The sequence below is a fragment of the Sinohyriopsis cumingii genome, chromosome 18 (genome assembly GCF_028554795.1).
Source record: "Sinohyriopsis cumingii isolate HCF-2022 chromosome 18, ASM2855479v2, whole genome shotgun sequence".
Lineage (NCBI taxonomy): Eukaryota > Metazoa > Mollusca > Bivalvia > Unionida > Unionidae > Sinohyriopsis > Sinohyriopsis cumingii.
The window spans coordinates 26,326,218-26,398,306 of NC_142978.1; the positions used below are offsets into that span (position 1 = coordinate 26,326,218).

Consider the following 72,089-nt stretch of genomic DNA (forward strand, 5'->3'; position numbering starts at 1 on the left):
TCTCGAGCAAAGTGCTCTCCATTAACTTCCGTTTCCCACCTCATGACAAGACTTCTCAATGGCCAAAGGTAACAAGATGGCTGACTGGGAAGTGGTGTTTCTTGAATAATCAGGGGAACTGACAACCTACAGCTCCACATATGTGACACAAGGTCTTGTTTGCATATATCGTCGCAGCACAGAAATACAGCAATTATAACGTCCATTGGGCTTACTTCCATTACATTGTTTTCTTCTACTCGTTTCTCCATTTTGTGCCTGAATTTACTTCTTTTGCCCGTTTGAACTGAGGATGATCTGTGTTCATGGCCTTCCGTTATATGAAATTCTCTAGCCTTGTAATTATATTTCGCAATTTTTTGAAGAAAATAATTTGCTAAATCTTTGTGGCATTTCGGCTGTTCGTCGATCAAAGAACTCTTTGTAATTCTATACATATCTGAGCATGTATACCCTCCCGGATACTTTTCCGTTAAATTCAAAATCTCTAAAACTTTTGATAATCTATTTCCACTGTCAAAACACGTTTGGTTCAGGGTGTCGTTTGTTGTTTTCTTTGACTCTTCATCAGCCCCATGATTTCGTTCTTCTATTACACCGTTATTGAATCTTTTGGCCTCAATCTGATTTTCTTTTCTTGTTTCGTTGCTTTCGTGGTCGCAAGCTGTCTCGTTAGAAGCGCCTGACTGTTCGAATATCATTTGTTCTGAAAGATGCGATCGATGTTCTTTGTTTTTGCCTCCAGTTCCATGGTTTTCATATGTATCGGTGTATTTGTCCAACCATGGACCATATTGTGTGTTTCCCGGAACAACGTTACCTTTTCCGAAACCTCTTTCGGACACAAATAACTCATCAACTTCCCTACTCACCAATCCATAATTTATATTCTGACTTTCAACTGCGTCATTATTTAACATTTGTCCCTCAAACGAATTTTCTATAGTTGTCATAAGGTTTACATGTTCAGCTGTATCCTTATCTACTTTGAGTCCCCCTGCTGTGTCTCTCGTAGCTATCATATGACCTTTTACATCTGCATCTGGACCTAACCAGACTTCCTGTATTATATTTTCGTCATTGAGCACTTCAGTCCCAGCCCCACCAACACATTCTGACACTTTGTTAAATGAAATTTTAATTTGGCTCTTCTCCTCGTTTCTTACTTCATCTGAATCTCTTTCATACTGCAGATATATCTTATCCGCATCGTGTCCCTTGTCCTCTTTTCTATTTTCGTCAACACCTATTTGGTTTTCATTTATTGTGGTTGGCTCATCGTCACATTCATCATCGTTCATCTTTTGCTCATGATGAGATTCAACTTCAGATTCGATATACTGTCCCTTCGCTTCTTTTCCTTCCATTATTTTTATAACTTCTATCGTTATGTCTCAATGTGTATAATCTAGCCCCTAGTCAACCATTAATTGGTTTTTGAAACTTTAGAAAAAGCTTAACGCCTTTTTAGAATTCACATTGAGCTACAAGGCAGCATTACCAACAATGGCCTGATTGTCTTTACCATAACAATATTGAATAAAATCGTATCCAATTTATACAAAAATACAACTTCTGGTGACATTTTCAGCAATTTTAGTTCCCACCTAACACAGCATATATAACGAAATCGTGTCAATAATTTGTGAGAAAATAGACCTAGAGAGGTTCGAAGGTTTGTTCTGTCTCCCTGTCAAACATTATTTCAAAGGATAGCACTGCTTATATTTGTAATATTTCATCACAACAACTCGTACAATTGTAAATTACAACTACAACAGTTATTCAAACGCAAAATCTGTTTGAATTCACTAAAGGATCATTCTGTCATTTACTGGCATTCACCTCTTTTATGGCAGGATTATTACGAAGTTTTTATAACCACGGTATGATATGTAGTTTTTCAGCTTTATATAATCTATTGCATTTTCCAAAATAATAATTTCTTCCCAAAACAATGCAGTATAATAGCATATATTATCCATATAAAATAATTGCAACTGAAAATATTAACAGGTTTTTCAGGCTTCAGTGGTGTCGGATTTCTGAAAAAGAATAATTAAAATTCGTAAATTTCAATCTCAGGAAGAATTACTGAAATAAATATGCATTCAACAACATAAATATACTCTGCGTAATATAAGTCGTTTTGTCTTCATGCTACTATTTGTTACAAGCTGGATTTATTAGTTGTGTGTGGAACAGACCGGTCATGACTGAGTGTTGAAATGAAACATCCCGAACTGAAGTTCATGTCAAGTTGAAATATCATAGCTCTGTATAAATCAGTATCTACACTGATAAGAACATATATAAATAAAATAGTTTAGACGGTGATCATTTTGTGATTTAAAATGAAACATTTGGTGTCATGAGATTCTGTAAATAACTATTGTGTTTCCTATCAGTCAGTCAACCTGGTGAATAATTAAGAGTTCTAGACTTTAAGAATGCCAATGACAATATGTTATCTTTTATTAGATAAAGTTCAGCATTTTTCATAACTCTAGCTTTTTCAGAGAGTAATGATCGTAATCTTGAGAAAGCAAAAAGGACATTCTTAATATATTGTGCAAAAATTATGGTTGGTAATGATTTTAACGGGTCGGATTAGAACAAATTAAAAGCAAAACCACAATATCTAAATGTGCAAACACTATTATTGGTTATTTTAACATAGCGCAATTTCTTAAATAATAAATTGCACTAGCATTCCATTTCCTATCATTAAACGATTCAATTATCCATGACAAGAATATTTTTCAATTACTATTTTTGAACTCGTTGCACATAAATACGTAGTATGGTGATTTGTACACTCTGATATCTTGTGGTAGGCCTACTGTGATGTCTTATTATATGGCAACAAACTTGTTTTGTCCTACTTGTGCTCAGTTGCACCAAATAAATGTTTAACGCCCAATAAGAGGATAATACAGGATCATGCTATATAATCTATTTACATATGAAATTACATGTAGGTATATCATAAAAGTGTATGTACTTTGCCTTGCGCGATCAATGTGCCCTTTTTATTCATGAAACAATCATTAATTAACTTCGGCATTTCTTAAACATCACGAGAGTGGTATTCTACGGTTCGTGAGCATGTAGTTTCATTCAAGTGCAATGAAATATAATACAAAATGGCTATCTATTCACAGGTGTGTCAACAATTAACCTGCATTTTTACAAAACGTTTTCGGACTAAACATTTTTTTACTTTTGCCACTTCTAATAAACTTTGTACACGAACGTGAGCATTCGTTTTGCGTGGTTAGGAAGTCCATTATTATAGGGAAGAAAAACTTTATCAAGGCGGAGAAAAATATCAATGACTTCATGCATGCGATATAATCCGATTTTTTTAACTCTGCTTGTCTTTACTCTTTACTTTATTTCTTACTCATTAGTATTTCTAAGGCGATGGATGCATCCAAGATAACTCTGTACCCTATTCGACATTAATTAATTGGTTTATTGTACATACCGTAAACGTATTTTCATTTGCATCCATTTTATACTTTGTTCGACATAAAATAGCCATGAATTTGATAATATAAAATTAAAAACAAAATAAGTATATCTTTGAAAAAGAATAGTCGCGAGTAAAAATAAGTTCAAATTACTGCTTTGTAAGTATTAGTTTCACCGAATCGATTTTTATAATGCTGAACGTTTTCCTACAAGAAAAAGAAAATTGTAGATAGCTGATTAACTTTAACAAGACTTGACGTGAAAATTAAGCATGAAATATTCGGACAAGCGACTACATGAGTTATAATAAAACTTCTTACGAAAGAATGCTTTCGATAGTTGAACCTTCACTAAGATAAAAGTTCCAAAATGTCTATCTGGTCCCTCAGTCTGCAAATGGATTGAAGCATGCATGTACTTCGCTCAGCCACCACAACTTTCATTCATCCATGGTGTCAACTGACTCTCAATGGATCTAGCTCTAGATAAATAAAGAACACTTCTTATGATCCCGAAGTCATCTGAAAAGGTTACCTTTTTTACATAACATGTGGTATTTCAGTAAGGTTATTTATTACATACGTCTGAGTTGTTCTCTCGCGCCTCAATGCACGGTTGAGTTATGGAAGACTTAAGCTTAAGCAACAAGTCTAATTTCATATAAAAGCGCGTCCTTTTGAAGAGAATATATTGCATATGTCGATTTCCCTTGTTATGTTTTAATCATAGTCTCTCTATGACAAATTAATTATATCGTAATTCCTAATCTCGTGAATATTGCTATCGGCAAACTGGTCAAAGAAGTTGAAAATTGGGAAACAAGAAGACCTTGAGACTAACACACTTTTCTCATATAAGGTCATCGATAGTATACAATACAGAGTAATGAATGGACACGGTTTGTAGTTAATTAGATAGCTATACTCTCAACTGATACTTTTGCTGACATTCGTTAGCTAGAATGTTTACACGTGATTTCCCATTTTCAGAAAGATAAGACAAAAACAAGTATTTGAGATTCAAGGCGATTTCATGCAAATGAGTATTGCTGCGGTCGCACACTGACACCAAACAACCGCAGTAGTATGGGGGGGGGCGATAAAGGGACAAGGAACTTCCATGCCAAAAAGTGAATGTGGAATATAGGGACACGGAAATTTATAGGGACAAAAAAATATATAGGTAATAGGAGAATTTAGCATTGGATTGGTACTTGGGGCACTTGGAGGACAATGGAAAGGGAATTTATCTGGACAAAATAATGATGGCGACAATGGGTATTTAACATGGGAATGGTACTTGGGACACTTGGACTACAATGGGACTTTACCATTAAAAGTAAGTGAAATGTAATATAACGATAATGGGAATTTAACAGTGGAATGGCACTTGGAAGACAATGGGACTTACTATAGTAAAAAGGTGAAGTGGAATATAGAAACAAGGAAATTTATTGCGACAAAAATGTATAGCGACAAGGGTGACGTCACGGGACTTTATAGCGACAAGGAGAATGAAACAGGGTTGTAGCTATAAATATATACTTGGTTTCTCCATAGGAATTTCCCACAAGAGAAAAACCCCAAATGATCATTTTCAGGGCCACTCACTTGCCTGGAAAGACATATTCTTTCTCTATTACCTAAAACAATATTTGTTCTTTATGTTGCATAGGTATTTGTTTGTTTGTTTGTTTGTGTATGTTGAACCTATAGACCCTTTCGACGCTATAAAACCCATTGTCCCTATAAAACCCCATCACGTCAGTCTTGTTCCATTTCCCTTGTCTCTATAAAGTCCAATGACGTCAGTCCTGTTCCATTCTCCTTGTTGCTATAAAGTCCCATTATATAAACCCTATTTTTTGTCGCTATAAATTTCTACGTCCCTATATTCTGTTTCACCTATTTTCTATAGTAAGTCCCATTTTCTCCCAAGTGCCATTCGAATGTTAAATTCCCATTGTCAATATGTTCCATTTCACCCATTGTAATGGTAAAGTCCCATTGTCACCCAAGTGTCCCAAGTACCATTGCCATGTTAAAGTCACCTTGTCGCGTAAATTTTTGTCCCAATAAATTTTCCCTGCCATTGTCCCCCAAGTGACCCAAGTAACAATCCAATGTTAAATTCATCTTGTCCTTCTAAATCTTTTGTCCCCATAAATTTCCTTGTCCATATATTCGATATTCACTGTTCTACATAGAAGTCCCTTACCCTATCTCTTCCCCATACTACTTACCTTGCTTTCTTCTACAGTAAATGAAGTGAGAATATAAGATATTTCAGTCACGATTTGCTTCTTTAGTCATGCATTTGGTTTTTAATGATGCTTTTTACATTAGTCTATAAAACTAAGATGGTTTTTTTACATACTTTTCGAAATCTCAATGTGTCGTCACTGAATGTTTCATCTGAAAGATGCAAGATGATGTGCTGCAATTGTTGCGTGGCTATTTAAAGTGTCAAAATATATTTTGCTTTGTGCAGCCTACGTGCGCAAGCAATACTTCGTAACATGCAAACTCTGCGCGAATAACACTTGTTGCTGTACGATTTCTCCGGGTTTTCATGTTGTTTGTGTCACAAAATGATGAATAAGTCTTGTGAGTGGAAACACTAATGCAAGAATGAATATTCCATGGTCACATAATTCACTTAAGAATACACAAGTAAACAAAATATGAAACCAAAATCATATGAGGTAAACTTGCCATCATTCAAATATATTTTTCTTTAAAATATGCTACACTTTGAAGTAGGTCCCCCTTCACATTGTGTTGAAAAAACTACAAACAAATCTCCTTATTTTCGTCAGAGAACAGTCATTAATTTTACAAGATGCGCTTTCTAAACAATTATAAGTAGGAGATACATTCGTTAAAAGTCACTGTGCTACATAATTTTAAAATATCAAATCTTCTTTACATCGATGTAGTAACCCACAGTCAGTCGCACTTGCACTGAATCGGGGAAAAACATGCATATCGACGGTTTTTTGCCTTTCCAAATATATGATGTAATTAAAATATAAGGGATTTTAATAGATATAAGGATATACTTCAGTCATAAAGTGGAAAGTCCTTACATTTTCACGTGCTGCACCGCCTCAAGTGAGGAAAAGAACACAAGATTTGCACTTCACTCGTAAACTATTTCATTATATCTACTGAGAAAGAAACGTAGCTATACTCTGTTTATATAAGTACACAGAAATTGGAAATGCGGAGAAAATAACACAGAGTTTCCCTACTTTTGACGTAAAGAAAGGTCATCGTCGGGGAACAAAAAGAAGCATAACATAAAACATATGCACACAAAAGAAAACGTAAAACTCATCAAATAATATTTTGGCAGAAGGAAGCAAAACCATGAAGACGAACGAAGAAATTGAAAGTAAAGAAAAATAACAAGATAGCAGAATATCTACACAATTAAAAAAGGACGTAATGTCTATGATTAAGGCGAACAAGTTTATTAACAGTGTTATACTCTTTAGCTTGACCTAGTTATCAACGCCATCGTCACATCGGGTTTATTAAGACGGTACCTGAAAGGGTGCATTATTTTTCGCTTCTAGAAATTCATCCCAATACCAGAAAGAAATATATATATATATATATATATATATATATATATATATATATATATATATATATATATATATATATATATATATATATATATATATATTATACTAAGCAGTGAATTACTTGATTTTCTAATTAAAATATTTTTGATATTTCACTGCAGTGAAAAAATAACAATATTTTTTCACTACCGGAACTACTTTTTGGGGTCAGAACATACTTACCTCCCTTTGATTTTGCACCTTAGCAAATTAATAGTTAATAATTAGCAGATTAATAATCCCTGTCTGCTATCCTTGAAACTTGTAGTTTGTTATTCTGGAAATATCAGTTAATTTTCATCAATCTGATGTGGAACTAATTTTGTGCGCATGTACACATAGCACAGCAGAATATGTACGGTAAACAGCTGACATTACCGTAAGAAATCTTCTCATTCACTGTGTCACAAACTTTAGGTAGCCAACGTATGTGAGCATAAAATAAAAAGAATATTTGCTTGAAACGAGTGAATAACGGATACATTTCATCTCGTGGGTGAAAAACTCTAGCATTTTCACTCGTGGCTACGCCACTCGTGAAAATACTGAGTTTTTCACCCACTCGATGAAATATATCCGTTATTCACTCGTTTCAAGCAAATATCATATATATATATATATATATATATATATATATATATATATATATATATATATATATATATATATATATATATATATATATATATATATATATATAGTATGTACGCTGTATCAATGATGTACCACGAAATGTATACATTTTTCATTAAAAGGAAACAGGTTTGCCGAGTTTCCTTTTAATGAAAAATTTATACAACGAGTGATATATCATTGATACAGCGTACATACTGTACATATATTTTATTAATATCACATACAAATACAAATAGTTGCCCTTTGAACGGAGGTAAGATTAACTACAGACAGCTGTGTATGGACCTAGTGAATTAACTCTCATCCGTGATTTTGTCCGCTACAAAATGTAGTTCTATGCCTTTTGGTGCTGTTCACAATCACCTTTGCATATTGATAAGTTGATTGCTTTGGTTTTTAGTTTCTATATATCTTCACATTGATTAAATCAATATAATACACACTTATGATTTAAACATGAAATATGGTTTTAACAATAGAAGTTGAGCAAATACAAATACTTGGTTAGCTACGCCATTTACATGAACGCTAAGCCATTCACCTACCGGCTCCTGGAAATTAATGTGGACTAGAAACTAAGCGAAATGACGAACCTACAAGAGGTAATTAAAATATTTTGATATATTTACAGTTGATCTAAGTCATTATTCTGCTATAGGAGCAGCACCACCAACCATAAACTCTCTCTCTCTCTCTCTCTCTCTCTCTCTCTCTCTCTCTCTCTGTCATCCTTTGGTCGGTTTGACCTAACTTTTACCATCATTCATAAGTCCAGAGATATCTTGGGATGACACAAACTGAAATCCCCTACGTTCGTCATTTCATACATTTTAGCCCGTATCTTGCTACGATGGGAGAGAGAGAGAGAGAGATCCTTTAGAAATTTTCATATTTAATTAATAATAATCGATTTTTAGAACATTATAGTATGTTTAAGAGACAACAACAAAACCTAAACATTAAATATATCACAGTCTCTGTACCGCGTAACCGAGGAATTTACTGGATAATGTCGACGTGGTTTACAAATTTGTATCATTGATAAACACTGTAGATAAATCACAAGAAAAGTGCACATGTATCGTTACGATAAACCATATTCTTGTAAGTTACTTGGTTTAATTTCTATTTCAAGGTTTAAATCCAACCCAAATTCATTTTCTCTCTCATTCCTCATTTCTGCATAGTTTCTCCGTTATGCATGAGAGGGGAGGGGGGACAGAAATCAGAAAGGATTGTGATGAAAATGTGTACCATATTAAAATTCATTTAGGAAACGAGGATTGTTATTAGCTTTATCGTTATTGTCATACGTCACTAATGATTAATGTGTGAAAATTCATCATTGATCTAGAATCAAATGCAGACGTTGCTAGAATGTTGATATATGCGTAGTATTGCGCCATGGGCGGATCACAATTTTATTCGCCAATAATATAGGTATATCAAACTGCTTTATACCAACACTTTAAATGTCATATTAATTTTAATGCCTGTGGTATAAATATTTTTGTACTCAAAAGTGTTCTCTTTCAAAATTAAAAATTATTACTATAAACGAATATATATATATATATATATATATATATATATATATATATATATATATATATATATATATATATATATATATATGAAGGCCTTCTCGAGTACGATAAACCAGCGCAACAGATTTATTTTAAACTTTTCGAAGTGCTAGGAAACAACCTTGATGATAATATTAGCCGGATGCACGATTGATTGTGCGGAAAGGAATTGAGATTTCGATCTTAGTTTGGAATGAAATTTGATTTTCAACAGGGCATAAAAGAGAAGAATAAATATGGCGTTTTTGCTGCTGAGCGTTTGTTTGTTTGTTCTTTTTTTTTTTGGTATGGGTGGGATTTTAATGATAGTTTTAAAGATAAAGTCTACGATAAATAGATTGATATCAAAAGAGGAGTTCGATAATAATAATATGATTAATAATAATCGTCACAGTTTTTACTACCGACTGTACGTTTTCCTGCAGTTGCGATTTTCATGTCAAAATAAAAGAGAAAACCTCAAAAGCTCTCGTTGGTCTTAGCACCCGCTGTGCGATAAAACATTCCTTAAAATGAAATATGCTATAATAGTTATCTATCTGTGTCCATATCAACAGAAAAAGCACAAATATAATACAGCAATAATATGTTCTTTTCATCTATTTCTTGATGTACAATTAGTTATACTGATATATGGTTTTGCGATACATTCAGATATATTTCGATAACTACACATAAAGCATAACTGGAACGTTTGTAGCTGACTGATTTTACATGATGGTATCCAGTGCTTTTGTCTTTAATGAATGGATAAAGTAAATAATTCTGTTTTTATCAAGATAGATGTAACTGAATATATATTTCCCTCAACAAAACTTGCTCAAGTAATTCTCCCAGCAATTTTGAAACTGAATGCAAAACCCAATTCTGGTTTACCCTTACCAATCGTAGAAACCACTTATATTTTACTGAACACGGACCAGCAGCATATCTTATAAGATCAGGATTTAAGTATTTCAGACCCAAATAAACAAAGTTAAAAGGTTTAAGATTATTCGCCGATATATGTTAATCCTGCATCGACCGCTCCGGTGGCCTAGTGGTTAGAGCGTCCGCCTCGGATGCATGAGGTCGTGAGTTCTATCTCCGGCCGAGTCATACCAAAGATTTATAATTATTTTTAAAAAATGGTACTAACAGCTGCCTCGCTTGGCGCTCAGCATTAAGAGGTTAGTGTTAGGACTGGTCGGCCTGGTGTCAGCATAATGTTACTGGGTGGGACATCATGCTACATGTCTGCGGCATGATGCCACAGTGCTAGAAATCAATATGAACTGCCACACTGCAGACATCCTAGTGATATGCCTAAAAAATTGTTAAAACTGCGTTAAAATGCCAAATCACGCACACACACACACACACTAATCCTGTAGCTCTGATGACATGATCGTAAACAATGCAGCAAAAAAAAAATATTGTCTCCATTCAATTTTTAAACATGTCGCGGAAATGTCTTGTCTATAACAAATTATAAATCTAGAATGCTGACTATTTCATGTTCAGTACATTTTTGGGGGAGGGTGAAAATTATTGTATGTGTTCATTGTGACAGACAAACGTCAATTTAGATGTAATTCATTATAGAGATGCAAGCTACCGATGAACGCTAATGGCTTTAATGTTTTTCATTGTTCACATGGTCTACATGCATTTACCCAAACAATATTCTAGTAATAAGTTATTCACGCATACCGTTATATTTTGTAAAAATGAATATGAAACTGGTAGTCGCATGTAGACCACTTGAAGTGGTTTTTTTTATATATTCCTAAACAAAATGGCTATTTCATGCTAAAAGTGGCGTCATGAATAAGTGTGTACGAACTAATTCTGTGTAAACTTATTACTTATGCTTTTTTCAACGTTTTACAGATTAATGTTATTCATTACATTCCAAAATATTATTGTATTTTGCCCTGTTTATTGTATCATGATTCGAAGATATATTATATTAAATAGCAATTTCATGTCTTGATATAATTATAAAGATATTTCTAAAGATTCTCAGTAGTATGCGAGCTACTGAGTTGTTTGCTAAAATATTCTTCATACATAGACGGTTGCAAGAGTTAGTTGTCTTGAATGTACACTTGATGAATTTGAAAACAGTGAACGGTGAAAAGGACTACATTAAATAACGGTAACTTTCTGCGCCCTTTCCATATTTCTTCGTATGATGTATATTATCAGTATCACGTGGTTTGATTAAATTACTGACATAAATTTTGTGTTTACGTGCTGGTTGAAATGGAAACTGTGTGTTAAGAAAACGATAAAGAAGATAAACACATTTTTCATCTTTTTCATGTACTTCTCATCGATTCTGTCGATCCATAAACTATTCACTAAATTTAAAATAACATTATTTATTACGAGTATTGTTCTGAGGTAAAGTTGCATGAAACAAGGTTTTAACTTGCAAAAAATATGACCAGAAATATACCTGAGTAACGTGTGATGAACAATCTAACTTAAAGTCCATACACACGCACACTATCACAAAACCTAAGCCAGTGATCAATTCAAGACCGGATTGAGTCATGTGAATTTACTTTGTCTTCCTTGTTATCTATACCTGTCTAGTTTGAAAATGGGTATCGTGAAAATGACTATTTATCAATTTCATAAGTCGCGCTTTCTTTTTCACGAAGCAGTGCTATCTTGTACTGAAGATTTGTGTGCACCGCAAATCGTTTCTACACTTATAAAGGTGCTTTCACAAGAAGAAAACAAAAACGCTGGCTTTAAATTTTAAATATTGTTAGTATATTTAATTTTGAATACATAGGGTCACCATAATTTATGTTATATGTTGTATATTAAAAAGCTTTTTAGTGGAACAGTTGAAATTCCACATAAACAAAAGTTATAAAACTAGAAGAGAAAATAGTACACGCTGTATGACTCAACCGTGATTTAGTCTCAAATATAGTGTTAAAATGAATTATTTGGTTTGCAGTTGTACTTAAAACTGAAAATTTGGTGCGATTGAAGCAAAGTAGTCAAACGATTTATATCGGAATAATATGATGAGACCGATCACGAAACTGTAATTTGTAGTCTTTTTAACTAGAAATATTAGAGATTAATATTGGATACTACCTTGCTAAAAGATGCTTACAGGTATAGCATACCTAAATTCCACTCAAGCTCAAAATCAGAAACCGTGTATGTATTATAACTGATTGAAATGAAGTCATATAAGAAGAACTGTTTCTAAACTGCGTCCACGTATACTATATGAGATTGTTGTTTTGAGCTAATTCTCGAGTTTCCTTCTTAACTTGTTAAGAAAATAGAGGGACTAATCTTCTTTGCTTCTTGCTGTAGTATATAATAGTATTAGGCTCCGGGAAATAACAAGTTTTTCACGCTATAAATTGTCCTAGGAACGTATATCTGGAAGCGAGGGACAATGAAAAGAGAGATTCGGCTTCATAGAAAAGAAAGCATGTCTCGGGGAATCACAAGGTTAATTTAATTGGCTTTAAATTCATACTCAATTTTTCCGTGCGTTCGGAAGTTAATTTTGCATTCATGGGTCTTGAACATTATATGACTCATGTGTTCTAAAAATGTAATTTCATGCCGAGAATGTGTGAATGTATCTGTCCTAAATGATACGTACCATTAATGTTAAGAATTGATTTTACGATGTCTATGTCAATGAATTACTAGTTAGCAAGTAGTATGGTTAAGATGAAATGGTCAGAATCAAGGGCGGATTAAGGCTCACTGGTGCCCTAAGCACTGACAAATCTTGGTGCCCTCCCCCCCTTTCTACGTACACCTGGGAAGATAACCCTAGGGTGCACCATGATCAAGAAACAGAACATTACGATCAATTTTCACTAGTTTTATCAAACATTTTTACAAATCTTCATTTCGTTTTTTTTTCTTCTTTTCACCCTTTTCTCAACTTTGTGGTGCCCCCTTTGGCCCTGCTGCCCTAAGCACGTGCTTAGTCTGCTTAATGGTTAATACACCCCATGTCAGAATTGTGGGAAGCAAGGGGCTGTTAATTTCAGACGTGAACATTTCCGTGGGACAGAGAAGACCCAGGCCGATAAGGGTACCCTTGGGCATAAAGGAGATCTATGCCACGGGTGCAACAAGTCAGGCCGTGTCATTAAGGATTGTAGAAAGCATCGTCCGACAACACCACGTACTGTTAAGAAGCTCAAAGCAGCGAAGTTGCCAAACACTGTGGTAACTACGGTAAATGGTGAGATGGCAACAGTGATGTATATACAGGCTGTATGTGTCCGTCCTTGCTAAATAGTAAACATGCCAATCAATGGTTGTAATCAAATTTGCTAACAGGACTAAAGATTCGTGAATAATGACCTCGACTCGCCGTATGTGAAAGGAAGAATTGAAGTAGCATGTTTTTCGGGGTTGTCTCACCACATGGTCCTAGGTTGTAGTATGTGTTATAACAGCCTAACCCTGTGACTTGTACACCTGTGTACGTGAGGTCTGTTGAGTTGATGTCTATGAAGCGAATGTAAGGGTCGAAGCCGCTGAGACCCACGACATAGACAATTTGCTACATGGCGAGTTGGGAAACCTCAAGAGGAAAATCTGTCTCTCAACATGGCGTGCAGGTGCGCAATGTGCGGCTCCATATAGAAATTGCCAGACGGAAAAGTGAAGTTCGTTTTTAAGCGGGATATCTTGTATCGATACGTTAGGAAAGGGTCGGATAAGTATATTTAAGTTTTCGTCCCTCGACCTAAGTAGGCAGAAGTGCTTAGGCTGGCACATGAGAAGCCACATGGGCGTGGCGATGACCAGAGATAGGTGGTGATGAAGTTATATTGACCAGGTGTGCGGTTAAGTGCGGAGGTTTTGTTTCTCGTGTGACGAGTGTCAGCTTGTGGCACCCGAGACCTCTGATTACCCAATGATGCTAGGAACCACCCCATTGATTGCTGAGTCGTTCTTGAGGATGGCGATAAGTCTGATCGATCCGATAAAGTCTGAGTCGGAGAGTGGAAATCGTTGTGTATTAATTATAGTGTATTACGACACCCGATACTCAGAGGCCGTTGTGTTAGAAAAAAAACATTGACTCATTTACGGTGGCTGAGGCTTTGTTAGGAGTTTGGTCGAGAATAGGTGTTTCTAAAGATATATTAACTGACCACAGGACGAAGTCTGTGAGCCGGGCGATGGACGAGGTAAACCCGTTACTATCCATTAGACACCGTATAACCCACCCACCCCCCACCCCGTATCACCCACAGTGCATTTGTCTAGTAGAGCATTTAAATGGGATCTCAAGCAAGCTATGAAAAGCTTTATGAAGATCGAACCGGAAACTGGGATCGATACCTCCCTGCGATACTTTTCGCGTACCGCTAGTTTAGGATTTACACATTTTTCAGTCAGATTACGAGAGAACGATAAGGGGACCCATGCCTGTATTGAAACAGTTATGGACGGATGAACATGTATGTTGTTGATCTCCGCAACAAGCTGGAAGAAGTTTGTAACTTGGCCCAGAAGAATCTCTAAGACGCGCGGTGAAGTCAAGTATTGCAAGAGAAAGACTAAGGAACGATAAGTCGAGGTGGGTGACATAGTGTTCCTATTGTTACCGTTCGAGCACAACACATTTCAAGTTTCATGGAGGGGAGCGTTCGTTGTAACGGAAAGGAAGGACAGAACTACCGTATCATAGTAGGAGACAAAGAGAACCTGCACCTCGTCAACTTACTGAAGCGTTATTGAAAAGGAAAAACACCCACAGAGTTTACAGTTGCTACAATTGTGACTGAACAACCCGACGACAACGAAGGAAGAGCGGAAGTACTTCTAGTTGTCCTTTGACGAAGGAACAAGCCTACGTCGACGTTGTCCTTGACGAGACGTTAACGTCAAAGCAAACTAAGGAGGTGGAGTCAGACCATATATATGTTATTCCCTCCATTGATGTCATATTTCCTATTATTATTCAATCTGTCGGGGCAATAACACCTTGATCGATCACCTCCTAGATAACGATAACCAAGCCTAACCCCATGTAACAAGCTGGACATGCTCCCACACGAAGTCTGATCAATAAAGTACTATTGTGCCAATACATATAGTTTTATCAAGCAAAGGCTGACATTCTTGCCATGAAAGAGAATAATGGAACAGTTCAAAAAGCTATAAATTTTGTACTTGGGGACCAAAATACATAATCAATATCACTTGAGAGATAAAAACCGTACATTAAGGATAAACTTGTAATATTTCACGTGCAAGTATTGTTTGTTTCCAGGAAGAAGGTGCAGTTGAGGTCTAATCAACTCAACAGGTATATACGTGCATTATAATGTTCAGTGTGTATAACTTTACCAATATCCAACCCCACGCCATTTTTATGGTGTCAACGCTGTTAAATCATTCTTTTCTGGACAAAGCTTGAGAACACGACTAGGGAAAAATCTCAATCTTTTTTCTTTCTACAGAATGATTACACCTTTTAACATAAAACCGTCGTAAATGAGATGTTAAATAGTACACATCACTTTGTTTTAGTGCAACTTAGAAAGGGTAGAGACATTAAATGGATATATAAACCTGTACTTCTGTGATTAGATGGGCATGAAATTCACTTATGATTATGTACTGTTACAAGTATCGTATCTTTTCCTTGACTGTTGGACAGCTGAAATACCAATGTTTATCAAAGATAAATTTTTATTCAAAATCACATGCATTTGATTCACGCACCTGCACGTAAATACTACGACAAATAATTCAGGTTCAATTTACCATTTGTCGAAGGTATATATTCCCTATTAGATACAGGGCGTCATGTCAGGTAAAGGATTGGCGCTGTAATACAGAGAAACTTGTTTGCATTTGTTGCTTTCAACGACACCTTTAACACATTATTGGATACAGCAAAACTGTGAGCTAAATATCTTTCTCAAAGACACAGAAAGGCTGGTTCGGGCGAGTATAGCGGTTTTGACATGAATAATAATTGCTAAAAGTGCAAATGAGAAGAAAAAGCTAAAAATAAAACCGTTTTTATTACTACTATCTAGTATTTGTTACATTTGAAAGGTTAGTACAATAAAAGTATGCCCGTCCGAAACTCTAACCGCGTTCTACACTGTGGCTGCCGGACGCTTTACTAAAGTTCATGTTCAATGCATATACTGTCTTACAGTGTCTAGATTGAAGTTGACATGTAATTCTGTTCAACAATACTTTTTTTCCAAACTGACCATTGTAATATCTTTCCCTAAATTTTGATTTTTTTTTTCATAGTTCTATTTTCTTTTAAATCCAACGAAGCATCAAACGTTGTGCAAAGGGAATCATACAAAATTTGTACAACGTTAAATGCAAAGCATAAACAGTTGAATAAGCTCGTACTTCAATAACATTCTTTAATTTAATCATACTTTGAATGTTATGTATATATATATATATATATATATATATATATATATATATATATATATATATATATATATATATATATATATATAACCAATCATAAACAAGCATTGTTTTCTTATGAAAGGCCTACTTCTCAGTCGAAGATGAGGCCACAGCTTCAGTTAAAATATCTAATTCCTTACTTGCATGATAAAAATGATGGACAACAAAGAATGTTTCCTTGGTTTCAGACAAAACATAATTTTGTTGTTCACTTTGATCAATGTTTAAGACTTTTTAAAAATCACCGTGCAAAATGCCATTTATTTCTGTACCGTTATGTCTTCGCATCAAGATATGGAAGCAGACGATGTTTTAATTATTCATTTAAGGGGTATTTTTTGTGTGTGGCATTAGCAAGTATATTTCATATATTTGAAAAAAGGTCAAGCATTTGGTTCAAAATTAAAATCTTAAAGAGTAAGAGTATACATTATCTACTGCATCATATTTTAAGTGTTTGCATAGCTCACTTGGTTAAAGCGTTGGGTTCATAACGTGAAAGTTTTGGAATATATCCTAAGTGTAGGAGAAAATATTTTATCATTTATCTGATTTTATTCTGCAAAACAAATTTCAAATTTTCATATTGAAACGGCATACAGATTTCACATCATATATTAATATATAGACAAACTGGTGAATATCTAACGGTACCGTCATGTTTTCACATCAAGTTAAGTATGTAGACTATGTTTATTTATTCACTGAAAGCGTATTTTACTTGTGGCATTAGCTAAGATATCTCATTTATTTTTTTAACAAGTCCACAATTCGGTTTATAATTACAATATTACGAAAGAAGTCTAAGTTTTAATGATCCTATATTATAAATATAGTCCGCACTGGGTATTATGTACAGAAGAGTAGTGCAGATGAGCTTGGCTTAAAAAATTAAAAGGATTTGGCCAATCAGATTCCAGTAAACTGTAATTACAAAATTTTTGAATTATGTCTTGAACAACACAATTTAAAAAAGGCCAAGAAATGTGACACTTTTTTCTTTATTAAAAACTGAGGTAGATAACAATCTTTATTCGATGTAGTCATTTATCTGGGTGACTTATTTGTTTTTTGAGAATATATTTCGCTCGCGGAAAAATGCGCCAGCATATAAGATTCGAGTGTAAACTTCATTTGTTAAATAAAATGCTAAGTAATCCCCTGTCCAGTTTAAACTCTACTATGTCAAAACTTAATAAATTTCCAATAGAAATAGTACAGACATAATCTGCACATATTTCACGCATGTAACCATTTACTTAGCAATGTTTCTTACAGTCACTACAGAGCTCTTTTACCAAATACCTCCCTTACAAAGCCAAATATCATTAAATCATAACCCTCGAAATATTCATTCTATGAAACTTTTATAATAATAATAATAATATGTTATTGAATTTGTTTCGAACAAAATATAGTTATGTTGTCAAAAATTGTAGGCAGTAGAGGCTTGATGAAAGAATGCATTTTAATGATTTTATTTTCAGTACATACAACTTCAGTAATCTATACTGTATTTACTTTCAGCCTTCAAAATATAAAACTTCAGAGAAAATGTGTCGAAATGTTGAAAATCATTATTTTCCTCATCGCAGGAAATAATAAGTGTGTATTTGAAAAGGACAATATATATATATATATATATATATATATATATATATATATATATATATATATATATATATATATATATATATATATATATATATATAAATATATGCTGACAGAACTAAAGCTAGATAAAGAGACTGTTAGATATGATGATAACAAATAACTATTTGTTAACCTATAATAACCGAATCTTATTATTAAATGAAATCCATACGAATAACGAAATCATGCACGACTACCTTATAATTGTCAATGAACAGCACCAAAAAATAACAAGAACCAGTTCATTCATAGTAACAGCCGACTTTTATTGACCAATTTCTACGGTGTAAATGACAGTGGCAGTTTACAAGTTAGATTAAATCCAGTTTAGTATATTTAAGGCAATAAAGCCAATTTATAATACTAAGTAACAGAAATGTTCGTCGTCAACATCAACATCATCTGTGATAATGTACGAACATAAGAAGAAAAAATGGTGAATCAGACGGCTGTTCGAAAGCCAATATCACGCATCCACTAAGGCAAAACATTGTTAATAAAACCAAGAATCCTTTCGGATTATAATCTTTCATTGTTATGGGCGAGATGAAAGTATTAAATGTGTAAGTCACACTTTATTTCAGAGCGGACGTGGGTATAAACCGTCTCCATTACAACATTTTTTTTCACAGAGCTTATACTGGTGATTTATCCTGTAAATAAATCAACTGTATACAAATTCTCAGTTTGCCTAGTCGAATAGTTTGGTTTAGTCGCGTCCTATTTGATATGTTTACGTGCATATATTTTGGGATTACAATAGTTAAGCTTTCTACATTAAAAGATGTCAGGGGTCAGGAACGATTGGAGTATATCCGACTTAAAGAGCGTTTACCTATGCCTACGTTGAAAAGATATTAAAATGTCATCATCACCTTATTATAACAGAACAATAGTCTCTCTCTCTCTCTCTCTCTCTCTCTTACACACACACACACACACACACACACACACACACACTGACACGGGAACCAGGATATATATTCGTATGTAACGTGAAATGAGATTTACGAAATTAATGTACCAACTTCATAAGTCATTGTCTCAAAGTTGGCGGGTACAATTCGGGCATCCACAGTGGACTCAGAGCATGAACAACGCTATCGAAGAATTGTTACGAAAGACGCTAGCTGCTATCAGGACATTGCAAGTTTAAATTATGTGTAATATCCGTTATGTTTCAGTGTTTGTACTTTACGTGAACAATGTGCCATAAAGTACTCATTAGCAAATTAAAAGAGGATATAAACAACATAACATAAGGAATAATTTCCATGTCCCAATTTAAAAAGCCAAACAAAATAAGACAATAAAACAAGGAAACATATCACCATCATTCAAAAACATGAGCTGGAAATGATCAATAATTCTAATGAAATCAATCGTGTAGTTTTAATTAAGACTCAAATATCACAAAAAAGTAAAACGTTTAAATTAAATTACGTAATGGTTGTACTTACCTACATGTGAATATGATGCCCGTGAGCACGTTCTCTCGTAGCGCAACCAGGTGTTTGGTTTGTTTACGGGCCTACAGTGGCTTTTATATTCATTACCTAAGATAGCGCATTGATCGATATATTTTATCTTGAATACGTTGCTTCCCGATAGCATATCTGAATTTAGGTAATAATATTTACTGAAAATAGCCTAACTTTGAATTCAGCAATGAAAAAAGGCCGTATAATATGCCTTATAAACCAGTATAATATCGTATGTCGGCAGTATGTTTTACAAAAGTTTATTGCAGTTATATTCACTTATTAAAAGGATATACAATGTCTTGGCTATCGTTTTAGCTATTAGTTCGTATGACACAGTGCGGACTCGCACTTAAATATACCATTTACCCACTTAACGCTTGTATTCTGTAATTAGCAGAGTTTTTTGTTTGTTGCTTGTCTAGTTTTGATTTTCTTTGGGGAGGACGGTTATATTTGTTATTTTATTTTGTTTTCTTATATTGTTGATCGTTTGATTGTTGTTGATGTTGTTGTTGCTATTGTTGTTGCTCGGGTTTTTTCTTAAGATCAAGTATACATGATTATAATCTCTTATTGCCCTTGTGTATCTATTTGTTCTAGACCAACAAGTAGGTCTCCACTGTAATTTTCTGACATTAGTGGTAGCGGAGACCAACTTGGTCGGACCGTATTCCATACTGCAGTTTTACGACACCACTTCTGACTATCGGACGCTTGCTTGAGCATTTATTTCTGCTGACCATGGTATGCAGATTGTAAGTAAAATCCCTCTCCTTTTGACCCACTGCATTAAATCCTTTAGAACACTAACTTTTTTAGTGTAAATTCTGTCAGAACGTAACACCTAAGTATACACGTATTAATGATCATTTTTTTAATTTAAAAACACATGCGTGGAAAGCAGCATCACTCCAAGGAAAGTAACCGCCATGTGAGGGATCTATCACAAAAATTGATTTCGAAGCTTTGCCCTCAAAGGGGACATGATACCCCAGAGTGGGCATGCGTGCCTTCAAGGTCTACATGCGTGCCCTCATTTACCCTGAAAGTATGACAAGGTAAAATTAAGAAAATTGTCACGATATTGAATTGTTTTAGATTTCTTCCATTGTTTTGCGTTGTGCCCTTATATATATTTGTGCTCTTCGTGCTTCTTCTTTATCATCCCACAAATAGAGGTACATGATCGAATAACCACATACGTCATAAATTAAGATCAATCAGTCATTCAAATATAAGTAGTGTACATGTATTATAAATGAATAACATCACATGTTTCTATTAAATAAATATTCCAACAAGTAATACGAGTTCTAGAACCTTTTCATTCAACAACTAATTGATAGTAGTTTCCTTGATTGTATTATATCTTCCTTACTATAATGATTATTGTAACGTTACTACGAGTTTCTTAATATAACATTCTTCTCAGGCAAATATCAAACTGCCATCTTTAGGCAACCATGGTTTGCCATTTACCACAGTACAGCCATGTCCACGTTTGGCATGAAGGAACGGCCCAGCCAGGACAGGTTCAACGCACACTTATCAAGTATGGAACCACTAATCGAGGAGAAAAGAAACGCCTTCACAGCTTACAAAAAATGCCCTAATGAACTGGCGCTTGCTGCTCTCAGAGGTGCCCGAAGCAACACCCATGTGAAGGAATCCGGTGCGCGAACGAGTACTGGCAACAACTATGTGAAGGAATCCAGCGCAGTGCTGAGTCCGTAAACATCCAAGGTACGTACAGTTGCATCAAGAAGGCTCTATGCCCTACATTGAAAGGGGTCGCTCCCTTGAAATCTCTGATGGGAGAGAAGATCACAGACCGTGGGCAACAGATGGCAAGATTGGTGGAGCACTACTCAGAGCTATACTCCTGAGAAACGTCAGCCACCGATGCAGCCCTGAGCAGCATTAAGAATCTTCCCACCATGGAGGAGCTCGACAAAGTGCCAACTTTAGAGGAACTCAACAAGCAATTAACTCCCTCCCAAACGACAAAGCACCTGGTAGTGACAGCATCCCGCCCGAAGCTATAAAACATGGGAAACCAACATTGCTTCAACCACTGCATGAGCTACTTTGCCTCTGCTGGAAGGAAGAAGCAATCTCTCAAGACATGCGCGACACCACAATTGTGCCCCTTTACAAAAACAAGGGCGACCGCAGTGACTGTAATAATTACAGAGGAATCTTGCTCCTGAGCATCGTTGGTAAAGTGTACGCCCGCATCATACTCAACAGGCTGCAGTTGTTGGAGGACCGTGTGTACCCGGAATCCCAGTGCGTCTTCAGAGCAGGCAGGTCGACAACAGACATGGTCTTATCCCTACGACAACTCCAAGAGAAGAGCATAGAGCAAGGTCAACCACTCAACATGATGTTCAACGACCTCACCAAGGCCTTTGACTTGGTCAGCAGGAAGGGCCTTTTTGAACTTCTCAGTAAGATCGGTTGCCCCCCAAAACTCCGTAACATGATAATCTCTTTCCATGAAGATATGAAGGGAACAGTCCTGTATGATGAATCCTCCTCCACTTCTTCCCAATTAACAGCGGCGTGAAGCAGGGCTGCGTGCTAGCGCCAACCCTTTTCGGGTTCTTCTTATCCCTGCTCCTGTCCTACGGCTTCGATACGGCTTCGACTCGTCCACTGATGGCATATATCTACACACCAGGTCCGATGGGAAGCTGTTCAACCTGGCACGACTGCGCTCAAAGACCAAAGTGAGGGTTCTGCTCATCAGAGAGATTCTTTCTGCAGATGACGCGGCTCGTGTGACGCACGCCGAGGAAGCCCTCCAGAGACTGGAAGATCGTTTAGCTGATGTCTGCATGCAGTTTGAGCTCACCATCAGCCTGGAAAAGACAAATGTCAGCGTGCAAGATACCACCATTGCCACTTCCATTAAAATTGACGGTGTCACCCTGGAAGCAGTCAACCACTTTAACTACCTGGGGTCAACCATCAGCAACACTCTCTCGCTTGATATGGAGCTGGACAGAAGGCTTGGAAAGGCAAACACCATCATGGCACGGCTAAAGAAGAGGGTGTGGGTAAACAACGCGTTGACAGAGCACACCAATGTTAGTCTACCAGGCCTGCGTTCTCTGTACCCTTCTATATGGAAGTGAGACCTGGAGTACCTACATGACGCAAGAGCGCCGGCTAAACTCCTTCCATATACGGTGTCTAAAACGCATCCTGAAAATCAGCTGGCAAGACCGTAGCCCACACAGCGAGATCCGGCAGCGTGCAAGTACCCCCAGCAAGAAGTCCATGCTGAGCAAAACGTCGACTTCGATGGCTGGGACACGTCCGACGCATGGAGGATGGGAGGCTGCCAAAGGACATCCTATATGGACAGCTGGCCACTGGCACTAGAAGAGTCGGCCGCTCCTCACTCCGTTTCAAGGACGTGTGCAGGAGGGACATGAAGGCATGCGACGTTTCAACCGATGCCTGGGAAGTGCTGGCCGAGGATCGAGGCACCTGGAGACTGACGGTAAACAAGGGCATATCAGTCACTGATGCGAGGAGAGGCCAGTTGGCGGCAGAGAAACGTAAGAGAAAGAAGAATGCGGCAGCAGCCACAGTAACTCAGACTTCCCAGTATGTCTGCACCAACTGCAATAGGGACTGTCACTCGCATATAGGCCTGTACAGCCACAGCAGACGGTGCCAACACCCCAGAGAGAGACAACACCCCAAGGGCGCTACTCGCATGGTCTCTCGAGACTGAGTCGCCAATGATGATGACAAAAGCGGTTATGGACGCCATGAGAATTTTTTTTTTCAAACACACAAAATTTACATTGACAAAAATTAATACGAAATTTGACTAAAAGCTAAATGCAGCGACAATTTCATTCGGCGGTAATCCTGCACCTCTTCACTTCGTTCATGCATACAAATCGCCACTTTTCTACCCCGCACTAGCCGGAACGACAGAAGGCACATTATGAGTACGTAAAGGTGGTAGATGACAGTGGAGACCAGCCTAGTTGGTGAAGGTACAGCTTTTGTTTTTTGGACGCTGACTCCAGCGTGTGACTTTGATACAGACTATCAATTCCGTTTTTTGTCTAGAGCGACTGCACACTATTTGAAAATATACACCTCTTACAACAACGATGTGGGTTTCTTCCTATATAAACATTCACGTTACTAAATGTGGTATAGTTAGTTTGAGGTGAGTCTCATTTAGCTACATGTCCTATTTGAAAAGATAGTCCACAGTTGTTATTATTAGTTGACTTGTTATGGCACTTTTAGCACTATACACGCCTTTCCCAAGGACACTCAGAGACAGCGGGCTTAATCTGACTTTGTCTGGTATGTAACCAACGACCCGTGGATTTTTAGTCCGCGCTCTGCCGAACGGAACTACAACAGCCCCCTCAGTCCGTACAGACAAATGGACACACATGGTGGAGTCTTTATTCACGGGCAGCATTAGTGGCTTCTGGTTTTAACGAGCAATCAGACCCCCGCCCATTTCTCACCTTACATTCTTTCAAGAGGTATTTACAAAAAGGTGAGAATCTGGCCGAACCAGAAAGCCAGTTGCCCATATATCAGCCAGTTCATAAAGAATATACCGAATCTCTCTCTCTCTCTCTCTCTCTCTCTCTCTCTCTCTCTCTCTCTCTCTCTCTATATATATATATATATATATATATATATATATATATATATATATATATATATATATATATATATATATATATATGTATGTATGTATGTATGTATGTATGTATGTATGTATGTATGTATGTATGTGTGTGTGTCGTTTGCTCATATTACGAAAATAACTTGGATGAAACGACTTTTCAACTCAGTTCTGATATTTCATAGAAATCGCCACGCTTGTCTTAGATTTCACCAACAAATTACACCTACAACTTATTTTGCCACATAATTATTATCTTTTGATGATGGAAATTAAGGTGGAAAAGATTATTTTTGAAGAAAATGTATGATGAAGACTCAGTCATTATCAATAATTCAGTGAATGAAATCTACAATGAAATCTACAATGAAAAACTACAACACCAAATACAATTTACAAATTTGTGTTCCTATAGTAAATTATTTACGGAAGTCAAACAATATTTTAGTTTAGATAAATTACATAACATAAATTTATATATATATTCCAAACCCAATAAAATATATTTTAAATGATATGAATGGATGAGCAGTACATATTTGTTACTTACAGAGAATCAAGAAAGACATTCATCATAACAACAGTGGAGAAATTACGGGCTACACATACTTGAATACTAGACTACATTATAGTTTCCTGTTCATTCTTAATACGTGCGCAGAAAGTATGCTTTCATATGAGAGGTTTACATGTGAAAAAATTTAATTTCTGTAATATCTTTGATTATTTTTTCATGATCATAACCAAGAATAATACAACTAGTACCAATATCTCCCGGGGAAAAAAAATACTTATCCTAGAGACAATGATTAAAAGTGTAAATAATAAATGACAGCATAGCAGGTAGAGCGTCGGATTCGAAATCCATGGATAACTTGCTTGATACATACCCAACCAGCCCTGATCGACTGTGAGCGTGGGAAAGGCAGTTAGCTCCCTTTTCCTCAGCATTATATAGCCAATAAATGTGTTAAAAGTTACAATAAAAACAAGAGAAAAATAACTCACATAATTGCATGCAAAGTTCAAATAAATCTCAGTCGAATAGACAATCTTCGTATAAAAAAATAACACTAGTGCTTAACGATCGCCAAGAACAAGCACGTAGACTTACTCTTTCACTTACATGACAGCAACCTTGTTTCAAAATGGCTACTGTTAAGGAAGTTTATTTGCCCTTGTCTTCTTGCTGTGGCCTTTTTATATTAATTTTAAAATAATACTAAGTACGGCATTAGACTGTGCAAGACATCATTTTATAATCCAAATACATACAAAGAGCTGAAGAGGTCAGGATATAAGCTAAGTGTGAGGGAAGAAAATAGTAATATTCAGTTTACAAAGGAGGTCAAATTGAAGGGTTTCCATTATTTCGCGTTTTTGCCATTCAAATGGCTAGCCGCAAATCAGACTTACTGCACTTGCTAATCCTGGACACTAGTGTCATGAGAGATGCAGGTAACACATGTGCTCTGAGACTACGACAAAGTGTGACCTTGTTTTTTTACAAGATGACATTTACACAGGCTAGCTTATCAAGTGAACAATTTAGACCTAGACTATCTGTGACCGAAATGCGCTTGTACGTGAATATTCTTACTTCATACACGCATACACACATACAACTAATTGTCCGTCTATCCATCCATACATGCATATATCTATCTCACAAATTGGTAAAATTTATTAATCTGTCTATGGGATATGAGTATAATTTTAATTTCAAAGAGTGGCCTTTAGTGATGCATTACAATTATTCATTGACAATGCTTCATTTGAATGGAAGTCGTAGAATAAAATTCATTTCGGTACATCTTTCAATTACAGGTAAACGTGTAACCTTTAGCTTTCTTCTGACCCCACAATGCACGATTCTTGTAATCTTGTTCGTGAGAAATGGCACATCAGCCCTACCTTGATACGAATCAAGACTTAGATAAGAAACATATACGAAGCAGGTAAACCTGGTCTGAAGAACAGTCTAATCTGTACTGCAGACTTCTATAAATATAATGTTTGTAACTATTGCAATTAGTCCCCATCATATTGGTTATGTCATGTATGCAGCCAATGAGTCTGTACTATTATATGAGCATGTACATGAGTAATCAAAGCTTTGCGTCACTTTGTGTGCATTCTTCTTGGAGTTTAGATGTACGAAGTACCTTCCGAAATTCTTTCAGTCTATTCCACCTATATCTATCCCACCACCCCCTGCATCCAGTTTAGCATGGACTAACTTCGCCTGCACATTACTAATTTAATTGACCGCTCAGGTGGCCTAAATGGTTAGAACGTCTGCCTCGGATGCGGGAGGTCTCGGAATCGAACGCCGGCTGTGTCATGCCAAAGACTAATTAAAATGATACTTTAGTCTAGCAGCTGCCTCGCTTGGTGTTCAGCATTATGAGGTTATCGTTAGGGCGTATGTAGCTTCGTCCCCACCCCGCCCCATGATTCAACAAATTACAAATTAATAACATTTTAAAATCATGTCTATGTTTTGTACATAGTTGGTGCCATTGAAAATAAATTCTCCTGTTTAGAATGTACTTGGTCATCTTCATATTCATACTAATTTAAGTAGGATAATATAAGTCCATCCTGTTGCCTGCATCTCTGGCATTAATAAGTATTTCTCTCCAAAGGATAGATTACCCTTGGGAAGTTAAAGCATTATATAGACGTGAAGTCACAAGACAAGAAAAAAATACAAGTCTGACCATGGGGGACCGGACTTCGATTAAGCGATATATTAATCTAGAGCTGCATCTCACTTTCTTTCGTGCGTTTACTTAATGTGTCATTGTTGATTCGTATTTATTTCTTAATATAATGTATCAGTTAATCAGTCCGCCCTTGTCCATCTGTCTTTACGTCAATACATGCACCATTCACCCACCCATACATCCATCCGCCTGTACGTTTATTCATGCACACAGACATCCGTCCGTCCATTTTATCTATCTCACAACTTGTTAATATTTATTAATATCTTTGCTGAATAATGTAAAGTTTTAATTTGTGATAGTTTAGTGATACGCTAATATCGAAATGGTTTTTTGGCAGTGTTGCTTTGTAATGGATTTCCAGCATTATATTTTATTTGGAGAACTTTGAATTACAGGTAAACGTGTAATCTTTAATTCTCCCTGACTTCTCATTCCCCGAGTCTTACTTATAATCTCGTTCGTGAGAAATCGAGTCAAATGTCTTTATCTGATACGAATCAAATTTTTGTATAAAAAGCATATATAAAGCAGGATAACCTGGTTTGAGGAACTGACTACAAGAATTATAATGTTGGTTATTATTGCTATCGGTAGTGATCTGGTTGAATAGCACAACAACCACTTTGATTGAACTAGATCTGCTCTCGGAACTTGAATACCGCGAATTAGTGCGAATGCTTTATTTAGAGTTGAAAATACCAAAGGAGGAACAGAAATTATGACAAAGATATACATCTACAGAGACAGTTTGAAATCTTTTGAACTCTTGTGAAACGAACAAACTCTAAAAATAAGTGCATACAAATATTTGGCAACCATGAATCGGGTAATTCTTGATTTTGGGGTCTGGACAACTGTTGTATGGATGAGAATCCTAAGAGATTCAATGCTGTCTGTGAAATTGCAAAAATACCTGTCTGTTTATGTTTTTTCATAGAACTCAATGCTCTTCATCTCCCCTCATATTACTTGTTTATACTCTTATATCTGCTTTGATAAGGTTATAATGCATCGTCTCGATTCTTCTGATAATTGTATATTCGAGAGGGTGTCGCGAGATGTTCCTAAGTTTACAGTTTTTTAAACCATATTTTGGTGTTGTTTTAAACCAAATTTTGGTGTTGTTTTAAACCATATTTTGGTGTTGTTAATTCTACAGTACATACGGTGCATATTGATATATTTCTTTAAGTGACCTTTATTTAAATGTATTAGGTATCAACATGTTTTTCCATTCGTTTGTATGTAACTGTGAATGCTATATGAGAAGTATGTGCATCATCATCATCATCATCTTTATTTCCTTCCATGGAAGATTACATGATATAAGAATAAATCATCTGAATACAATCAATAAATATAAAAAAAAAAAAAAAAAAAAAAAAAAAAAAAAAAAATATTCTATATTGGAATACAAATTCTTACACAATATCAATCAACAAAGTGTTCGTCAACTCATAAGTTGCAAGTTTCAGTACCTTATTTACAGAAGATAGCTGCACACTGCATGACAAAGTATGCTGCATACAGGACGAATAGCTTGGAGTTTTCTTTGTCGATTACTCCTGATGGTAACCTTTTACCTAAAAGATATTGTAGTTGCAGCTCATCTTCTGCATTAAATAACGTAATGTGCAGGCTCAGGGGAAATTTATCAGTAACGAAATCCCAGAAAGAATTTCGAAAGTTCGACATATAAGGACAACTAACACAACAATGAAGTATCAAGTCTGTATAAACATTCCCACATCTAATACACATATCAAGCTGTGTTTGTGGAACAGCAGCCCATAGTTTAGCTACATATGTAAATACCTTAGTGTGTTGTCTAGTTTTAGCCGACTGCCACACTGAGGCAGGTCGTAAGTATTCGTGTATCGAAGAGAATCTATCAAAATCTGCTTGATTAGACATACGAACTCTCCAGAGGCTATTTTCAAGACCAACAATTTTTGACCTTACAATTTCTTTCCAATTATGTTTATCTGGAATTTCAGAATGATGTAAATAATCAGTTAGATACCCGAGCAAGTCAAACTTCTTTGAGGTATAATATAAATTTGAAATTAACCCGCAGCTTGACATGCATCCGCTCAGAATGAAGTGAAATAACGCAACGTTAAACACACGTTTAGTATGTACATTGTTAGGCATCAAACACAATCTGTGTAAAAACATCAATTTTCTTCTATCAATTTCGGACTGCGCTGATGTCCATCCTAGCATTCCCAGGGCAATGTCTGATCTTGTATGTATTGGAAAACCTTGTAAATGTTTGGCAAAATACCTCAGAGTTTTATCCAATAAAGCGAGGTCACTTTTTGAAATGTTACACCATAATTCACTTCCATAAAACATTGAAGGGAAAATTACCTTTTTAATTACATTTGCAGCAACCAAAGGATTTAAACCATTCGGTTTAATGCCAATACCAAACAGACCGTGAAAAGATTTTTTCCCTTTCTTGCATGCATCGAGTATTGCGTCATGCGACGTCAGCTTTGAGTTAATCCGGTGACCCAGGTGTGTTGCCGAATCGGTGACCGGCAAACATGACGGGCCAAGATACCATTTCATATTGATAAAATTCTTGTATTGGGGTCCGAAAATGATAATGTATGACTTTGTAACACTAAGCTCGAATCGCCACTTATTACTGTAGTCGTATGCTATATCTAACAGCTTTTGTAGATTGCTAGGATATATAGCCAAAAGTGAAATATCATCAGCTAGGGTTGGATTTCCCACAGCTAAGGATCCAATCTTTGCTCCAAATCCACTATTTTCTAACTGTAGCAGCAAGTCATTTATAAATATTGTGTACATCAAGGTTGACAAAACACCCCCTTGTCTCACTCCTTGGCCAATTGAGAACCAATCTGAAAATTGCCCATTTACAAGAACTTTACTCTGTAAATTTGTATACATGTTAAAAAATATCAAAAGTGATTTACCCGTAATTCCCAACGTGAATAATTTAAAAAGCAGTCCTTCGTGCCACACGGTATCAAATGCCTTTTTTGTATCAAGAAAAGCAGCAAAAACCCGTGAACCCATGTTTACATTATATTGTACTGATTGCAACAGCACAAAACTCGCTGTTGTGCAGCCTAAACCTTTTTGGTAACCATGTTGTTGTGAACTGGGTATACTAGAATTAGTATCTTTGAGCCAAGTTACCAAACGTTCATGAATAATTTTCTCAAAGGTTTTGTAGATAACAGGCAGTAAAGTAACAGGCCTGTAACTTTCGAGGGAGTTCTTTGATTTTCTGTTACCTTTGTACAGTGGTATTACTAACCCTTTTTTGCAATCTACAGGTATGTAAGATTGATCAATCATCCGAGTAAATAAAATTGTCATACACTCGATGAGGTAGTCGCTGCCATAGATCAAATGTTCATTGCAAATTTGATCATGGCCCGATGCTTTTGATTTCTTTAGACCTTTAATGATTTCTCTTACTTCATTTAAACTGATACTGGTCTGTAAGGCCTCGATATGGCTTACTTCGTCCTGTAGACCCCGATTTAATTCTCTCTCTATAAATTCATAAAAGTTTCCGTCAAAACTATGGTTTAAATTCGGCGTGTGAATGTCCTCATAGTATCTAGCAAAGCCATTTGCGATGGAATCATCATCACGGACACAAACTGCATCAGTTGATAGTTCCTGACAAAAATTTGTATTGTTCCCTCTCTTAATGTTGATCATTTTCCAAAAGTGTCTTACATCGCATTCATGTGCTTTTTCAATTTCTTCATACACCTCCCCCATATATTTTTCCACAGCCAGTTTTTGAACGTTTCTAAAGTCTCTCTTCTTATCTTTATATTCTCTGTAAGAATTAAATTGACTACCCCTCGGTCTTCCCTCATTTATCCAAGTATACCTAGCTTGTCTTTGAAGTTTATGTGCTTCTTTGAGTTCATTTGACCAATATGGTTTGGCATGATAATTGAATTTAGACTTTTGAAGCGCGATGTCGCTTGACTGCTGTATTGCATTAACAATGTGCTGGTAAAAGCTATCAACATTGTCCGAAATAGTATCTATATCTAAAGTTTTCAGGCGAAGGTCCAGCTCAGATTGATAGTTTTTCAAGATATCAGCGTTTAATTTATTCCAGGCTATGTTGTTTCTCTTCATAGACTGTCTGAAGTCTCTCCCACAGGTCACTGTACGAAGGGAAGTAAGGATAGGGAGGTGGTCAGATATCGCGTGCTCTTCGTGATCTGAAACAATGTGCACACTTCGTAATCTACCTATGCATTGATCCGACAGTACAAAATGATCAATCATCGTTCTTGCTGGGCTGAACGTATAGCGGGAACCAGTGCATATTATTAAATGTCCAGCACTCACTAGATTATTATATCGCAAGAACTCATGAAATACTCTATCTTTGTAATCTCTGAAAGTGGCTGGTTCAGCTACTGCATTGAAATCACCAGTAAAATACACGTCCCCCAGCTGTGAGTACTGATCATAGAGATTTTGAATCAACTCAATTTGCGCTTTGTAACAATCTATGCCATATAATAGGGTCGGCATATATACACAAAAAATATATACATTTTGCATATCAGGAAATTTGAATTCTATGCCAACAACTCTGTCACTATTAACTTCATCTATAAAGTTAGCATATCTCATGAGAGAAGTTTTGCAGAAGATTGCAACTCCTCCTTTACCACATTTTATTAACATACAATTAGAGGAAATATCCTCTGCCTTAGCAGTGCATTTATAATCAGAACGAATAGTATCGCAAAATGGAAGTATGTGCTGTAATAGTTTATGTTCAGTTACGCAAGCTACGTCAACATTATATTTATCCAGCATTGCACTAAAGCTAAGAGCAGAGGACATAATTCCTCTAACATTCCAGGTCAGTATATTAAGATTCATATTAACTTGCAATATAGGCATATTAATACTTATGCATCGTGAAAGCAGGACTAAAATGACAAAGATGACAAAACACATTAACTTACGACAGAACATAATGGCAAATTTATGAACAATTAACTGTCACCCTAGTCACAGAATATCGCATCCTGCACCTTCATTTGCCTCCTGATCGCGATTGCTAAACCTGTCTCGCCAAGATTGATTCCCATACCACCTTCTTACATAAACACCTTTTGGCCATGTTACATCATTTTCAACAGTGTCGCAGTCTGAATTATATACAGTCAGCTTGGCCGATAGACAATTACGTCTACTGTGGATAAACTTTATGGATAACGGATCTATATCGTATTCTTTCAAGAATTTACCGAGGCCTTCAGCAGTAGATTTGACGCCAATGCCACCCACATAAAAGCGCCTTGTTCTACGTCTAACTACACCTTCAAATACAACATTCTCATTTTTGTCATCAAATGTATTATTTATTATTTATTTAAATGTATTAGGTATCAACATGTTTTTCCATTCGTTTGTATGTAACTGTGAATGCTATATGAGAAGTATGTGCATATTTTATATTTTTGGAAATAACAATTGGCAACGTCGTTTCCAGTAGTAGATTTAGACACATCTCTCTCTCTCTCTCTCTCTCCTAAAAGGAAGGGCTTTGAAGGCACAACTTCAATTATCTCTTAATGAATCGTGGCACAATTTGTTTTTTTTCCTTTTTTTTTTTTTTTTTTTTTTTTGATCAGTAAAATGTTGATTCCTTTTGAATATTTAATTTCTGGAGGCATATTTTCATCAAATAGTTCCTAAAACAACAACAATGTATTACATTGTAATTTTTAATGTATGTGCCAGATGGAAAAGAATAAAAAACGAACACACCTCTGTAGGCATGAGATATCTAATTAATAGCATATCTACCGCAAAAATAATTAAATAAAATGTCTAACTTGCCTTTAATTTCAGATTGTATCATATGATAATTTATTTATTTATTTTTTAAAATTGTGAAATATAATGTACAATTTTCAATATTTTATCAAATTAAAATATATTATAAATAATACAATATGTATAATATAAAATATAAATAAAACTTTATCTATATGTATGTCATTAATCTTATGGCAGCACATGATAAAGATACATCAGTTATAGACACTGTAAATATTGAAAGACGACGGAAATCAATTGCATTATTCGTTGGAACATAAGTATTAGTATTTCTTTTTCCTAATGCGATGAATGTTTCACCCAATTAAATGAAGATACAAAGACATACGAATGAAACCCTGAATGGAAACATCGATGAAAATCCCTTCGAGTTTCTATACTACAAAGTGTCTCAATAGAAGTCAGTCGAGATGGCCAGACCTCGTGTACCAGACCCTTCGAACCTAATCTGGAGCAGACAGAATTACTTGAGATCTTACTTGTCCCTGTATGAAGCCAAGGGACACTTAGGTATCAACAACCAGCCTTGGCATTTCGCACGACGAATATACAGAAGATTATTCTTTGTGGGCATTTTATTTCGCTCTTGAAAAAACAAGGCATCAACGAGGGATATTTTAACCCTGTAAACTCCGGCCAACTACGTGCGAAACTCTAATGTTTGAGAAGCTCTAGCCAACGCGGTGAACGTCATCTTGTATGCAGAATTTGGTAATACTCTGGAAATGAACAGCTTATGATATGTGATTCTACACTATTAAAAACTATGGAATACGAGCAAGCACTGGAGGTGGGCCACGAGGATGTCTTTGAGCAAAAAAAAGAAAAACAACAAATTACAGTGTGTGTGTTTGTGTGTGTGTGTGTGTGTGTGTGTGTGTGTGATTTGGATTATTAACGTAGTTTTAAGAATCTTTCAGTCATATCATTACGATGTCTGCAGTGTGACAGCTTAAAGCGATGACTAGCACTGGGGCATCATGGCGCAGACATGTAGCATCATGTCCCACCCAGTCACATTATCCTGACACCAGGCCGACCAGTTCTAACAAGAACCTCTTAATGCTGAGCGCCTAGCGAGACAGCTGCTATTATTTGTGTAAATCTTTGATATGACGCGGCCGGGGTTCAAACCCGCGAATCCCTCATCCAAGATGGAAGCTCTAACCACTAGGCCAGCATAGCGGTCATAAACTACTGAAGAAAAATACAGAGAGATAGGTATTCATGTTGCCGAGATGGCCAAAACACCTACAACATTTAGAAACCTATTTTCATATGCATCTGGCCGAAATAATTACAGATCAGATAAATGACGAATATTAATTTGTATGGGGAACGAATTAATATTTTAAAAGTATCATAATGAGCCAAGATGAAATGTTAGAAAAGTATCTTTTATTAACTCCGAAGAGAGAGTGTTGATAAAGTGACATAAAGTCTAGTGTGACCATTCCTCCCCTCCATCGAATTCTCTGGAGACCCAAAGCATTGAAGCTCTCTTGCTTCAGAGTAAAGAGCATGGTCGTAGAACGCCTGACTTGTTAGACATTTTCAAGGATAATTTCTTGTGTGAATTATTGACTGCTCGTTAACATATCTTGGTTAAAGCGTTTGATGGCTAATCATTCTGAATAACAAAATATAATAAACTATTTTCTTCATAATATGGTTTGTCCTATTACACATTTTTTTCAATTAAATTATTTCAGATATTGAGATTATCCAAAATATATTTTTTAAACATTTTGGGATGGATGTTTTTTTTTTAGCATGGGTAGAATTTATGACAATAAAATTAGAGAAAAGTCCTTGAAATTTTACAGGAGGGTGTCTGGAAAAATACAAATATAACGATTAACAACAAACTATTTTTGTATCGATTGTGGATGTCGATGGGGATGAAAAAAATTGATCATTTCTTTGATGAACACGGTTTATACTTATCGTATAAAGGATTATGTGATCTATAGGAGTTTTCACCCCAAATTACACGATATTACGGTATTATAAGTACAATTATGAGACAAAAATCGCACTCTTTTTTCCCGAAGAAATATGAAGTTTTAATCAAGAATAAAAGAGGATGAAGAGAGATATATAATAGTTTTAAAAAGTCATTAATACATTGTCCCGAAGCTCAAGAAACCTTTTTTATATTAAATTCAATATTCAAAAAGACAAAAATTGGTGGAATAAGTTATATTCGATTCCGTATAAAATTACTCTCGATACAAAATTATGGTGGTTCCAGTTTAAAATTAACCACAACATACAGACTACAACAGTTTTCTACTCAAAATTGGTTCGTAGCTGGTAAATGGTGTTCTTTCTATAATAGTGAGGACAAGACAATGAAACATTTATTTTGCAACTGTTTTGTTGTTAAACATTTTGGGGGTCAGGTATTACATTTTTGTAGAACTGAGATTGGAGTGAATTTCGAGATTTCTGAAAATCTTATTTTATTTGGAGATTGAAATGAATCTTGCCAATCAAATAGACTTAAATGAATCTTGCCAATCAAATTTTGTAAATCAAGTATTATTACTAGCAAAACATATTATATTTAGATCGAAATATCAACAATAAAAAAATTTAAAAAAAACAGCACGATCTCTCCTTTGATTTGATATTTCATTTTGTATTTGAAGCTAATAAATCTGACCTTGAAGGAACAAAAGTACAAAAGTTATTTACCAAATGTAATCATGTGAAAACATTATTTTGGGCAATAAAGTAATGGCTGTAATAGTGGAATAAGTTTGATCACTGAATAAAATGTTTGAGTGAGTAAATGAGGAAAGGATTGGTATCATTATTACCAGCTTCATTATTTCTTCCCCTGTGACATCATCGTCTTCGATTTCATCATCGTTTTTACTTCATTTTACCCGTGCTCATCATCGTGAATTGATATCACAAAATGCATTTGTAAAGGTCTGTTTTTTGCAAATATTTTTTCTGGCCAGTCCTTCCAATTTTGTGCAGACGTACTTTGAATTTTCGAAGGAAGTTTTATTGTTTAAACGGTACATTAAAGGATGATGAAACAATTACTAGTTTCCAAAATATCATTTATATCTATTAAAATAATCCAAAGTATTATAGCTAACCAGCCTCGACTTTTAGCCTTACTTCCAGCCTGTGCAATTTCCTATTCACATAAATTTATTTTCTATAATCGAAGTCCTTATGTAAAGATAATTTTCAGACCAATTAACAGATATTAATAGATTCTGAGGAGTACAACATTTCTCAAGTTTGATCGTATTTATTACTTTTTTTCTTTTTTGCTTGGCGGTTATGTCAGAGTTACAATTCCCTGCACGTCTCTGTCGTATCCTTAGGCTTGCAGCCATCAAAAAGCAACAACGAGAAAACGTCCCAAGTTAGTTTGTTCAGTAAAAAAATATGTAGAGTTTTCATAAAGGCAAACCTATCCACATTTATTTTACGTCGGTTGTCTTCTAAGTTCTAGCAATCAGAGCTGTATATCCTGGACATAAAGTTTGGTGATTTGGAAAAAAGAGACCATCCGGACAAAACCACCGACCGTGTATTGATTACCATTAATAGAGCACTATGCAGTATTGGACAAGGTATATATGCCTGCAAGCACTCTCTTAAGATGAAATCTACCCAACGCATCTTAATGAAATCAACAAAATGCATATATTCTTTTCTCTCGTTTGTGAAAGAAACTGTGTAAAAAAATATTTGAATGACAAATGTATCTGATGGGGGTGTTGTAGAGGTCACGATGTCTTCCAAAACAACATAGATCGCATGATGACACAATCAATGAATAGTTAATATTGTTAACAATTTAACATGCTATCCTTCCCCCATCCATCATAATTTTCGCAGTGAAGTAACTATTTCCGTATACAAGTCCAACAAATATGATGGGGAAGCTGACGGTTGTGGTGGTGGTAGTGGTCTTAGTAATAATGACCTAAATGTTTTAAATTTAGTTTTTAGTGACATAGATACGTACTTGGGCTGCAAAATGTTGCCCCATAGTAGGTAATACTTCAATTCATGTACTTGGTTCGCACTCTCTTAACCCTAAAGTTATTCCTAACACATATATCCATCTCTATTGATGTCAACACACCAAAAGAAGCACAGGTTATATCTCTTGATTTGTAAAAACTATTTATTTGATGAGTTCTTTCTCTGTAAGAATAAAAACTATCGGCATGCCCTACTGAAACAGAATATTAGTCATATATGAACATATTTGCTACATATATTTTGTATTATATTCATACGTTCATCAAAATAAAGATAAATATTTCTAAAATATTTAGATTATTCTTTAACTATGTAACTACTCATGGTTTAAAATTTCTATTTGGATTATTTTCTATGCAGGATGCCAGTTGTCTATGGCATTTTCGTGCATCAGATGAATGCTAAACCTATTATGAATTTTCGCTTAGTCCCTATATCCCTATTAGAGTTGCCTCCCATATATCATAACGGATATGTACTGTACTTATTCACCTACGACATGAAATATATCCGGTAGTCACTCGGAACAAACGAATATTCTTTTTTATTCTATGATCAAAATTACTGACTAGCAATATGTCGAACAGATAGAAGTGTTTAGCAGATTTCATACAGTATCCCGCGCGATAATGTCAGTTATTTACTGTCTCTGTTCTTGTGTATTCTGTATGTATTCGCATAGAAAATATCAGTAGTTACATAATTATATTTCCTATGTCAAGGTAAAAAAACACGACATTAAAAAGATTGAAGAAAACACATTGTGGGATCTATACATGGTGCTCGTGAGTAACATACGGACATGTTTACCACTATATCAAGAAGGTGATACTATTGGAGTTCAAAATTTCTCGGTCATAATGTTATAGATGTCTGTTTACCGCAATGCAAACATCTTAGTTAATTCACCCGCAATTTTTTTGCTGGAAAATCCACAAAATCAAACGACCACATACAAAGAATAGACTTTTAGGAAAAAGTTGTTAAAGTGCACACACTATATGTAAAGTGTACCAACTATGTGATAAAATGATATAGCATCAACATTTCCTTGAAACATACTTATAATAGAAGAACTAAATATGTTACGTTGAAAATGAACGTCAAAAGTAAAGTGGCCAGGACAGCCCTTTTTGATTGCCCTTGTGTCCTTGGTAAAGGCACTTAGCTCACTTGGCATCATTTAGCCAATAATGGGCTTAAAGTGCCGTTAAAATCAACAAACACTAATAACGTCACAGACTTTCACGCAATGTTAATTTAAAATTATGCGCTTGAGCTAAAAACACAGTTCTTGTTAAACATACGACAAGTGTGGCTAAACTATTGCCAAGAACAAGCATATAGACTTTGTACTTTTACAAAACTGAGAGTAACCGTGTTAAAAATGGCTATTTTTACGGTAAATTATTTGCCCTTGTCTTATTATTCTGACTTATTGTAATAGTCTACGAATAGCTGAATAGGCCAGGATATTCGCTATGTCTAAGGGACGAAATTAAAATATTCCATTTGTTACGGAGATCACAGTGAAGAGTTTCCACTATTTCGTGTTTTTCCATTTAAATTGTTCGCCGAAATCGAACTTACTGCGCATGCTAATCCTCAACACTAGTGTCATAAGATGCACTAACCAAGTTTATTCTAAGACTTCGATAAATTGTGACCTTGTTTGCTTACAAGATGACGTCTACACAGATTTGCTTATGAAGTGAACATAGACTGTAACGAAAATATGTGCTGGGCCAATAATACGTTCATGCATGCATGTCCACCGCATACACCTCCACAAATTATCTCTCTCTCTCTCTCCATATATATATATATATATATATATATATATATATATATATATATATATATATATATATATATATATATAGTTAATGTTATTAATGTTAATATGTCTATAGAATATAAGTATAATCTGCATCTGAATATTTCATCGAACGCAGTTTAGTGACACATTACTATCACTGTCGTTTTGACAATATTCTAGTATTGCCTTATATTCAAGATATGTTTAACTTCAAGTACACATGTAACTTTTATCTCTCCCCTGAAGTCTCATTGCCCTTGGTTGACACAAGTGAATGCGTAGATAAGAAATATATATAAAGCATGTAAATCTGTTTTGAAGAACAGTCTTAATTTGTACTGCAGACTTCTGAATTGCAATGTTAGTAACTATTGCACTCGGGGTAGTGATCTCGTACTGGTCGATTTGCGCGGCAACAATTGATTTGAGTAACACGGGAATCACTGTGGCTGAACGAGATGAGCTGTCAGAACTTGAATATCGGGAGTTAGTACGAATGCTTTATTCAGAGTTGAAAATAATAAAAGAGGAACAGAAGGCGACGATAAGGGTCCAAAATAAGTTACTGACCCGTGTGAACGAGCTTGAGACAAAAAATATACATCTACAGGGACAGGTTGAACATTTGTTGAACTCTTGCGGAACGGAGAAAAATTCTGAAAGTAATTTGAAGGCAGATTTTAAACTGCAAAGCCACGGCAATGTTACAGAACGCACTATGACCAACACGACGGACAAGAGAACAGGGAAAACAAAAACAGGTACAAATTCGAAAAGATGTGAACAATCAGTTTCTTGAGCAAAGATACTATTGAAATGAATGCAGACATTTGACATCCATTAATTGGGTGTTCGCATAGTTCTGGACTACAGAGTTTGTATATTTGCAGAATGCATGTGAATATCATGAGATACAATGATGTCTGTGTAATTGCAAATTATGCATTATAGATACTGATCCTCTCCCACACCCCATATTTCTTGTTTGAAGATAGATAGATAGATAAATAGATAGATATATAGATAGATAGATAAATAGATAGATATATTGTTCAGCTGTAATCAGTTTCTAACGTAGCGCCGCGATTCTTATGGTACTTGTATATTTTCGAGTGTGCTCTTAAGTTCTTCCAAAGATAACAGCTTGTTTCCATATTTTTGGTGTTAATCCTGGCGTTTATACAGTGCATCTTGATACAACTGTTTATGTGGTCTCTATTTAAATTAATTCTGTATTAACACATTAATGACAGTAGTTGTGTTTCCACTTATTTGTATGTATCTTTGAATGTTTAATGAGAAATGTCTGCATATTCTATATCTTTGACAAAAAGGGCAGTAACAGCAACTTTTTTACTTGACGGTGATTTATAAACATCATGCTTAATCTCCCTTCCTCTCTGAATGAGAGGGATTAAAGGTTTTGACGGCAGAGTTGCAACCATGCATTGTTAAATCGTGCCACAATTTGTGTTTTCTCTTTTTTCCTTTTGCTCGAAGAAATGTTAATTGATTTTGAGTATCTCGTTTCCGATGACACGTGATTTTCCGACTCGCCACTACGCTTTCGAAATTTTAACTCTGATACTTGTGATTGTTGTCTTATTGCACGAACATACTCAGCCGCTTCGGTAGCGATAGCAGATGCGTTTTTGTTAATCTTCAACACGAAGAATGTTTTCCATATCCAGAAGCGCTTATATAATTATCGTAAACGCTGCTACATTTTAGGTGTGCCCCTCCTCGCTTTCTTAGTTTTTCCTCCACATCAGGTGAAATACAAATTTTAAGGCTATGCGGAGAGTGAGCCTTATAGAGTCCGTAACACGACGTTATGTTAACAAGAAATTTTAAACCGTCTTTATCAGATAAAATAGCTCGTTCTTATTAAAGTCATCATGAAACTTCTTTGCAAACGTAAATGAGCTAAATTCTAGTCCCAAATGAGCTCAAATGACTCATCACGGAGATCAAGGTACCCGGCCGTGATTACCAAGCCAAATCGAATACGATGAGACTTTGTGCGATGGAATCCAGTGATATCATACTTCTTAGAATGCTAATAAATTTCCTCAGTCGTTTTTGCTTCATTTCTTTGAACAATAGCTTTTAAAAATTGCAGTCGAGGCTTGCGCGGCTGTTCTTACAATACCTTTCGTATATCCACGGAAGAGAAGTGAATTCAGATTTCATTATTTATACTTATGGCCCAGAAGCATTTTATTAATTTGCCTGCTCTTGAACATATTCGTTCCTGACCTCATCAAATAGATGAGACACCTCAGGGACGAGTTCTGTTTCTTTTGAGGGTGCACTATTTCATGCATGATAATTCTGTAGTTTCTTTTTACTTTTATTTCCTGACTATTCCGCCCAAGTTTAGGTCGTTCTACTTCAAAGATCACTACCGGATTTACCAGTTTATCAATGTCTTCTAGCTTTGTTTGGAGAAAGTGTCTCTTCAATTAATCTTGTATGATGCGTTCAAACGATACAACGATCTCAGTTTATCCGTCATAGTGTTGACGTTCCACTCTCTTCTAATGATGCAATTTCAACGTCCAACATGTAGATTCCCTTGTTACTTGATTCAGGTTGTAGGTATTTTCCTCTCTTAGGACGACTTTCAAACTAAAGTTCATTTACGACTTTCAAACTAAAGTTTTTTTACGACTTTCAAACTAAAGTTCATTTGAACTGAGGAAATGCTCTTGCTCGTGAATCTATTTTCAACCTTTTCATCACTGCTTTTCTGTGACAGCGTGTCTGTAGTGTTTGCGAAGGTTAGTCCAAACATTCGTTGATTGTCTCTCTGTCTATTTGCACATGTAATTTCACGCTCTTGAACATGGCAATGGCAGGAAATACTTATTAAAATATCCCAGAAAAATTAGCATGACTATAATTCGTAGGTGAATAAATGGTCTCTTTGGTGAATAATTGGAACAGGTGTTTCGTTGCAGACATCAGTGAGTATGTATGTATACAATTTGAATATACGTAAATTGAAATCAAACCATTACAAATGAAATATAAGATCACGTCTTTCACTTGATAAAATATTAGTATATCATTTCATATTTGAAACTATTTTTAACTTACTAACCTTGATTCTTTTCAGGTATGGTGCGTGAGATAGTGCCTACACAGATCGCATTTCTGGTAAGGCAATCAAGTACCGAGTTTCACTTTACTCACGGTCAAACAATTATTTTTGACAATTTGTATGCAAACCTTGGAAACGCATACAATCCACACAACGGAATATTTCACGCTCCAGTTGCTGGGCTGTATATCATCTTGTTTACAGTTGCTTCTGACGCTGTCAGATCTCCAGATGTCGAAGTTGTACTTAATGGATCTGTTCTGTGTCGTGTTGTCATTACTATGAATGCATTCATGGGGTCTTCATGTAACTTAGTCGTACACTTGAATGCAGAAGATAATGTATGGGCTAGAACACAGTATGATCATCCTGATGACAGAATCCGTGGATCGTTTTACTCAACGTTCTCTATAGGAATGTTATCCTCAGACTAAACCGTACCTATATCTTCTTTTTAATTTGTTTGGGAACACAATACAAATTTTACACTGTATATGTACGACATTAAAGAGCTGATAAGTAGGCAACAGAAGACTCTATTTTTGTTTTGTTTCTTGTTTTTTGGGGGGAGCGGAATATCTTTGGACTAGGCACCTAAGACGTATGCTATCTCAATCCATTAATAATCTATTATTACACATATTTTGATTCGAAATTTGGTCTGAAATTAGTTGCCATGACCACTGTGTCCATGCCTAAAAATGAAAATAAATTGGTCAATGTTCTTGTTCAAACTGACTCGTATTATTTCCACTACTGAAATAAAGGGTCTTCAAATACCTAATTGTGATTCATAAAAGGCCAGTAACTTAATTATTTGGATGGCATCATACTATAAAATAATTCTATTTGGCAACAAAATTTGATAACACATTTCTTCAAGAAATTAAGAAAACGATACCAAATAATATTTAGTGTCATAAAGAAGAAAATTCATTATCCAGTGTTCTTCGGTATGTTTTTCAATGTTTATTTTCCTGGCTACAAAGGCAAAACAACAGCATACAGAACAAAAATGTATGAATGACAACCTTTTGATATACAACCACACCAGATATAAATTTCTCTTTTTCGAGGGGTAGAGAGGAATAGTGTGTATGGCCTGTACTATTGCGTCTTACAAATCACTGTAGGCTATAGCGTAAAACCTTACAGACGCATTTTCATTCGCCTGTCGTACGGGGGGTCCTGACGAGAGCTAAAACAACCCATATAAACATGAGCTAAAAATGGCCCTGAAATTATTTATCCGGCTTAAAGCCAAATGCAATAAAGTTTTAATGAAATTGCAAAAATTACTGGCTATCTAAATATATATTTGGAAACAAAAATTTCTTTGGAAGATTTTAGTGGGACGTCTACACTATTGGACAACTTAATGTTCCTAATCTTGCTCGTAAAATGAACGTGAAAAGTTCATGTCTGATACAAGTGTCACCCCCCCCCCAAAAAAAAAAGAACATTTGCAGCTTGTAAACCATGTTCTGAGTGCTACCGCTATGTAATTTAGTTTTGCCATTGGGCAGCTATCGGACAGTCTGTGTGCAAGTTTTGGAAATGCAGACCATGGGCTGAACTGAATAGTTCAAGTTCATTTAGTCTGAATTGCTCAGTGGGTGGTGTTCTGGATTCGCGACTATAAACTATGGAGCCAAACTGGATCAGGTAATGATTTTGTTTGGGTTTTTTTAGGGGGAGGCATGGAACTTTAATCACATCCTCTCGGTCGTAAAACACATTCATATGATGTTGTGTCTCAAAACCAAACCAATCAAGCCAGTTCACTTTTGTATCAACTGGGACACTGCCGGAAATGAGAATTCGAAGATGATGTCATATTTCAAGATCACTCAATTAAGTAGAAAAGATTCTTTTGAATATTTCCTTTGCAAAAATAATGACTAAGATTAAATATATAAACAATTAAAACTTATTGAAAGTGATCTGAAATAAGCACATAAGCCAACTTATATCAACCTATACACCAACTGAACGTTACAGTCCAGCAGACCGTTTCATCAAATGAGTTGACATTTGATTGGTCAGTAGTTTCTTACTTACAGCAGTTGACATTTGATTGGTCAGTAGTTTGTTACTTACAGCAGTTTAAGCTCCAGAATAACAGTGGTAAGAGAGAAGTTAGAAAAATTACAAAAGAGGATGAGAGCAAAATTGCATGCCACAGGTGTTACTATGTTTCATAAAATCGGTTAAAGTTAAAGATTCTCTCATATTTTGCGTACATCATTTATACAAATGTGAAGCACTGCTATAAGAACCTATCAACCATAAATTATGTAGCATGTTGTATCGCTTACAATAAGATAATGAAATAATTACAGCCACACTTTTCTTGTCATGTGTGCATATGTAGCATACGTAATTAATAAAGCTAAATGCACATGCCAAGCCTCATTAGTCGACATAACACATTGAAACTAAGTTACATATAAATGCAAGGAAATAGAAAAAGCAAGCAAAATAAACAAACGAAAATATTGAATAGAGGATAAAAAGTACGTGTATGTCTCTTTTACGTACACGTACCTTCTGCATGTGCCAACACACAGTCAAGTTTGTATGTACTAAAATATCAGATTTTAGTTTTGTTGATAGTTACTGTAGGATATGCTAGTAAAACTCATACCAGTGAGGTAATTCCAACCAATGACATAGTGTCATGCTGCATAATACCCGCACGCGAAACTGTGTGTCCGATCACTTGAACTGGGCCACTCTTACAAACTTTTACCAGTAAATAGTAGTACTATCCAACGTGAACATTCTATTCAGTTTCATGATTGTTAATGCAGTAATGCTAGGCAAGAAGGGCCAAATGCATGAACTTACTGTAATCACTAGGGTAACACATTTTTAATGAATAGTCTTCGAGTTTCAAAGTGAACATACGACATTGGCAGATAAACTGTGTTAAATTAAAGAACATTACGTCTTCAACAATGCAGGAAATGAAGGTTACTGTGACTAAATGTTGATTGTGACAGGCAAACTAATCGATCACTTGCAGACTAGAAAAAAATTGTTTTGTACGAACAACAGCAAACATGCTTTTAATCAAACACATCTAAGATATTTTTTACAAATGTTACTGCATCTATTTCATTTAATCTGTAACTTTGCAAGTCTAGAATTTATGTTTGTTAAAGACAAACTTATAAGACTAATTTACCTGTTCAGTTTGAAATATCATACCAGGTTTGGCGTGCATCAGGTCACCTCTGATAAAACGTCTGCTTCTAGAAGAGTCTGAACTGGCTAGACTAGCTGGCATCTGCTTAATAGCCAAGTGTAAGAGCAGTTGACCAAGAAAACAGGGTCAGTATGAAGCTTTCTGTAAAATGTGTAATCATGTGCTGTTGATTAAATATATTGTGAAAATAATTCGTTCTAGGTTTCTTTATCAGTTATACTTTGATCCATTATTGATTGCTCATCAGCATCGTGTGTCAATATATAAAGACCCGTATGCTACGATACTTCCTGTCCAAGTTGGTCCAATTCTACATAGGGAAGTAAAATCTGTTTAAGTTGATTTTTCATTTTGTTTTAATTTGACAGTGGATAGGCATCGTGTGAATTTTTTTATATATAAATTATATCGAAGTACCATACTGTAAAGCGGCTTTTTGGAAGAAGTTGTAGGAATTTTCGACCTTTTTTAAATGGGACTTTTTTGATGGTTGATAAGTATCACGTTTTGCATATCTGAAACAGGTTTATGCCATGACGCCTTCTGGCATTATGTCAAATTTGTTTTAAATTTTTTACTTTTTGTTTAGAAGAAATAATTTAAAGGTTTTCATTTTCTTAGTTATATTGGTCATATTTGATGGTGGATCACCATTTATTTGAAGAAATATTTTAAGCCGTTCAGGACAAAATATTTTCTGTTAAATTTTATCAAATCAAACTCCGTTAAGTGCTTTGGAGAAGTTGTTTAAATGTTTTAACAGTTTATATCACTTTGCTTTAGGTCCCAGTGACCTTATGGCCCTTGGTACGTCGCAGGTTAACTGTCGTTACTCTCAACTTTTTCTACAAAACTGCTCAACAAAACTTTCAATCAAATTTTATAGCTGGCATCCTTGTATGAGATTTTTACAAGGTTGAACAAATGATTCCGATCAGGTATCAAATTAGACCACTGTGACCCCAAAATACCAAAAACAAAAATATTATTTCTCTCAACAGAATCTGATCAAATTCGAAAGAAAGAAACTGTGGCATAAATACCTTTAAAAGCTATTGAACGATGCCGAGTGTAGTGGTGTAAACATGTTTTGAGATAATTCCACAGTACCGAAGTCGTGGTCGGCGTGACATATTAAGTTTAAGGTTCGACTCGCTATCATTGCTGACTGTGAGGGATGAAATCTGCTCTGTTTGTGGCATGAATTGAATTTAATTAGGGTCCGTTAGATAAAGGGTAGAGAAATGAAAGATGACAATGGAACGAAAGGTCAGTAGCGGAAAATAACAACAGTTGAAAGAAGCCATGGCAACAATTGGGAAGACTTGGACCAATTGAAACAGGTATCATAAAATGGTATTTTCCAGAACATGTATTAAGAAAGGCGGGCTAGAGATAAATATTCTGACTTCTATGGGGATGATACAATTTTTAGCAGGTAAAGAAAGTAATCCTGATTGGCTAAGCTGAACCCTGAGGTATGTGTTCCTGTAAGGAATTCGAGCTTTAAGAAATTCCTCTGGTGCAATTAGTCAGTATGAGTTCTGAGGCAAGCCACAATTTAAATTCCGGGAAATGAGAAGTAGTTTTCCTTAGACTGTCAAAGGAGGGCGCGTGTCGGAAAGTGAGGGACACGAAAGAAGATAGATTCGACTTCAAAGAAAGGTGCGAATCTCAGACAAAGCACAAGGTTAGTCTCAGTTTCATACAGCATATGTTCTTTGATGAAAATTTGTAATTATTTGTTAAATTTATTCATTTTATCGTTTTACATGATTTTTTCTATAAGTTCAAAAGTAATGCTTTTAACGCATTTTGTCTCAAATATTATATGACTAAGTTCGGATTTAGTTGTTTTGTATGTAAAAGAGCTTATGTAAATAAATTATTCGTGCATCATTGGTGAGAAGCAAATTATATGTTTTAAATGATTTCCATCATGTATACTGAGAATAGATTTTTCTATGTCTAGAAATGTATGTCAAGGAATCGCTTATAAGCAAAGTAACGTAGTTAGGACCAGGTGTGAAGTTCATTAAGTAAGTAAGTTGTGAATTATTTCAACCAAGAATCAAGGAGGATAGCATTGGAAGCGTGTGTCTATAGGTTTACTTCAGCTAGTAATATATACCACAGCAGGTTGTGATGGTTAATATGAGAGGTCTAATTATGTCAGGTTCTCAGTAGGAATGCAAGCAGTGGCATGAAAGACATCAATAATAGGGTGAGTGCCTATTATGTGGCAAATTGACAAAATCTTAGTTCTGTTGAATTGCAATCGGCTATATATAACGTAAAAGAGTGAGAATAGTGTTAATACAAGGTGACAAAAAACACGTGACACGTATTAGGCTATGAACAATTTTTTGTGTTTTTTAAGGAAAAAATAGCTCAGTACTGTATTGTAAAGTAGGAAAATTGTTATTCCCAGGAGAAGAAAAACATGACACGTATTCAGTTTGGGAACTATGTTTTTATTTTTGAAAGGAAAACAATAGCTCCGTACTGTATTGTACAGTGGGAAAGGAGCACAGTCTGCAACCTACATTCGTCGATAGTACTATTCTAAGATGTGAATGCATCATTAAGTTTCTTGATTGTACGTAAATGTAGATTCAGAGAAAGAGAGCTGTATGCACAATCCTAATGTGATCACTGGAATCTGAAATGTAGGAAGCTGTGGGCTACTTTGTCATTTAATAAGTGTCGTCTTCCAAGACGGGTTAAATCCTTGAAGTTTTGCACGTGTAAATACGACAATGTCAAGGAAACTTGGTAAAATGCAAGAATTTAACGTATTCGCTGAAGTATAAAATGTAGGTCACTATGATAGGTATACTAAGCATCCTCCAAGAATAAGAAATGCATATAGTTTCATGATAGTACGCACACTAGTGTCAGATAATTGAGCAAAATGAAAAAGTGTAACGTTGAGAACTGCGTCGACAACGCTTTCAGAAAATGGTACCCATGTCTTGCCTTTGCCACACAGAACAGAGAATAATTGTTTTGTATATGTAATACTGTGTGTGTGCGCGCGTGTGTGTGTGTGATTTGGATTTTTAACGTAAGTTTAACAATTTGTGAGTCATATCGCTACGATATCTGCAATGTTTATAGGTTACTGCATTTGTACGGGAAAATACGAACGAATTTTTTTTTTGGATGGAATACTGCACGACCTTGGGAGTGCGGTATATCCATCCGACAAAACGAGTTCATATTTTCCCATACAAATGCGGTAACCTTTTTATTATATGCTAATTTTCTTATTCTACCTAAGGCTTAATTATATAAACAAAATACACTACAAGAAACAAAGTAAATGAACGTATGCCGTATTCCAAACGAAATACACAAGAGCAGATTCATCATTACACAGCATACAACATTATTAATGCGCACATAACTCCGCCCAGATAAATTTGAACTTGTCGCGCGCTAGACATAAGTTTCGAAGGAAAATGGCGTTTTTGTCTACTTAAAATTGAATTTTGTAGTCATATTGTGTATGATTGCGCATTGCAACAAGTTTTCCATTTGATCTGGAATGAATAGATTTTGGTATTTGTGTCGATTCTACGAAATTTCGTGATTATGAACTGGATTCATCTGTGCAAATTGCACATGAAATAAATCCGATTGAAGCAGCGCGGGAGAGGCATGTTTACATCTGCAAGTGTGTTTGTTCTGTCATTGATATGAACAAATATGAAGTGTTTCAATTGCAATTATCAAAAAGGCACTATTGAATTTAATGTCTTTTTTATTATTTTGAGTACAGTAAGGAGGATGTAATTGCACTTGGAATATACTTATATAGTCGAAATTACAGTGCAATTTCGAAATGTAGTATCCAGCTTGAAAACTCATGACATGGCTCAGGTAAACAGGGAGATGAAAGTCCCAAACTACCGCCAAGAACTCAGGATCAACAAGAACAAATGAGGCTAGAGACTAAAAAACCCAGAACAACAACAAGAGGAAACTTCCATAACAGTACAATCACAAATAACAGGAAACCAAAGTATAGAAACAAAACTAGCAAGAGACAGGGACAGAGATAGAGAGAAGGAAGAAAATAAGGAAGAAAAAGAAGGAAACAAAGAGAAGAAGAAGAAGCACTGATGGTGGAAAGCTATTATATGCAAGATGACAAATGTCTAGAGAGCAAACTGATGAATGAAAAAGTGAACAAATTTTTTTTTACAAAATTTAAAAAATTTTAAACAAAATTATATAAAAAATACTATATAAAAAACATAGTCAAAAAAAAAAGCAGAATCAAACAAAACATAAATACTATATCTCAATTTTAAAAAAAGAAACCATAGCAGACACGCACTATCACAATAGGGCAGGAGGGTCTCTCCAAACGATCTGGAAAGATCAAAGGAGAGCTCCCCTCCAAAAAAAAACAGGTAATTCGGATTTGCAGAAGTTTGAAAGTACATGTTGAGAAAATTCAAAATGTAAAACTGTAATTATATTTTGCCATTCTATTACCAGCTAAAGGAGACAGCTATGCCTTTATAACTGGCATGTTATTTGTAGCTACCAAGCAATTTTATGAAATCTGGCGTCTATCGCCAAATTCCTGAACACTGTATCATAAACGTTAACGCGGAATGTAGCAAAACACCTTGTATGTGGCAGTCCACGCAACATCTGCTTTAGTTCATTCAGAAACAAATTTAATCAACCAAAACGTAAAGCGTCTGCTACACGATAGCACAAGATTTGTTTACAAAGTAGTTCCTAATACACTATTGGGCACACGTGTCCTGCGCGTGGCTGCAATATGAAGGTGTGCAATATCGTAAAATATTGAACGATTCTGATAATGTAAAGTTAACGGAGAAAACAGTGAGCATATAATAAGCTGTTTTATAGCGACGTCTAGCACTGGGGCATTGTGTCGCAGACATGTAGAATGATGTCCCATTATTCTGACACCAGGCCGACCAATCTTGTCACTAAACTCCTAATGCTGAACGCCTGGCGAGGCAGATGTTAGTACCATTTTTATAAGTCTTTGGTATAACTCGAACGGGGTTCAAACCCGCGGCCTCCCGCATCCCAGGTAGACGTTCTAGCTGATATAATAATGTTGATCAGGCATATGTATGATGTTTCCGTTATGAAAATTACTGCAGTGAATTCTGTTTTATTTCTAGTCCTACAAGGGCACAAAGCTCCTTGGATTTCGCGTTTGATCAAAACATTTGATATGGTTGAGGAACCAATTAAATGTAAAATAAGAAAGAAGAAAAAAAACACTTTGGTCGGTATAACGTTTTTTGAGGTAAACGTATGATGAAAGAAGAGGCCCAAGTGGGTCTGAACTCAACTACTGACAACATATTAGGAAATCATCAATATATTATGGGACGAAAAAGTGTTTAAAGTTGCATAAATGATGCAGTTCTTCCATAAAATATTGTTCATAAAATTAGAAAAAATATATATCTTTAAACTACTTCTCGAATACCAGTGAACAATATTTAACGACATTTTGTCATAAAGAACCTAGGTATGAATGCTCTTAAATTTGTACCCATGATGCAGTCCGACCGTCGGAGGTGTCCGCCGTCACTAAAACGAGAGACACCGTTAAGCCTTTATAAGACTATTCTCATTGCCCACCCAACAGACTTTGATGAATTGTAACCAGGGGCGTTCGGATATGAAGTCATTTTAAAATTGTATACATGATGCCGATCCACTATCAAATATAAGTGATGCTGTAAACAACAGAATAACATTAAATAATTATTTATCACAAAATAAGGAACAGAATGCAACCAACTTTGACCAGATGCATTTTGGCAAGAAAGCATTTGAGGTCTGCGCTGATATATCTTACCGTGATCACAGTTATTACTATCATATCAGTACCCATTAATGTAGTCTCAGTCTATTTTTAGATTCTTTTTTGTATGTTTTAATGGTGGTGCGTGGCTTAAAGTTAGGTATTTTTGGTTTGAATTAAAGTAAGGAAAGTAAGTTGAGAACTGTGCCGACAACGCTTTAAGAAAATGATATCATTGTCTTGCCTTTGCCACACAAACGAAAGAATAATTGTTTTGTAGATATACTAATGTTAATCGGGATATTGTAAGATGTTTACGTTACGAACATGACTGTGGTTAACGATTATTCACTCACCTATATCCAACGAACATATGCTAGCTTTTTATTTTCTTCTCAATGACTCTTACGAACTCTTACATACATGCACAAGAATAAAATTCTTCCGGCACTTTGTCGAAATGATTCCGAGGAAATGGGACCTAAACGCCTGCCTCAAGGATACGCAGAGACAGTAGACCCGCTGGACTGTTCCAGAAATAGAGATTTTAAAATTTTGGGAAATTTCTGCTTGGCACCCCTCAGTCCCAATGATCAGTTACCAGGGTACATGATCAAAAGGAAATTGTATTAAATATGAACCTGACCAGCTTTGTTGCAGGTTCACACGTGTCAAACTGGAAAAGATGTGTAAGCATAATTATTACTAACATAATTGGCATAAAAGCATAATCTGAGCATAAAAAGAGTATATATTACATGCCATAATTGCAGAAAACTGTATGAAAGATATTCATATAATTTTGAGACTTACCTGGATCTGCAGTTAAAACTTTTGTCACAAATCGTCTAAATTCATGTGGACTAGTAGTAAGGACGACAAAAGAATTTGAGAAATTATTTATGCACAACACTCACTTTGACTAGTCTACATGTCTACAGTAACTTTCGCAAATAATCTTAAAGTCCACAAATGAGGATTGTTTTATTATCCTCGGCCTGCCATGCTTCATCCCATAACAATGCTCCAGTGCAACATGTTTTTAAGTTAACTAAATCCCTCTTCTCTAACATTTTTCAGTCATATGATATCTATCTCCATCAGTCACATCGATACATTCCATATTGTCTTTTTTTGTACTTTTGTTCATATTTTTTATGATATCTGGCACCATTTATTTTCAATTTAGGCTGGATTGCTATGTGTGTAATATCATAATAGAATGAATCTAGGGCAAGTGGTTTCACATTCAAAACCTGTTTTCTTGGAACTGTTTAATGTAAAATTCATACAGAAGTTACCACATTTACACATGTACATTTTTATTCCATTTTTTCTCTTCTCAATGTTATTAAATAACAAAGGTATTTTTCCTTTATATATAAATATTTCCGTGAAAATTGTCAGTCTGTATAGTTGTCCATTTCATTCATTGTTTCCTATCATAGTATAAGAAGTGCATCTTATTGTAGCAAAGTTTTTGTGTTGCCTTAGCCATGACAAAAGATATGTGTTGGGTTTCCCACTAATAAAATGGGTCCAGCAAACAAACATGTGAGCAGTGGCCCTGACTTGAACAGCTAATACTCACTCCTGGGCCACAAACTGGAGGCAAAAATATCATTAGTTAAACCGTACATTTATATTGTGCTTCTTATTTGAATTGTAGTACATATTTAAATTTTATTTTGTTAAATATTGTTTAATCAGTATTTACTGTCACTGATGATGAATGGTATTGACTCAGTTAACGTCATCAGGATCTCAAAACAAGAGTGTTTAAGTCATGAGAAAATGGACACATGAACCATGGACAGGCACGAAGTTAGGACGGTCAAGCGTGAAAGATTAGTGTTGACTCTTAATTAGGTCGCATGATAAAGGATTGTACTACTGTATTATTATATAGTACATGTATGGCAAGTAAATTGTAAGCAGCCTTACAAGTCACTGTGATGATGGATAACTGCATATCTGACACAATCCTTGAACTGTAATCATTACTCTGTTTCAATCTGAACTTGGAAAACTTTTTTTAATGGGTACCCAGTTCGTTTTATTACCCATGTTATTATCAATTGGAGAGTACCAAGATACCCATTGGCATCTTTATCCAGAAGTAGTCAAATTTGGAATATGTGATGTGACGTGCAGGTATCTCATCAATAGTGCAGTTTATGTTTGCTACTGAACTTTGGTAACTCTATTGGAAGATCAATTAGACTCATAGTCCAAAGGATTCATTTTCAGACTGGATCAGCTGCCTAAGTGTGTCCTTGGCAAGACAGTTGCTTCCTACTTTCACAGTGTGAGATATAGTCTGTGTTAAAAGTGCCATCTAATCCAACAACAATTATGCATTTTGCCTTTACCTTGTCAAATGAATCCACAAAAATCCTCCTTACAGAATGTCTCAAATGCTGTGATCAGAACAAAATTTGTACCAGGTTTTTCATTTCCATTTCAGGTTTCATTTTTCAGCAGTTCAAAGCTGAGCCTGCTAACTTAAATTCAGTGGTCAACAGGAAGTGCATTGGTTCAAAGAGAACAATCTCCAACTAAAAAATTGTTGCAGACTGGCATATGAATGTGTATACAATATGAAATTCAGAAGCAGTCATTGTTTAAATTACACATTTTGTTTGCTTTGAATTTTCTGGAACAGTGAAGAATGGTTTCATGTGAAGCAAATTCCCTGCAGTAGCTTTCATTATGACCTTAAATTCTGTAAAATGAATGTGATGTATTAAATATAACAGGTACATACATACATTCATACATACATACATACACACACTAGTTTTCATTTTTCTCGTGTGAGAAACCTTATTAAAAGATCAATAATTGCACTAAAATATACTGATGCTTACTATAGTCGAACTCTACATCCCCATTTGTTTGTAACCCCATACCTATTTCAAGAAACGAGAACGTTTAATGTGATAGAAAGTGCACAGAACTAAGACAATTGAATCATTGATTTATAATTTCTAACAATGACCAGAATGGCACTAATGCTGGCATCCCCTGTACCATTTCATGCTTAACGGACTTTCCATACTAACACGGCGCCATTTTGCGTACACTATCGGCTAATTTATTTCCATCAGACAACATAATGACCACGTTCATCCTGTTCGACAACTGCTGAATAATTGCGTAAATTACATAACGTTGAGAATTTGGAATTATATCCCTTTGCACACATGAACATAGAAATTAAACCGCTTGTTAAATCCACATGAAAGCAAATTTGTAGTTGTCATTATTTTCCTTTGCTTGATTCGACATTGTAAATATTGGAAGCAGGCGACTTATGTATGTACATCTGTAGTTGTGATACACACCTTTGCTGAAAATGGACTTGTCCAGAAACTGGAAATGGATCCGAGCATGTCCGTCTATTACACTGAAAACTTCCGTTAAGCATGAAACGTGCATAAGATGACGGTGTTAGGGCCACTCTACTCAGAGTCAGGTTAGAAGCTATAAATCAATGAATGAATTGACTAAGTTCCTTACATTTTTTATCACATTAAAGATTTCCATTATTTAAATCGATAGGGGTACAAACAAACGGGTTTGTATTATCAGACTATAGATTTAAATATGATTTTCTGCTGTTTAATTCTTGTAAATGACAGATGTATTCAATAAAAACTAAATACTATTGTTGTTTTTTGTTTATGCTCTTGTGAGCAGGATGTTGCTCACGTGGGCAAAAATTTGCTCATGTTAACAATTCCTGCACATGTGATTTCTTATTAGAATTTATTTGCACACATGAGCAGACTAGGTCATGTTAATATGATCTTGCTCATCTTAACAATTCATAAATATGTGATTTCTTATTAGAATCTATTTGCTCACATGAGGTCTACGTAATTTGCATGTTAACATGCACATGAGACTAACCTGAGTTAGAGCTCATGTAAAAATCTCATGTGCAGAAGGGTAGGCAGTTTTGGTGTGGGATAGGACCAAGATGGTAGGTTGAACAACACAAAATATGATTGAAAGAAAAGCCAAAAATATGCAGACCTACGGCATGTCTGAGGTGTTTGCTTTGCTTTCTGTATGATCTGGCTCCCTCCTTCGTTGAAGTTTGTCAACAATTTCATTTTCAAACGTGCGTAATTTTTCTAAATACTTTTCGGAAAATGTTTTCTCTGTAAATAATCTAGAGAAACACGCATGACTTTAAAACAACAATTATTGTAATGCCAATGTGGGGTCAACTTTTATGACATGAATGTCATGAGCCAAAATGTCGATTGTGAGGGAAATTCAGGGGCAAACTTAGAAGATCAGTTCACCCCATTTCCAGAAGAAGAAAAAAATATATTTTTGAGTGAAATCATGAAGAAATTTAGGCCTCTTATGCAATTTGGACAACCCTATTTAGGTTCAACCCAATACCTACCTATAATAACTCATATCTGCCATATTAATGACCACCTAATATGGGCTAGTGGGATGTTTTCAGTACAATTTAGATATATCATGCTGAGAAGCTTAGAGGAAAGTTCTTTAAATGTTTGGAGTAATGGTAACCAACTTTAATAGTTAAATACACAAATGTATAGACCTGAATGGCTACTTGCTTTTCAAATAATGTTGACAATGCAGGTAGAATCGATAATGGTCTGCAATTTCCTGGATCCTTCTTTTCTCCTTTCTTCAAGATAGGTGTAACCTTTGCACATTTCAAGGTTTCTGGAAAATTACCACTCAGTATCCTTAATGATTTTGTTATTACTGGTGCAGCAATTTTAAGAATTTGTGGACCAATACCATCCAGTAAGATCAGTCATCAAGTAAGTGAAAGACAAGATATTTCTCTATCTCTCTCTCTCTCTCTCTCATAAACGGCATGATTTTTATTTGATCACGAGGTGCAAGAAGAAAAATGTCATGAAATATCTGTCTTTGTCATAGTTATTCATCTTCTAACATGTCAATTCATACACAGATATATATATATATATATATATATATATATATATATATATATATATATATATATATATATATATATATATATAAAATCAAATTCAAACTTATAGTACTAGTGCATGCCGCTTTAGTGTAATTACATCTGATATACATTAATTTTTAATGCTGACAATCATGTAATTGTTTAAAATCCTGAGCAATTGGTATCTTCTGTACCATCCTGTGAGTTTGTATAACTGGCTCCTTAAAATATATGTATACAATGTATATGTATACAATGTACATGTAAAGAATGTATATGTGTATATGTATAAATGTATATGTATACAATGTATATGTATACAATGTATACAATGTATATGTATACAATGTATATGTATACAATGTATATGTGTATATGTATACAATGTATATGTATACAATGTATATATATATATATACAATGTATATGTGTATATGTATACAATGTATATGTATACAATGTTTATGTGTATATGTATACAATGTATATGTGTATATGTATATGTGTATATGTATACAATGTATATGTGTATATGTATACAATGTATATGTATACAATGTATATGTATACAATGTATATGTATACAATGTTCATGTGTATATGTATACAATGTATATGTGTATATGTATATGTGTATATGATACAATGTATATGTGTATATGTATACAATGTATATGTATACAATGTATATGTGTATACATATATATATATGTATATATATATATATATATATATATATATATATATATATATATATATATATATATATACAATGTATATGTATGTATATATATATAATATATATATATACAATGTATATGTATGTATATACAATGTATATGTATGCATATATATGTATGTATATAAATACAATGTATATATATACAATGTATATGTATGTATATATATATACAATATATATATATGTATATATATACAATGTATATGTATGTATATACAATGTATATGTATGTATATATATATATATATATATATATATATATATATATATATATATATATATATATATATATATATATATATATATATGTATGTATGTATGTATGTATGTATATATATATATATATATATATATATATATATATATATATATATATATATATATATATATATATATATATGAGTGTGTGTGTGTATGTATGTCTGTCTGTGTGTGTCTGTGTGTGTCTGTGTATTAGTGTACATGTCAGGATCATGTGACTGGGTGGGACATCATCACATACAAACTGTCACACTGCAGACATCGTAGCGATGTGACTGACAAATTGTTAAAGCTTTATTAAAAGTCCAAATCACAAACACAAACACACACCACCCAAATAACGGTCATGTTTGGCGTGTTTCGAGGTTGGTTAACATCGGAGCAAATAGCCAAAGTTACATGAATATCTCACACTTGGCAGCCCATATCAACAGTGTAAGCGGCATTGAAATCAAAATTCTCTAAATAAGGTTTCCATGAGTACAAACTATTGATACCGTTTATTAACATTTGCGTGTTTTTCATAGCCGGTAACCAATATGGCGCCCCTTATTTTGCTGTTTCGTCTGCACGATATTCGTCAGGACTTTCTTCGTAGGTGGACTTTATCTCCTAGAGATAAAATATCCATGGAGGAAACATATCAAGACTTATAAAGAGGGGACTAATGGCTCACATTTGTATGATCTTACGGCATGTGATCTGCTCGACCTCCTTTATTTAGTCGCGAGTTTCTCGAAATCGGCTCGACGAATTTTCTTTAAATTTTTTCTGCTGTTAGAAAGAGGTCTTATTTCAAAACAGTATAAGCAACATCGAAATCAAAATTCTCTAAGTAAGGTTTACATGAGTACAAACTATTGATACCATTTATTAACGTTTGCGTGTTTTTCATAGCCGGTAAGCCCTATGGCGCACTTTATTTTGCTGTTTCGTCTACAGGAAATTCATTAGAACTTTGTTTATAGGTGGACTCTATCTCCCAAAGATAAAATGTCCATGGAGGACTCTTGTCAAGACTTATAAAGAGGGGACTAATGGCTCACATGTATATAATCGTACGACATGTGATCTGCTCGACTTCCTTTATTTAATCGCGAGTTTCTCGAAATCGGCTCGACGAATTTTCTTTACAATTTTTCTGCTGTTAGAAACGCGGCTTATTGCGACACAGTATAAGAGGCATCGAAATCAATATTCTCTAAGTAATGTTTCCATGAGTACAAACTATTGATACCGTTTATTAACATTTGCGTGTTTTTCATAGCCGGTAAGCCCTATGGCGCCCCTTATTTTGCTGTTTCGTCTGCACGAAATTCGTCAGGACTTTCTTCGTAGCTCTATCTCCTAGAGATAAAATATCCATGGAGGACTCATGTCAAGACTTATAATAAGGGGACTACATTTTCGAAAAATGTTTATTTCCTTCAAGAAATGTAAAATGCAAGACACTTTTACTGTATCAAAAATCTCCTTCATGTGCTGAACATTGTATTAGCAGTCACATATAGTTTCGATACCATAATAATCTATTAGAAAGTGCTTTATGGTAAATAGTTCATAACGTATTCGGGTGGATCCTCATCTTTTATTATGTAGGAGTGGGTTGCGAAATTAATTCTGTAATTCATGCAATGACGACCTCATCCTTATAAATGATAAGGGAGGCCATTCACCTAAGTAAGATTTCACCACATGGAGCTTGTTGTTGACAGCATTATTTCATGATGCCTGCCACATACTAAATAAGAATGTTTTGATTGGTATTTAAATAGTATTCTAAACTCTGTTTTAGAGATAAGGTTAATTTGGCAGCACAGTCTGCTCTTTCGTTATTTTTCATACCGACATGACCGGGCAACCAAAGGTATACGATATTGTGAGAGGCACACAGCTTGGCATGTTTAATGAGGCACTGGGCAGTAATGTGTTTTACAACTTATTTTGTGGAGTGACTGAAGTACTGATAGTGAATCTGAAAATATGATAGAGTTTAAAATATTTTATGTTTCGATATATTTCAAAGCAAGCTCTATTGCCCCGCTTTCTGCTGAAAATATGCACCATATGGTAAGCTAAGCTTTCTAGTGTAGTTTCCACCAATCATGGCTGCAGCAGCCTTTCCACAATCGTTTTAGCCGTTAGTATAAATTCTTGTGTATTTGTCAAATGTAGAGAAGAGTTAATTATAAGAATTATGAAAAATGGAAAGATTTGTACCCATTTTGCCTTCATGCAGAGTAAAAAGTATTTTGGGTTTGTTTAGAAGCCATGGAGGTGCATCAAGTATAAATGAGTTTTGTATTTTAAAAGGTCAATTTTTAAATTGTCAATGCTGAGAAATATTCTAATGTCAAAAATAGGAATGACATTGGTTTATTTTCTTATAAAGGTTTTTTCGTTGGGTTGGAAAATTGACATAAAAGTAGGGTTTAAAGGGTTAGATCTCAATTTTAAGGCAAACTGAAATAAATGTTTCTTTGCAATGTGATAGAGGTGATTCATTTGCTTCAGCCAGAAGGCTTTCACTTGGGGATGTTCTAAACGCTCCAAAGTGAGTCGTATTGCTTGACAGTGAATTAGGCCAAACATCTTTAAATATGATTTTCTTACTGAACCATAAGTCCAGTTCAACAGATCTAATACGGGTTATATATAGGTTATGAACTAATTTGTATCAGCTCCCCAGTCAGTGTATACACCTTAGAGTAGGTCGAGGGCTTTCAAGCATTTAACTTCAGTTGCCTAATGTGTGGAAAGAAGGAGAATTGTCTGTGTTGAACACAATGTATAAAAACATTTTAACCTCAAGAATCATTATAGGTGTTCCATCCAGCATGAGTTTAGGATCATGATTTTGTATTCATAGCTGACAGAAATGCATACATACTGTTTGTGTTTTTGAGAAGTTAAAAGCATTGGCTGTTGCCCAATTTCGAAATTTTTTTTTTATTTTGTTGGAATTGTCTTTCAATTGTATGCATATTTTTGGATCAATAACAGTAAGTCATCAACATGTACTGAGCAATCTACTCAAGGAGCCAAACACTTTGTGATTTTATTAATTATGTTGTTAAAAAGCACACTGGAAAGAATACTGCCCTGAGGTACAAACAACTCTTCTTCATGTTTATCAGAGGGGGTGGAGCCTACTTGTACTTTGAATTCCTTATCTGAAACAAAGTTAGATATAAAAGTGGGTAGATCTAAATGGTGCAGGTCCTTCATGATTCCATACTTCTATGTTGTATCATATGCCTTTCGAAGTTGAAGATAACAGCTACCAAATGTTCCTTCGTTATAAAATCATTGGGGATGAATGTTTTCAGTCTAACCCGATGGTTGTTGGTACTACAACTATATTGGAAGCCATTTTGTAAAAGTGATATTAAATTGTTACTCTCCAAATACCACACAAGCCTTGCATTGATAATTTATTTCATCATTTTACAAACTCAGTTGGTCAGAGGTATGGGACAATAGTTCATAGGATCTGTGCCATCCTTGACTGGTTTGGGAAAAGTTATTACTGAGGCCTCTTTCCAAGGTTTTGGTACTTTATAAGTCGTCCATAAATTATTGAAGATTTCCAAAAGAGCAATTAGTGAGAGTTCTGGTAGATGCTGGTCTGGCACATATATCATGGGCCTTGTTTAGAGTATCCGCAAGTTCCAGATGTGAAAATGGTTGATTATAACTTTCTGAATTATTTGATATGAATTTTAAATGTATCTTCTCTTTTAAATTTTTCAGTTTTCGAAATTATGTCGAATAATGAGACAATGAATATTTATTTTGGGCTTCGATACATTTCAGGGCAAGGTATACTGCCATGATTTTGGTTGAAAATAGTGATTTACCATTTGACAAGCGGTCTTTTGTTCTGTGAATTCCACTAATAAAGGCTGCATCAGCATTTTCCTTGTCCTGTGAGCTGTCAGTGTAAATTGTTTTTTAGTTCTTAAATTTGGAGAGGAGTTCCTTACAAGATTTATGAAAATTAGATTGATTAGTAGTGAATAGGGGCACTTTAGCGACAATGGGAATTAGCATTACAGACCCCCCCCCCCCGGGCAACTTTAGCGACAATGTAAATTTAACATGGAGAAAAATCGTGGGCAACTCTAGCGACAAGGGTAATTGAACATGGAGAAAAATCGTGGGTCACTCTAGCGACAAGGGGAATTGAACATGGGGGAATAAAGTGTGGGTCTGTCTAGGGACAAGGGGAATTGAACATGGGATTTTTTTAATTTTTAAAAAAAAATAAATAAAAAATAAAAATAAAAAAATTAAAAAAAGGTGTAGGCAATGGAAAGTCATTCTCTTTTCGAGAAATATGGGTGGCCCTGAAAAGGGCCTTTGGTTTTTTCTTCTTCTGCTTCTAATTTCTTCTTTTTCTCAACCAACTTCTTGTTTTCTCTCCTACACTCTTTCTCTTCTTTTCTTTCTTTTTTTCTCCTCCTCTTCTTTCTTCTTCTCTTCCTCCTCTTCTTTCTTCCTCTTCTCATTTTCTTCTTCTTTTTCAATTTTTTCATTCCATTCTCTTATCCCTATCCTTTCCTCTTCATCCTCCTTCTCCTCCTTTATCTCTTTCATGACACCACTTATTATGTCCTTTACTTTTCTTAAATTGTTGATCTCCATCCTTACTCGATGGGGACTATAGGAATAGTGGTCTTCATTGAGTCTCACTAACATCTGCTCCATCATTCCTAAATTGTCCAAAACGTCTTGTAAGTTTTGCATTTTGTCAAGGTGGTTCGAAGCCATCTTCTTTTTTATTCTTTGTAGAATGGTTTGAACGACGAATACTGTGTGTTCTTATACGAAAAGCGCGGACTTGAAGGAAAACATCCCCTAAAACATAAAATTGATATTACTAGATCATGACCAAACAACGCGCGGACGTGAAGGAAAACATCCCCCACTTTCTCATTTCATTTAATAAAGCCCTAACTATACTCTCCACATACGCTAAGAAGCAATAAAGAAACCCATAATCTACTATTAACACAAACTTACGTGAGCAGTTACAAACACAAACACACAAACACTTACACTCACACTATAAAAAAGAGTTAGTGTTTATATTCACACTACTCTACCTACACACATTGGCAAATTGATGGTTATTTCTTTTCTTGATTATTGGGTAGCCCTGAAAAGGGCTGTTGGTTTTTTTTGAACTCCAGATGCACCTATCTAATGATGGCACCTTCCTGGCCTGGCGCCACACACGCATCTTCTTCCCCAGTCTCCTTTCACCTTTTTTCTTGGGAGTGCAGAGGCGGGATATGTGGCTTCAGAATCTAACTTTTCTGTCTCTGGGATTCTGAAATTTCCTCTCTCCTCTTCTTTGTTTCTTCTCTCCTCCTCTTCTTTTCTTCTTCTTCTTCTTTCCTCCTCCTCCTCTTTCATTCTTGCTTCTTCTACAATGGCCTCCGCGGCCAGTTCATTTAGTATGCGCCTGGCATATTCCAAGTGCATCTGGAGTTCTAGCAGTTTCAAAATTCAGGTATTCATTGTTTTGTCAACGAATGAACAGGGTAGCTAGACTGTCCAGCGAGTTTCAATGAAAGTGAAAGCGAGGACGTGAAGGAAAACATCCCCCTAAAAACATAAAATTGATCTTACCTAGATCATGACCAAAAACAACGCGTGGACCTAAAAGAAACACTCACTCACTTTTTTATACTTCCCATCACTATTCTAAAACAATTTTCATTAATCACTTCAATATACTATCCACATACGCAAAGTAATCTAACCTTAAATCTACTCTACCCACACCTCAAACACCAAAAAAAAAAGACATGATCTTAATCTACTATCCACACCAACGTACGTGAGCACTTACTAACACACAATCCTATACACAAACACATACCCTCACACTATAAAAAAGAGTTAGTGTTTATATTCACACTACTCTACCTACACACATTGGCAAATTGATGGTTATTTCTTTTCTAGAGTATTGGGGGTAGCCCTGAAAAAGGCTGTTTTTTTGTTTGCTATGGCAATCTTTTAGTTTCTAAGAACGCGATGTCCTCTGAGGATAGACTTTCTGACGATAGGTCTGCTTCTTCGGAAAGAGAAGAAGAACTCTTTGGTGTCGATACGACAATCGACAAAGCCTCTGTCAGGTTCAGGTTGATGCTGCTGCTGTTGTTGTTGTTGCTGTTGTTGCTGTTGCTGCTGCTGTCTCTGAAGTCTGTACTTCTCTGTCCATTCTTCTTTCTCCCTGTTCACTTCTTCTCTGAAGAGATCTTCTATCAGGTCTTCAGTGACTTTTAACATTCTCACATTCTCTATCTCTTCTGGCTTCGGTATCAGACTGTGTCTGACCCTATGCAAATTCACGTAGGCTTCGTTTAGCTTAGCTAGTTTGGAGCACATCTTCGTAGGAGGATGAGTCGACAATCGATGGTTAGACTGGAAACTACCCCGGTTCTTAATGTCAAAAATCACTTAACACTAACCAACAACTCTAACAGTTTTTAACAATAATCCAACCATATAACATCAAACATTTTTTTTCAAATGACAAACATTTTTTTAATTTACAATCTACTTTAAACAGGGCTGACAACGTTGTGAATGAAATTGTGATTTCCACTGTTATAAGTCATTAGGCCATTGATGGACACTACGTTTCCTAGCTTGAGACAAAAGATAAGCATAATGGTCACAAAACCATCGATCTACTTTCACATCGTTTCTAGAAGAAGAACGAGGATCAAAAGGAGTCACTAAATGTTCTAAGGAATAGCCCAGGCTGCGATGATGCAGAAAATACACACAATATTGCAATATTGTCCACACACCAAGGAATCTGTGCCTTGTAATTTCACATTATTGAATTGGGTGGTCTGAGCATTTCTTCTCATAAAGTCAATGATATTGTCTTCCAAAGGGGGCAATCCATACGAATCGAAATATTCCACACATCCTTCTTGAGGAAAGTAGACGGCTACCCAGTGGGTTCCTGGGAGATGACTGGCGTCCGTGTTGACCACGTAAGCTTGATGGTCTTGAGGTTTGCGATGAGGGAGTTCATCTTTAGTACAGACGACAGGATTCCAAGAAGCCGTATACGAACTGTGGTTCAAAAGGTAATAAAGTTCCCAGGTATCCATGTTTTGTGTGTTGTTTTTTTTTCTTCTTCACAGGTAATAATAAGTCGTCAATTCGATCCTGGCTTTTTGCTTGAAAATGTCTGACAAATATCCGTTTCTTCGTTTCGTCTCCTCACTCTGATTCAGGAGAGCTTCGATACGATGGATCTCTTGAGTGGTTAATGGTGGACAAGAATGTTCACGCAAGACTTTATACCACTGATGCAACACGTCTTTGTCCGAGATGAGACTCCAAGCTTCGTCCAGATACTCGTCCAATTTTTCTTCTTGACTCAGCATCAGGCATTTATCGTGTTGAATTTGACTGGGATGATCGTTTTGACATCCATAGCAATTTTTCTTGATCAATTCCGTCATTTTTTCGACCAAGTGTTTGGCAAAACAGGAGACTAAATGGGCTTCTTGTTCTGGCCATCTTGACTTCATCATGATAACTTCTTCGTCTTTGTCTTGGGATTCTTCTTTTTCCACGGTCTCCTCACATTCCATGTCCAAAGTTTCTCCACTAGGTAAAGAGGGATAACAGTCTTCCATGGTTTCTAGTAATCTAGAATAACTTCACTCAAACTGTTGATTTCTATGGTATTATCGAATTCGGCATACAGGATGACGTTCAACGTTACATCATCATCACCGGTTCGGTTTCCAAACTGAATTTCCACACGAATCTGGCCGGATTTTATAGGGTGGAAATGTCCCTCGTCGCTGCCTTGGTCTCGAGTGAAATCAAAGCCCACAAAGCGTAGCCTCCTGCGTAATCTTCGTACGTAATGCCGTGACTGGTGTTGGTTCCTAACTGTCCAGTGGCTTCGTACAGGGACAAGTACGATCTCAAGTAATTCTTCTTCTCAAAGTCAGGCTCAAAAGGTCTGGTACACAAGGTCTTGCCATCGCGACTGACTTCAGTCTTGGACACGTTAAAGTTTCCAAAGTTGAAAGGATTTTTAGCGATAGCTCCTTTGAAGGCTTCATTCGCGACCATACCAAGGATTAAACGTTTGGGTAGCTGTCCTTGGAACAGATGATCTTGGATTATGGATCGCTGTCCCTTGGGAATGGTGAAGGTTTTCACTTCCACGCGTCGGATCGGATACTTGGCGGTCGTTCTGCTCAACGTCTGACTGATGTCGTTACCTACTTTGGGTAACACTTCACACGGCGTACGTAGAGTCTGGCTTCTTGGATTTTGGTTTTGTAATCGTCAGCATCAGCCAATAAATGGAAAGCGGTACTGCTACGATTCAGTCTCAGGCGAACATCCACCCCGTTCAGCAAATACTTTTCTTGCAACCACATGTCCAAATGCAAACGATCCATCAGTTCTAAACTCTTTCCATCTTTGATTCTGTCTCTTCGTTCTACAAATCCATCATTGTTGTCTTTGGTTGTATTAATTTCGAATGTTTCAAATTTGCCTGCTTCGTCAGCTTCCCATACCACACAGGCATTGAGATGAGTGTTCTTGGCGTCTATTCCGTACGTCAAGAGATTTTCCAGGTACGCTCGATAAGGGTAAGTATCCATGTTGCTACTGACTAGTTTGTTATTCAAGTACAAGTCCACTCCGCTAAACAAGGAATGCATGAAATTGTTGACGGGAGCTACTGGCTTAGTGTCTATAGCATTTCCATCCTTATCTTGAACTTTGACTTTCAAGTACAAGTAACTGCTATTCAGATCGATGTAATCTTCAAGCTGTCCTTTGATTTCAAACTCGATGGGAGCGGAATCGGTCAATGAGGAGACGGGATGAAATTCCACCCATTGGGATTCTTGCATGGTCATCATGGTGGGTGGCATGGCAAACAGATCCAGTTCCGACTTGGAACAGGCGCAAGACTCTCGGTGCATCATTTTTTCTCTTTCTCAATAATCGAAAACGTCTAAGTCTCGAACGGTTCTTCTTTTCTTTGTCTTTCTAGCTTTAGACGTGTGAAGTCTGGTGAAAGAGTGTTTTCTTTGTCGTCTCTTTCTGCCTTGTCCTTGCTGAATGCCTGACTCGGTAGCGTGCAGGGCATTTATAGGTGTTTCTCGGCGGCCCAAAAGGTCTTTGCCCGTTTGCAGCAAGACATTTTTGCCTGCCCTCATGAAGGCTTCTTTAGGGTTTTGTTTGTCGATGATGACATTTTGGAGAAATTCTTTGCCTTGCGTCAGTGCCGCATCTTTCAAGGCGTGCAATCCGCGTGTCACCATCGGTTTCAAGACTGGGGCCACCGAACGAAAGGCCGATTTTAACATATCTCCTAAACCGTGTCCTCGCTGCCGAGCAACCCCTCGGTACACTGGATACATGACTTACGAATCGTGAGAGAACCGTTTTCGAAAATGGAGTCTCACCGTGACTTTTCCTTTGGTGAATGAAATATTTTGCCCCAAATCTCCTTTTATAGTAATGTTGACCGTGTCCAAATACGACTTGCTGACAGGCAAATAGTGAGGATGTACAAATTCGCGGTGGACGTGATAAGTGTTTCCACCTTCCTCGTCAGCGTTCGTGGCAGAATCCACTTTGAAAGGAATGACACGCAGTAACGGTACGGAGGTGTGTCCCACCACGTTGTACTCCACCACATCGGAATACACGAACATCAAATTCAGTCCTTGATTCAGTTCTACTGGGGTACGAAATAACTTGCTAAAAGACTCGTTGTCGTAAACGATGGGTAATTCGTTTTTCTTCATCATGGTCATTCTCATGTTTATGTCTCCACCCAACATGTCAAACAATTCTGGACAAAATAAGAAAGACATGATTTTACCCCCGTCAGGAAATTTCATCAGGAAGCGACGAGCTGTTTTGTGGTATTCCAGGGTGACACTTTTTCTAACACTCTCCAAAGCTCTAAGAAACACGCATTAAACCTGGTGGCTATGGTGCTGACCAAATGTTGACCACTAAAATAATAGCCTGGGGGAATGAACAAGTGATAGGTGGTGTACTTTTGATTTTGTGCACGGGATTTCTTCTCATATTTGACGTTGTCATCCAAGTAGCGTTGCATTTGTTCGTCATGAACTTCCACATCAAATTTATTTTGATTGGGAAGGACATTGAGGACTTGGGTCTGGTGAATGATTTCCACTAAAGCCACTTCCCAATGGGCTTCGTGATCTAAAGGGATGGCCAGAGGTTATTTGGCCGTGTAACAGCACAACGTGTTGTGGGGAAACACCTCCATGGAACTGTCACTGGGTAAGGTTAAGTAAAATTGGTTTTGGTGACTCATAATTCCAGAGTTCTGTGGCTGTCCGAGGGGTTACGGGACGTCAGAGGCGTTTCTCCGCCCAAAATGGGGTTCTGGTTGTGGTTGTTATTGGAGTGGTGACTGGCACTGGCACTGGACACAAGGTTCCCGTTGTTCCCGTTAGAGGAGAATTTCAGGGAGGGATTAGGAAGCAGGTAACCGATGCAACTGCTCAATAAAATGGTCCACAATTGTTTGTCTCCTTGTTGCAAACTCAAATAGGCAATGGCTGCCCCGATGACACAATACACCACGAAGATTTGGCAGAAAAAGACGATTTGCGTTTTAGGCACACGTTCTCCACACCACACCCACAAGGGTTGTTTTTGTAAATCTTGCACAGAAGAACAAGGTGAAGGAGTGGTCGACGTAGCTGCGTCTGTGTGAAAGGGCATGATGGTCACTTCTTTTTATAGTCGATGACTTGCGAAGCGTCGATCCAAGAATCAAAACTGGGTGGATATCCTTTCCAACGTACTTTGACTTCTTTGACACGTCGTTTGCCCACTTTACGGGTTCTGCGTTCGAGAATGCTTTCGATGTCGTACACGTCGTCTTCTTTTTTGGTGACACGTTGTAACTCGGGCAAATAAAACGTTCCTTTGAGCACTTCTCCGTTCATGTCTTCCAATTTATAGACGGTAGGATGACGGCCATGCACTCGTCCAGTGACGCGAAACAATTCGGTCGTCCAGTTAGGTAAGTAACCTTAGTCGAAAGTGCGTTTGGTTTTGCCAATGCGCACCCAATCTCCTACGGCCAACATTCCACTTTTCTTGGGGACAGCCCTCGTCGGGGACGTACCAAATAGGCGCTCAAACACCAACACTTCGTTCTCGGGAGTCACGTCTTGCGGGGCACGTCCGATGCTTCGATGGTAAGATTGGTTGTACGCTTGCACCAGGTGCGGTAAGATGTCGATGTACTTCAGAGTGTGGTGATGCGTAAAATATTTCCACATGCGTTCTTTCAAAGTGCGTTGAAAACGTTCCACGATGCTGGCTTTGATTTCGGGATTCTCGGTGGTAACAAAATGAATGTCACGTTTCTTTAATTCTTTTTGGAAAGCTTGGTTCAGAAATTCGGTGCCTTTGTCCGTTTGCCATCGAAGAGGGTGACGACCGCTTTGTTTCAACACCCGTTGCAGGGCTCGCACTAACTCGTTGCTCGATTTGGAAGTCAACGGCACGACCCAGGCAAATTTGGAAAAGACGTCGATGACACAAAACAAATATTTGTAGCCACGATTATAGCTGGCCAAATGAGAGACATCGGCTAAATCGGCTTGCCATTGATGATCGATGCCTTCCACTCGGGTGCGACTTCTGGCAAACTTGCGTCGAATGGATTTGTGTAAAGTGTAGGTAGCTTGTTCTTGTAACCATCGTTGCACTTGAGGTAAACGGAGACTTTTCAGTCGCGTTTTGGCAGCACGATACAATTTTTGAACTCCTGCGTAACCAGCAGGATGCGAGGGATCGTAGCAAATGCTGGCTAAGACTTTTTCCATTTTTTTGTGTTGGTTGGTGTGGTAATAAGGCACCCACTCTTGGAGGATGCTACTCTTTTTCTCTTGGGGTATTTTCTTGGATTGCAATGCTTTGCGTGTGCGACCGGCAATAGGTGTTGAAGAGGAGGATGGCTGAACGGGGGATATCGGTTCTTGTTTCACTTCTGTCTTCACTTTCTTTTTCTCTTGTGATGAAGAAGGGGTGGCCATCATCTTTTTAATCCATCCAATTCTGGAGGTAGGTGGTGTTGTTAACTTGCGTACTTTTTCTGGTGGAGTTTGAAACCCTTCTTCTTCTTCTTCTCCTTTTTCTGTCTTGGTCACTGGTAGTGGTGGTACTGGTACTGGTACTGGTACTGGTGATGGTGCTGGACTTTTCATCAAGGACTTAAAATCTTTCAGAGTGGGTAGAGCTGTTTCGTCTAAAGCTTTCTGGTGAAAGAGTTGCAGTCGTTGCAAGAGTTGACCGTACTTTTGCGATTTTTCTGTTTCGGACAAATCTTGGCGATCCAACAAGGACTGCAATTCGTGTTGTAACTGGGACATCTCGCTCAAATTGGGATTGGGAGGTAAATGCGGGGTGCGTTGTTCTTGCCACCGATGGTATTCCATCCATCGTTTGTAAGGCACTAAAGCCAGTTTTCGTCCTTCCATGGGGTTGTCAGGGGTTGATTATGAGATCTTGGGACTTCCGAGGGCCTTTTTTTCTTGCTCCCACCAGTCCTCCCAACATGGTTCCCAAGACTCCTTTCAGTATGGGACCTAACAAGAGGGGTAAAATGCCTCCACGTTGGACCAACATTTTCTTTTTTTGACGAATGGGAATTTTCTTTTGAACCATTTGGCGAAGAACGTAACGATGTTTGCCTAAGCATTGTTTCTGGTGTTTGGACAAAGGGATCGTGCCTTTCAAGACGTTCAAACAACATTTGCACACGGTATCGATGACCTCTTTGGAGGCCGATTGAATGATTTTTTTTCGTAGAGGTGGAGAAGCTTTGGACAGGACAGATAACATGTCCCCATGTTTGACTAAACGTGGTGGTAGTCCTTTCCTTTTCTTTCCTTGGGGTTTTCTGGAGGGTGACATCTTTGAGTCTTCAGGAGCACCAAAAACACTGATACCCCGACTTGGTCACAGGCCTTTTTATACTGCAACGCGTCGCCACTGATTGTCTTTACGTCGTATTAGTTTGAGGACAGGCATGACACGTCGTGCAGGGGTACGTAACGGACTAAATCGAGCCAGTTCTTGCTTGGACAAATCCAGTAAACTTTGTAACATGCCCGATCTTTCTTGGACTTTGATTTTGGGAGAAGGTACTTTGTGAGCAGCAGCCACTGCCGCTAAATTGGAGGGTCCTGCCACTGGGGAAGTTCTTTTTGCGGTCATCAACGGAGAAGTTCTTGGTGTAATCAACGTCTCCAAGTACTCTTCAGTTCTTGGTGTCATCAACGGAGAAGTGGATGAACGTGAGGATGCCGGAGACGCAGTCACTGGTTTGCGAGTGTAAGGTTGCGTCCTGGCCGAAGTGCCTCTCTTGCGACTAGTTTTCTTCTGTGGGCTTTTCTTTTTCTGGGGACTTTTTCTCTGTTTCTTTTTCTGAGGGCTTCTTTTCTTTCTCCGGGGTGGTGTCTGGTAAGAGGAGGGTCCTGCCACTGGAGAAGTTCTCCTTGGGGACCTGGTCTTTTTCTTTTTCTTCTTGGGGCTTCGTTGGACTTTTTTCTTGGGTATAACTTTGGGGGCATTAGGATCCCATCTTAAGAGAGAGCGAATGATGACCCCTCCTAGAGTACCGCTCCCTCCAGGTTTCAAAATGATTTGTTTTTTGGTTTGAGTGTCGATGCGGAGATCGGCCAGTTGGACCAAAACGACTTTGTTTCGATCGAAAAAGCGTTTGGTTTGATGAGGAATCTAAATGATTCCTTGGAGTATTTGACGTGCCGTCACCGTGAACCATCGTAAGACTTCTTTGAGACTAGCTTCTAAGACACGAGCTCGTATTTGTGGATTTTTCTCTCGACTGATGCCATACAAGGCACGAATCAATATGACGGGAAGATGCGACTGAAGGGACGTCATGTTGACGTTGTGTGAGACAGACGAAAAAGGGTCTGAGGTTTTTATAGATTTTTTTATGTGGAGTGAAATTAAGTCGAGGACGGAGACGTGTACAGGACAGGCCCTCCGTCTTGGCACCAGTGGTGAAACAAGTGGGTACGAAATCGCAAATCCTCGGGGGTTGTAGGTTTCAAATCGACGAGTAAATAGGCGTGTGGAGTTTGAGTGGCATCGCCGTACGCCTGAGTCAGCCAAGGCGTTCCTAACTGTTTGGCTAAGACTTGCACTTGCGATTTATCTCGAGAGCTTTTAAACAAGACCACGTAATGCGCATTGAGACTGATGGTGCGATGGGCTTTACTTTGTTGAAACAAATTTTGGGTGATGTAAACGACACTGGCATTACGGTGATGCCCTTTGCGCGTGAACCACAGTTTAATTTCTTCTTCGTCTTCTCCTAACATGTCGTCGAAAATGACCAAATGGGTTTGACGGGAGTCAGAGACGATGCCGTCGCCTTCTTTAGGAATGCCTTCCACAAACACGATGGAATCGCCTTGACTTTCTCGCAAGAGGCTGTACTCCGATTGCCACTCTTTGTAACACCACACGATCCGCTGAGGTGGCCGATCGATCAAATGATGTTTATGTTCGATCAAACGTTTGACGAATTCGGTTTTGCCTGAACCGCTAGGTCCAGTAATGAGCATGTTAAAGGGATGGCGAAGATACAAAACCTCCCAACTGGCACGATCTAAGTGTTCGTCGATGACTTTGACAGTAGAGGAAGAGGGAGCAGAGACAGCAGAGGTAGCCATAGTGTGAGAAATGTCACTTGTGACACGAAAACAAACAAGACAAGAGTTTATATACTTTTTTTCAGAACACGTTTATTGAATGTTTCAAACATGAATACGAAAGACAAAAATACATAAAAGCCAAAGGCTTAAGTATAAGGATAAAAGGCACATGATAACC

At 36.4% G+C, this 72,089-nt stretch overlaps 1 protein-coding gene and 1 pseudogene across 1 annotated transcript; one reads left to right on the plus strand and one right to left on the minus strand.

Annotated features, from left to right (window-relative positions):
* Positions 1-1,367, minus strand: part of LOC149776260 (interferon-induced very large GTPase 1-like) — a 5,636-nt pseudogene extending 4,269 nt beyond the window's left edge.
* Positions 1,368-39,360: 37,993 nt separating this feature from the next.
* LOC149776261 (uncharacterized) lies at positions 39,361-42,717 on the plus strand. Its single transcript, XM_089942321.1, has 2 exons — positions 39,361-39,803; positions 42,164-42,717. Exons 1-2 carry the CDS (start codon positions 39,401-39,403, stop codon positions 42,580-42,582), a joined length of 822 nt encoding a protein of 273 aa, XP_089798447.1. The 5' UTR covers positions 39,361-39,400; the 3' UTR covers positions 42,583-42,717.
* Positions 42,718-72,089: the final 29,372 nt, after the last annotated feature.

Coding starts and splice junctions, on each gene's coding strand:
- LOC149776261 (XM_089942321.1), top strand. CDS start 39,401: ATGTTAGTAACTATTGCACTCGGGGTAGTGATCTCGTACTGGTCGATT. Junction 39,804..42,163: donor AACAGGGAAAACAAAAACAG/GTACAAATTCGA, acceptor GATTCTTTTCAG/GTATGGTGCGTGAGATAGTG.